At 38.4% G+C, this 72,089-nt stretch overlaps 1 protein-coding gene across 1 annotated transcript; it reads left to right on the plus strand.

The window, feature by feature from the left end:
- Positions 1–49,379: 49,379 nt before the first annotated feature.
- On the plus strand, positions 49,380–51,027 carry LOC113600993 (non-POU domain-containing octamer-binding protein-like). The gene has a single exon (XM_053215522.1). The coding sequence runs from the start codon at positions 49,463–49,465 to the stop codon at positions 50,843–50,845; it is 1,383 nt and encodes a 460-aa protein (XP_053071497.1). The 5' UTR covers positions 49,380–49,462; the 3' UTR covers positions 50,846–51,027.
- The last annotated feature ends 21,062 nt before the right edge of the window (positions 51,028–72,089 follow it).

Below are 72,089 nucleotides of genomic sequence, written 5' to 3' on the forward strand. Positions count from 1 at the left end.
CAATCTCTGTTCAGAAACTAGGCGTCCTGGGGATGGGTCTCAGAAACCACCTTGGTGGAGAAGGCAGGAATGCCCTTCTCTACCAGGGCCTCTCTATCATTACCTGTTTTACGTCTGAGTATTTGTCTAATAATGCAGCTAAGTGTGTTGTTAATTTAGATACAGAGTTTAAAAATACTTTACTCCTCCTTTCTCTGAACTGTATTTAAACGGATCTGAACACAGGGGTTCCTGGGTGGCTCAGCCTCTAAGCATCTGACTTCCACTCAGGTCATGATCTCATGGTCCATGAGTACGAGCCTCACATCAGGCTCTATGCTGACAGCTCAGAGTCCGGAGCCTGCTTTAGCTTCTCTGGCTCCCTCTCTCTCTGCCCCTCCCTTGCTCATGTTCTGTCTCTCTCAAACAAGTAGTAAAAAAAAATAATAATAAAAATTGAAAATAAATAAATAAATGGATCTAAACACAAAACCAGAGAAATACATCCAAAAGACAGGTCACTCAATTTATTCCAAATAAGCATCAAAATATGCTTTGTTTCATTACTTGATTTGGTTCCACACAAAAATACTTTTATTATTTTAAATATTCTATCTCTTACATTATAAATTAAGTTCTATTCGAAGTTTCCAATAAAGGAAGGCAATCGTTGGGAAAGGCTTTGAGTATGGTGCAATCTTGAGGGGAGAACTCCAAATTACCATGATTCATCTGAGGAAATTTTCCTTATTAAAATAAACAAAAAAACTACCTTCATTTCCAAGAATTCACAGGTATCTTTGATATAGGATTCTAACCACCTTCAAGAAACTTGGAGTTACATCTTACATGCACACACATACACATTTAATATGACTATATGGTGTGTTTTTATTTTCAATATATATTTGATCATTTTTCCTTCTGTAAGTAACCGTGCCAGGAACAAATTTGAAACTCCATAATTGCTCCTTATTTGTTATCACAGGTCTAGAAATTTTAACATGCATTGTCCTTTTTAATATTTAACATTTCTAACAGTAACACAGATTCTCTTCTGTTAAAAAAAAACGATGTTAAAAAGCTGTCACATTGGATGCCTGAGAGACAGGGTACGTAAATTTTTAAGATCTATTTTGACCTTCTGTCTCTCTAATCATTAGGTCTCTAGCTACTATTTTAAAGTTCTAAGGTCCAAATGTTGAAATGAAATTTAGGTTAATGATGGGAAGGCTAGTAATTCTATTGACAACAAACAGAATTAAGATAAATTACAGGGAAAGACCAAAGACTTTAATATCTGTCCCACACCTTCATCTCAATGACAACCAAGGCTCTGACACTTTTCCCATGAGGAATTATATACTACCTTATTCCTATATTTCCTTATAATCACTTTCTAACATCAAAAGGAGCTGCAAAAAGAATGATGTTATTTTCTCTGGTGACTTAATTAAGTCTACTAATAGCCTCTGGGCTTAAGGTTAAGGACAAAAAAAAAAAAAGGAAAAAAAATTGAGTCCACATTTTGTACCATCTACTAATACCAATTGGATTAGAGACCAAAAATCTAAAATTACATAAGTTTTAGAAGAAAGCATAGAAATGGGGTGCCTGGGTGGCTCAGTTGGTTAAGCATCTGACTTCGGCTCAGGTCATAATCTCATGGTTTGTGGGTTCGAGCCCTGAATCGGGCTCTGTGCTGAAAGCTCAGAGCCTGGAGCCTGCCTCAGATTCTTTCTCTCTCTCTGTCCCTTCACCACTCACTCTCACTCTCTCTCTCTCTCTCTCTCAAAAATGTATAAACATTAAAAAAGTTAAAAAAAAAAAAGAAGAAACCCTAAGGGAAATTTTTAATTTGGCTTAAGCAATGATTTCTTAGATACAACAACAAAAGCACAATCTATTAGTGAAAAAAATGGTAAGCTGGACTTCATCAAAATTAAGAACTTCTGTTCTTTTTTTAAAGACTCTGTTTAAGGAATGAAAAGATAAGATACATAGTGAGAGAAAATATTCACAAATCACATGTAAGAGTACTTGCATCCAGAATGTAAGACCACTTTCAAAACTTACTAATAAGAAAAGCAACTCAAAAACAAAACAGATGATTGATTTACAAAGACAGTGCATCCAAGGAGACACAGCAATGACAAAAAATGATACACATTCTATAATCATCAACCATTCAGGAAATTCACATGAAAACCACAATAAGATAAATTACAAATTACATGAGCAAAAGATAACTTACAAGAATACCTGAGCAAAAGAAATCAGACGCAGCCCCCCACACACGCAGCCTCCAACCACACCCCCCCCAAAAAAAACACATAGTACATAATTCTATTTATCACAAATTGTAGAAAATACAAGATAATCTATAGTGACAGAAAGCAGATTAGTTGACGCCTTGGAATGGGTAGGAACATCAAGCAGAAGAGACAACAAAGGGACATGAGGAATTTGAAGAGGGGTGATGTATATGTTCATTATTTTGATTGTGGTGATGGTTTGATAATGTAGGTGTCAAAACATTTTGAGTTGTACACCATTAACCTGTGCAATTTATTATATGTTTGTTATCTCTAAATACAGCTGTTAAAAAGGCAAAATATTAAAAAAATAAGGTGTGTTCTTTCCACTGACTTCTAGAACATCTATAAACTGGGATTCTTGGTACTTGGACCAAGAGGAGAGGAAGACTATCGAATTTACAGATATATTGGCAGACACCTCAAAGTTTGGATATGGTTGGCAATGTTGAATTTCTCACCTCGGTTTTCCATCTGGTAGATCTTGAAATGCTAAGATAAGGACTTCTGAACAGATAAGCTTCCTTGATCTTGACTCCTCAGTACTTTGTAGAATGGATTGTGTTGTGACTATGGAAGGTGGGTGAATGGAAAGGAGACCTGGGACAATACGTTACAGCTGAGGGCTGCTGTGTGTGTGTGTGTGTGTGTGTGTGTGTGTGTGAGAGAGAGAGAGAGAGAAAGAGAGAGAGAGAGAGAGAGAGAGAGAGAGAGAGAGAGAGAGAGAGAGAGAGATTCCTTCTCTGTGTCCCATTCCTGCATGAAGTAGGGCAGAACATTTTCCCAATGTGAAGGCAAGAGGATGATGGAATCATTCATATGTGCTTTTGGTCTTCAGGCCTGACATTAGCTAGACTTGGAGATGCCATGGCTCCAAGAGGCCAAGTCCCTCTGGTATTTACAGACACCATCTGATGACCCCACCGAGCACAGAAATCCTGGGAGGCAGGCAGGCGTCTTACTACTGTCCTTGAATGACCAGGTAGAATGGAGTATGTTTTATCCACAACTGGGATTCTGTTTTCCCTTTAGTTAAAATGGTGCTATTATTCCTCCCATTTGCCTTCAAAATTATGCTTGATATTGCCTTCAGAATAGAGAGAAAATCCCTATATCCATCAAGATGAATAAGGTTTTCATGATCAGAATGTCTTGGATTCTCAAATGAAAGAAATCACCAAAAATTATCTTACATATTGCTAACACTTCAACTGTGGATGGTATACTTATTTATGTTCATTATTTCTATATCCTCGTGAACCATGTTACTGAGATTGCATCTCCACCAAAACTTCTAGGGAAATAAAGTACAATTCTTTTAGCATCTCTCTCTTTCTTGCTGGCATTCTTCAAATCCCTCTACCCAGATGCACCTTACAAGAGCTTTACTTTTATACATCTAAATTTTCTGATAATTTCACTCAAGAAGGTATTGGGAGTTGAAGTTTAAATGAAACCATCCATGCTTCCCTTTATTTCTGGTCAGAAGCGTCAACATTCACTCAGGTTCTAAAAGTCAGATGTGAAATAAGGCCTGAGAATCCACACACATACCATCCAAAGACCTCTTTGTCAGTCCTGAAAGTCACGCACCAAGAGCCGACTCAACACTTAAGTGCTACAAAGACTTACTTGATGCAAGCAAGTTCATGTTGTTGTGTGCAAGACTTTCCTTTATTAGCCCCAGGTTCCTCTTTGGTGGAACTCAGGTTGCTCTCTCACCATAACCTTGTGACCAATAAAACCAAAAGGAGCATCAACCAGCCATGCAGACAACACAAAGTGTCTGTCATCGTGCACGACCACTGCTCTGGCTGCTGGCACCTGGCATGCATAACTCTTAGCTCTGAAGAGCTGTAACAGGAAGGGGGAAAAAAGCAAATAAATGCACACAGGCACAAAACTAGGTTATATGTGGTTCCACTGTAGCCAAGTGCATCATTTCTGAGACCGACTTCCCTTAGATCGTATCAAAAATCCACCACTTACAGGCTGAGTGAACTTGGTTAAGTTACGTAATTTCTTTGCCTCACTTATCCCACATGTAAAGTAAAATAAGAATATTATCTAACTCATAGTATTTTTTAAGGGTCAAATAAACGAAGACATATGAATGCTTAGAATAAAGCCTGGCAAGCAGCACTCACTAAGGGCAAGGCAAAGCAACCAACACAATCTTCATTAAAAGTCTGACTCATTTTTATTTTTCTAAATAAAATGTAGTTCTAAATGTTCTAAAATGTAGTTAATGTAAGTCCCCCTGCCTTCCATGAGCAGGCCCTCAGCTACCTCTTTAGCCTGTCCTGGACCACTTCTTATTGTTATCTTCTGCTTTCATTCAATCATTCACTATACTCTAACCCCCTCAGTTCTGCAAGGAAGGTGTTTCCTACAGAAATTCAAAAAGGAAGAAATTTGGTGACAGTAAATCAGAGATGTGTGTGAGTTCAGGAGGGAGAAAGGTCACCCGGCTATCATCCACACAGCCTAGCAAGGTAGTCTTCACTCCTTAGGGAATATGCCATTGGTTTCTCCAACTCAGAGGTCAAATTTTATCAGCTCAATGCAAATGAACACTACTCTGGAAAACAGATTTACAAACATACGATAGTGTGCTAAATGGCACCCCAAAATTAGATCCTGAGCCCTGGTACTGAACCTAGCACCCAATAGGTGCTAAAACAAATGTTTTCCACATTCATCTTGGTTGTGAAATAAGCTTCCTCATATAATTTCCAGGCCCATAAGCCAAATTAAATCTCAACCATATCAAAGCATACGGCTATTAACTATGCAAATGCTCTCCCCTCAGTCTTTGTTTCCCACTTCCTTGCTTGTTTCTTTTGCCTTCCAGAACATTTTCTACCATCTCCACTTGTTCTTCACACCTCCTTCCCCTTGCAGGCTCCCCACACACCCACATCCTGCAGCCTCCGTCCCAGCTGGCTGCCTGCCACTCCAGAGTCTCCTACGACCCACCACCTCTCCACTTACCTCCCAAGCGCTGCCTTCTTTGCCATTACCCAAGGAAACAGCGCTCAAAATACCCAGCGAAAGTGCTGCTGACACTTGGAGTTCGTCCTCAATTGTTATCACACCGTAACAATAACGTAACAATTCTTCTTGAACTCTTTAATTCTTAAAATAACAATAATTCTTAGTAACAAAAATAAACAAAAAACAAAATAAAAATAAAACAAAATTCTGAAAATAACCATAACAATAAACAATTCTTCTTAAACTCTTTAATTCTTAAAATATTGGGCCCCACTTACTCCTTTTAATTTGCATGATAATGGGCTTTAAAAGGTCTCAGGAAAATAACTTTGAGACTAATGGTCATGGATATTGGTTTTTCAGAAGGAAGTGAGCATTGGATAAAAATATTCAACATCATTAATCGTAGCTGAACAGAGGCATAAGCCAGTCTACAATACTAAATATACAGAAAGCTAAAAGGTACCACACTAGGAAAAGTTATCACAGTGAAGAAAAGAAAAAGTATTTCAGAGTTCTTATAACTGACGAGATTCCTTCAACCCATTTCAGTATGCATACAGCATAAACAATCTATGTGAAACAGCAGATAGGTTTTAATTAGAATTTTCACAAAAACAAGGCCTATCTTGCAGAGTTGCACCATATTTATGTGTACCTAATTTCCTATTGTCATGGTGTCCATCGAATCCACTAAATGGCTGTTGTTACATTAACTGGCATTAGGTTTCTGTAGCCAGCTGTTCTAAATTTTAATGCATTTTATCTCAGCATTAAAGGGAAAGGAATACACTTTGTGCTACTACTTGTTAATACCTCCACTTGCTTGTCTTCGACACTTCACATGTGTAAAAGTGAAATCCTGCTCTCCTCCCACCAAAAGGAAACAAAAACCTACCCCAACCCCAGGACTCCCCTCTTCTCAGTGAACAGGAAATCAAACTTTAAGTATTTCAAGTCCAAAACCTCACATTCATCCTTGACTCCTTTCTCCCATCTACCATGCATCCAATCTATTAGCTCTGCTATCAAAATATACCCAGAATCCAACCACTTCTCATATATTCACTGCCACCACCCTGTCTGAGCAAGCAGCATCTCTGGCCTATGATAGGAATATCACACTTTTGCTCCTTGGCAGTCTCTTACCCACATGGCATTCACAAGTATCCTTTAAAAATGTACCAGGGGACTTCTGGGGATGATGACAGAATAGGAGGATTCTAAGCTCAATTCCTCCAGTTATACATACCTAGGTGACACCCACAGAAGAGTAAATAAACCAGAAAATGACCGGAAGATTGACAAACAGACTCTCCACAGCTCAGTGTAGAGAAGAGGACACATCAAAGAGGACAAGAAGGGTGGAAATGCAGTTGGAAGTCAAACTGATCCACAAGACTGTCCATGGGAGGGAGGAACATCTCAGGAGAGGATAGAAGAGAGGAGCAGACCCCATATTAGGCACTCCAGGAATGGGGGACCAGCACTAGGAAGATAAAACCCCCTAACAATTGGCTTTGAAAGTCCAAGAGGCCTAACTTGGTAAGTTCTTACACTCAGGGCAACTTCAAAAATCAGTGGCTTTGCTCTGGGAGAGCCTGGAAGGCAGTAGGAAACTGAGTCCCTACTCTTAAAGAGACAGCACAACTAACAGCCCCAAAGAGATACAGTATAGAAGCACAGGTTTGAAAAATGCTTGGGGCATACAGGAAGGAAATTTATTTATGCACATCAGAGGGTGTTCTAGAGGGGCAGGGATCTTTGGGAGGCTTTTTTAAAAACAAAAGATCTGGCAAGCTTCATTTCCCTCCCCTGCACCCCAAGACTGGATATACAGGCACCTGCAGGAACCAGCACATGTAAATACTCTCCATCTAGCTTGCTGAAAATACACCCTGCTCCTGCACTCTTCTGTGGATTGACCCTCTCCACTGCAGCCTGTGCAGGAGGTTTCCTGGGGAAGCTGCAAATCCTATTCTGTAGAAGACAGGGCTGGCACACCACATCCCACCCCTTCCCTCTCCCACAGACATACTCCCTCCAACACACCCTTGGCAGCAGACCACCCAAAGGGGTGCCCAAACCTGGCAGGGTACAAGCAGCCCTGAAAGGGGTAGCACTACTCAAAAGGACTCCTGTCCTGGGGAGAGGGAAAAATAACCACACACGCCAGACTTCAGCCCTGTCAGTGGGATGGGGGCGGATACCTGGTCTGACTGCAGTCCCCGACAGCCAACAAAGGCATCTCAGGAGACAACAGAGAAGTGCACCCTGAAATTTGCTGTTACTACAGCTCTGGCAGACACCTGGTCTGACACAACTCAAGCCCCAGCCGGGCAGTCCCAAAGTGGACCACTAACAACACAAAGACAAAACCCTGCCCAAAACAGGCAAAGAGAGCCATTGCAGAGTAGCAGAGTGAAGGCAAATATGGCTCAGCTCCAACTGTATGATGCAGGAAGACACAAAGGACACACCTCTGAAGCACCAGTTTCTGGTGAGCATAGGGTATTTCACTGCAGGGCACCACTGGAACTTCTTCTACATAAGGCTAGTGCTTTGAAGACCAAGAGACATAGTGGAACTTCTAACAGAAAAACAGACACAGAGAGTAAGACAAAGTGAGGAGACAGACAAGTATGGCCCCAATAAAAGAATAAGACAAAGTCAAAGCAAAAGAGCTTAAGGAAATACAGATAAGAAACATACTTGATAGAGAATTGAAAGTAATGTTGATAAAGATACTCACTTGACTTCAGCAGAGTGGAGTGAAACCCTCTTAACAAAGAGAATGAAAACAAAGAACCAATCAGAGGTGAAAAGCTCAATAAAGAGAAAAATACAAGAGAGGGAATAAATAGTGGACTGGAGAAAACCGAAGAATGGATCAGTGGGCTGGAGACCAGAGTAATGCAAAGTGATCTAGGTGAATAGGAAAGAGAAAAAAATAATTAAAAATGAAAATAGACTTATGAACTCAGCTACACCACCAAACATAATAACATCTGCATTATAGCGTTCCCAGAAGGAGAAGACAGATGAGGGAGAATATTTATTTGAATACATAGCTAAAAACTTCCCTAATCTCGCTAAGGAAACATATCCACATCCAGTAGTCACAGAGAGGTCCATACCAAGACACATAGTAATTGAAATGGCAAAAAACTAGTGACAGAAAAATTTTAACGCATCTAGAAGGGGTGATCATCTCATGGTTTGGGAATTCAAGGTTCGCATTAGGCTATGTGCTCACAGCATGGATCCTGATTAGGATTCTCTGTCTCAGTCTCTTTCTGACTCTCTCTCTCTCTCAAAACAAAACAAAACAACAACAACAACAACAAAACTTTAAAAGCAGCAAGAGAAAACAGTTGTGTACAAGGGAAACTGAATCAGCTGAATTTTCAGGATATATTCAAAGTGCTGAAAGGAAAAAAACCAGCAGGCAAGAATACTCTATCCAGCAAGCTTATCATTCAGAACAGAAGAAGAGTGTAAGAGGTCTCCAGACAAACCAAATTAAAGGAATTCGTGATGACTAAAACAGCCCTACAAGAAATGCTAAAGGGGATTCTTTGAGTAGAAAGGAAAGACCATTAGTAAGATTAAGGCAAACCATAAGAGACTCCTAAATACAGAGAACTTAGGGTTGCTGGAGGGTGGGATGGGTTAAATGGATGATGGACTTTAAGGAGGGCACTTTTCACGATGAGCACTGGGTGTCCCATGTAACAGATGTATCACTGGGTTCTACTCCTGAAGCCAAGACTACACTGTATGTTATACAACTTGAATTTAAATTAAAAACAAAAAAAAAGAGAATGGGTTCAAATTTAAATGACCATCAACTGAATATGGACTGCTATATACATAGGATGTTATATACAAACCTGATAGTAACCACAAATCAAAAACCATAGATATGCAAACAATAAAGAGAAAGGAATCCAAGTGTATCACTAAAGAAGGTGACAAATCATGAGAGCAGAGAAGAACTACAAAAGCAATCATAAGGGAAAAAATGGCAGTAAGTTCATATCTATCAGCAATTACTTTTAATGTAAATGTAGTAAATGCCCCAATCAAAAGACATAAGGTGAAGGAATTAATAGAAAAGCAAGACCCATGTATATGCTGCCTGCAAGAGACTCATTCCAGACATAAAGACATAAACAGATTGAAAGTGAAAGGACAAAAAACCATTTGTTATGCAAATAAGTGTAAAGAAAGCGAGGGTAGGAATACTTATATCAGACAAAATAGACTTTAGGACAGAGACTATAACAAGAAACAAATAAGGATACTATATAATCATAAAGGAAACAATCCAACAAGAAGATATAATACTTACAAATACCGGTGTACCCAACATGAAAGCACCCAAATACACAAAGCACCTAATAACAAACATAAAGTAATCAATAGCAATACTGGTAATAGTAAGAGACTTAAACACCCCACTTACATTAAGAGATTATCTAAACAGTATATCAATGAGGAAATAATGGATTTGAATGACACATTGGACCAGCTGTGTCTATATATTCAGAACATTCATCTTAAAAGAGAATAAAAATTCTTCTCAAGTGAACATGGAAACTTTTTCAGAATACATTACATATTAGACTATAAAACAAGTCTCAACAAATTTAAAAAGATCAAAGTCATACCATGCATGTTCTCTGAGTACAACGCTATGAAACTAAGTCAACCACAAGAAAAAAAATCTGCAAAGAGCACAAAAACATGGAGGTTAAATAACATGCTACTAGACAATAAATGGGTTAACTAAGAAACCAAAGTGGAAATTAAAAAAAAAATAGATGGAGATAGATGAAAATGAAAACACAACAGTCTAAATCTTTGGGATGAAGTAAAAGTAGTCCTAAGAGGGAAGGTTATAGCAATACAGGTCTACCTCAAGGAGAAAAAAATCTCAAATAAACAACCTAACCTCACACCTATAGGAGCTATAAAAATAACTAACAAAATCCCAAACCAGCAGAAGGAAGGAATAAAGATTAGAGCAGAAATAAAATAGAAAAAAATAATCAACTGGGAGCTGGTTCTTTGAGAAGATCGATGAACTTGATCAACCTTAAGCCAGACTCATTGAAGAGAGAGGACTCAAACAAAATCAGAAATAGGATAACACTGACACTGCATAAGTAAAAAAGATTATAAGAAAAATTATGAAAAATTATATGCCAACAAATTGGGCAAATTAGAATAAATAAATTCCTAGAAACATATAATCTCCAAAAATTGAATTAGGAAGCAACAGAAGATTTGAATAGATTGATTACCAGCCATAAAACTGAATCAGGAATCACATTCCCAACAAAAACAAAAGTCCAGGACTAGATATCTTCACAGGTATATTCTACCAAATATTTAAACAAGAGTTAACCTATTCTCAAGCTGTTCCAAAAAAATTAGAGGAAGGAAGCTTTCCAAATTCATTCCATGAGGCCAGCATTACCCTTATACCAAAACCAAAAGAAAACACTACAACAAGAGAACCACAGGCCAGTATCACTAATGAACACAGATGCAAACATCTTCAGCAAATCACATCCAAAATACTAAACACACACACACACACACACACACACACACACACACACACACACAATCATTCACCACAGTCAAGTGGGATTTATTCCTGGAATGCAAGCAAGGGTGGTTCAATACTTGCAAATTAAACAATGTGACACATACATCAACAAGAAAAGGATAAAAAATAGTACTATCATTTCAAAAGATGCAGAAAAAACATTTGACAAAGTACAACATCCATTCAAAATAAAAATAAACTCTTAATAAAGTGGGTTTAGAGAGAACATACCTCAATATTATTAAGGCAATATGTGAAAAACTCACAGCTGACATCATATTCAATGGGGAAAAACTGATCGCTTTTTTTGTAAGCTCAGAAACAAGACAGAGGGGTTCATTCTCACCACTTTTATTCAACATCATACTCTAAGTCCTAACCACAACAATCATACAACATAAAAAGCATCCAAATTGGTAAGGAAGAAGTAAAACTTTCACGATTTATAAAAGACATGATCCACATAGGAGTGAAAACATATGGTATCTGTCTTTCTCTGTATGACTTATTTCACTTAGCGTAACACTCTCCAGTTCCATCCACAGACCATGGGGGAGGGGAAGGGAAGAAAAAATAAAAGGTAGAGAGGGAGGGAGCCAAAACATAATAGACTCTTAAAAACTGAGAATAAACTGAGGGGTGATGGGGGGGGTGGGAGGGAGGGAAAAGTGGGTGATGGGCATTGAGGAGGGCACCTGTTGAGATGAGCACTGGGTGTTGTATGGAAACCAATTTGACAATAAATTTCTTATACAAAAACGACATGATACTATATATATAGAAAATGCTAAAGACTACACCAAAAAACTATTAGAACTGATAAATTCAATAAGGTTGCAAGATACAAAATCAATACACAGAAACCCCTTGCATTTCTATAGTAATTAAGTAGCAGAAAGAGAAATTAATACAAAGTTCCAGTTACAATTACACCAAAAATACTATCTAGAAATACACTTAATCAAGGAGGTCAAAGACCTGTACTCTGAAAAGTAGAAAACACTACTGAAAAAATTGGGAGACCACACAAACAAATGGAAAGATATTTCATGATCGTAGTTTGAGAGAAAAAGTATTGTTAAAATGTCCATAATCCCCAAAGCAATCTACAAATTTAATACAGTCTCTATCAAAATACCAGCAGCATTTTTTACAGAGCTAGGAAAAATAATCCTAAAATTTGTATGAAGCCACAAAAGACTCAATTCCCAAATAATCTTAAAGAAAAAAGAAACTGGAGGTATTACAATCCCAGATTTCAAGGTATACTACAAGGTGTAGTAATCAAAACCGTATGATACTGGCACAAAAGCAGACACATACATCAATGGAACTGAAGAGAGTGCTCAGAAGTAAACCTATGATTATGTAGTAAATTAATCTTTGACAAAGGAGGCATGAATGTGCAATAGAAGAGACAGTCTCTTCAACAAATGGTACTGGGGAAATGGAACAGCAACATGCAAAAGCATGAAACCGAACCACTTTCCTGCACCATACACAAAAATAAAATAGATTCAAGAACTTAATCCATAAAAATCCGAGAAGAGAGCACTGGCAGTAATTTCTCTGGCTGCATTAAGCAACATTTTTCTAGATATGTCTCCTAGGGAAACAAAGTAAAAATAAACTATTGGGACTACATCAAAATTAAACCCTCTGAAGAAACACTCTTTTTTTTTAACATTTTATTTCTTTTTTTTGAGACAGACAGAGCATGAACAGGGGAGGGTCAGAGAGAGGGAGACACAGAATCTGAAACAGGCTTCAGGCTCTGAGCTGTCAGCACAGAGCCCGACGCGGGGCTGGAACTCACGAACCGTGAGATCATGACCTGAGCCGAAGTCGGACGCTCAACTGACTGAGCCACCCAGGCGCCCCAAAATTAAACCCTCTGTATAGCAAAGGAAACAACCCACAAAACTGGAAGGCAACCTGGAGGAGATATTTGCAAATGGCAGGTCTGATAAAGTGGTAGTATTCAAAATATTTAAAGAACTTAACACAAAAACTTTACAAGTAATCTAATTAAATATGGGCAAAAGATGGGGCACCTGGGTGGCTCAGTTGGTTGATGTCTGACTTCAGCTCAGGTCATGATCCCACAGTCTGAGTTTGAGCCCCACATTGGGCTCTGTGCTGACAGCTCAGAGCCTAGAGCCTGCTTCATTTACTGTGTCTCCCTCTCTCTCCCTGCCCTTCCATGCTTACACTCTCTCTCAAAAATAAATATTTTAAAAAATGGGCAAAAGACATGAAGAGATATTTCTCCAAAGATGACATCCAGAGGGCCAACAGACACTTGAAAAGTTGCTCAACATCACGAATCATCAGGGAAATGCAAATTAAAACCATGAGGAGGTACTACCTCATACCTGTTAGAATAGCTAAAATCAAAAACACAAAAAACAAATGTTGGGAAAAGTAGGGAGAAAAAAGAACCCTTGTGCACTCTTGGTGGGAATGCAAACTGATGCGACAACTGTGTAACCTATGGAGGGTCCTCGAAATATTACAAACAATGACCAGATGATCTAGTAATCACGCTACTGGATATTTAACCAAAGAATATGAAAACAGTAATTGCAAAATTTATATGCACCTCTATGTTGTTGCAACATTATTAATAGCAGCCAAATTATGGGTTTTTTTTAATGTTTATTTTTTGAAAGAGAGTGAATGAGAGAGCATGAGCAGGGAGGAGCAGAGAGAGAGACACACAGAATCCAAAGCAGGCACCAGGCTCCAAGCTATCAGCACAAAGCCTAACATGGGGCTTGAACTCACAAATCAGGAGATCCTGACCTGAGCTGAAGTCCAGCATTTAGCCAACTGAGCCACCTAGGCACCCAACAATAGCCAAATTATTGAAGCAACCCACTGTCCATTGACAGATGAATGGATAATGAAAAACTGGTATAGAATATATAATGGAATATTACTCAGCCATAAAGAAGGATGGAATGTTGCCATTTGCAAAAATATGGGTGGATCTAGAGAGTATATTGGTAAGTGAAATAAATCAGTCATTGAAAGACAAAGACCATATGATCTCACTCATATGTGGAATTTAAGAAATAAATGAATAGAGAAAAAAGAAATAGAGACAAAGAAACAAAGAGACTCTTAACTATACAGAACACATTGATAATTACCAGAGAGGAGATTGGTGAGAGGATGGATGAAATAAGTAAAGGGAATTAAGAGTACACTTATCATGATGAGCACTGTATAATGTTTATAATTGTTGAATCACTACTTTGTATACCTGAAACTAATGTAACACTATATATTAAACATACTGGAATTAAAGTTTTAAAATAAACTTTTTAAGTGGTAAAATATGTATGTGTATATATATTTATATATGTGTGTATATATGTGTATATATATATTTTTATGTATGTGTATACGTGTGTGTATACATGTGTGTATATATGTATGTGTATGTGTGTATATATACATGTATATATATGTATAGATACGTATACGTATGTCTACATATTTGTATGTCTGTATTCATGTCTATGTATATGTATATATATGTGTATATATATATCTGTATATGTATGTATATATGTATATATACATATTTATGTGTGTGCGTGTGTGCGTGTGTGTGTATATATGTATGTGTGTGTGTGTGTGTGTGTGTGTATATATATATATATATATATATATATATATATATATATATCAGACTATGCCCTACCTTTACTCAAAACTCTTTACTTCCTCTTCTGTCCACCAGAGTAAAAGCCGAAATCCTTTGAATTCCCTATGTATCAGTTTGGTAGTGTTGTAGTAACAAAATACCACATAAAAAGGCGACTTGCATACAGAAATGTATGGTCTCACAGTTCTGGAGGCTTCGTGTGTTCAAGGTGTTCAAGGCCAGGTTAAAGGCGTTGGCAGAGTCAGTTCCCTCTGAAGGCTGTGGGGGAGAATGTGTTCTATGTTTCTCCCCTAGCATCTGGTGATTTTATGGCAATCTTTGGCTTGTAGAAGCAACTCCCCAGTCTGTGCCTTTATCTTCACATGGCTTTATCCTGTGTGTCTATCTCCAAATTGCCCCTCTTGATAAGGATACTCGTCATATTGGAATAGGGGCCCCTTCTAAGCCCAGTATGGTTTCACCTTGTTACATTTGCAATGACCCTATATCCAAATAAAGCAGTGTTCTAAACTACTCGTTGTTAGGACTTCAACAGATGCAAAAGGGTGAGGAGGGGGACATAATACAACTCCTTAAACTCTACATGGCCTACAGGCTGTCACCTCAAACCCCTTCCTTTCATACTAGGACTCTCCCCACTTAGCACCTTGGCATTCACTATTATTTGTGCCCGAGAATGCTTTTCCCTCAGGATGGCTCATTTTGTTAACTTCAAGTCTTTGGCTCCGAGAGTCACTTGATCAATGAGCTGTACATAAACCACACTATTTTGAATTGAAACTAAATTCCACCCACCCAACTCCACATACTCCAGCTCAACATAATTATTCTCTTTACCTCCCTCCATTTTTCTCTCCATAGCACTTATCACCTTGTAATATATAACTTACTATTTCTTATGTCTATGACGTTTGTCTTTCTTCCCCGAAATATAAGCTCCTTGAGGGGAGCTACTTTTGGTTTATTCACCAATGTATTCCAAGAACCCAGACGTGAACCTGGAGCATAGTAAGCTGTCAAAAAAAAAAAATTGTTAAATGGGCAAAGAAGTATAAATTCACCATTTCTTCCAACTCATAAGAAAATCATGAATTCATCAGAGTTCATCAGAAATCTTGAACAAGTAATTTTAAGAATGGAAAACACTGAAGGGGTGCCTGGGTGGCTCAGTCGGTTAAGCCTCCGACTTCAGCTCAGGTCACGATCTCGCGGTCCATGAGTTTGAGACCCGCGTCGGGCTCTGGGCTGATGGCTCAGAGCCTGAAGCCTGCTTCCGATTCTGTGCCTCCCTCTCTCTCTGCCCCTCCCCCCGTTCATGCTCTGTCTCTCTCTGTCTCAAAAATAAATAAAAAACATTAAAAAAAAAAAAAAAAAGAATGGAGGACACTGAAAACAAGTCCCTAGGGAGGCATGCAATTTTTTTTTTTTTTTCAATTGGAATGTACCAACCTGGTGGAACCAGGGAGGCAGCACTTACACCAAACAGTAGAGGTTGTATCTGCTGGAAACAGACCTATCAACACACACAAGGTAAAGCAATCAAACAATTGAGCCTGAAAATTTACTTCATAATTTCTGTTCAGCGTTTTGAATTAACCATTTTGCCTCTATGGACAGTCAGTAATACTCACTTAACTCTAATTCCTCACTTCATTTTAGGCCACACAGACCTGAGAAATCCTGAGGGTGAGGCATTTTCATTAAAATGTGTCAACAGACTCCTACTATGGTAGGGCACAATGCTAAAATATATATATTATAATAATTGCACTTCACGATTTGACAGTTCCTGCTCTAGGAAGCCATGCGCAGGTGATGCAATTTTAGTTTAAGCAAAAGGCTCCTCAGAAGGAAAACAATCCAGGAAAACGGAAAAATAAATGTCTTTCTTTTTTTTCTTTTTTTTTCATGTTCTTGATGTAGGAAGATTCAGAACTGACTCAAACCCACAAGTCTTGCATCTGCCGTTTATTTGTCCCTCAGAGTTAATGTTTTCCTAGTAACTTTGGAGACTCCCCACTGAGTCACCCACTCTCTCACCTGCTTTCTCGTGATGAGCAGCATCCTTTCCGGAGATGACTGAGCAGACTTCAGAGGCAGACTTTCCTGAAATCTGACTGCTTTTATGTCCCTGAGTTCCAGGAGATAACCTCAGGGTCATTAAAATGAATCTGCTCCTCTGTTTAATCTAACTGCTATTTTCAACCTAACGTATGTGCCTGACATCTGTTTTCCACCGTCTAGACTATATGGCCAGTTTTTCCTTGATGTAATTTTCCATTATATGATATATACTCTTTCCTCCAAAGGAAGGAAGAGTAAGTCCTTTTAAAACTCTTATTAACAGCGGATATTTACAAGGCACCCAGTAGTGAGGCTTCTATGGTGGAAGACGAGAGCCTTAAACTTGGAAATAACCAAAAAGATTCATGATACATATATACAGTTTCTTTAACCAAAATTCTCACACATAATAGGTCTTTAAAATTTTGGATAAATAAATGCTTAGTCACACTGCCTCAATAGAGACATTTATATTATACGTAGGTTTTCAAATATGAGTATATGAAATATATTCAGGTCACTGATTTTTTTTTGCGCTCCATTGATTCCTTTGGCTCATTCACATGACATCTGTGAAAATTACTGCTATCGTTCTTTTAGTGCGTAGCTTCAACCCTCTAATTTTCAAACACATTATTCAAACTCTAGCTTCAATGGTCACTTGAAAAAAGCCATTTCTTTCTGAAATCAATCAATCAATCAGCCTCCTACTCCACCCCTCTTGTAATGACTAGGAACACTCATATGGTTTTACAAAATAAGGAAGAAGAAGCAAGAATAAGGTAAATATTTACACTGACACCCTCATCTCCACAAAACACAATTACCCAACATTTCAGTCTCTAAAAAATCTGTGTTTTTAGCATGTTTCATCCTCAGAAATAGTAGCCAAGGTAGCGTAAATATAGTCCATGCAAAGGCTCTTAAGTCCTGCCCCCACTCCTGCCTAGAGACCCCTAGGTTTGTTACACTGCTGGATTCCGCCAAAGAGCCTTCTACCTATCTCCCATTTGGTGTATATGTGGTAAACCAGGCAAGTATTTTTAAGGAGTAGGGAATGCTACAGAAAGACAGTAGAGAACAGTGTGGGTGACAGATGTAGATGAGGGCAATACCTGTGCCCTATGACCACTTTTCTATTCCAAGGCCTCTTGCCCCAGACCCATTTGTCTATCCAACAAAGAGTGACTGATGATAAACTATGTCAGGCTCTGACTATAGCTACAGATAAAGCAATGGTCAACACGGTGTTATATATGCTAGGTTTAAGCTTGATGAGCATTACAGAGAAAAATGCCAGTGCTCCACACAAAGTAGGAGAACCACATCCAGGGTCCCCCACACCCACAGGGAACATGCCTGCTTTGACTCAGTAGCACCACTGTCCACACAGCCCCATTAGTGCTGGGATGACTCATTTCATGGATGAGGAGAGATGGATCAGAAAGACTTAAGGATCTGCCTGGAGTTTTAAGGCTGGTAATTCACAGCAGTGTATCTAGCTATGACCAAACACTTCGGTTTGCCTGGGACTGAGAAGTTTCCCAGGACATGGGACTTCCAGTTTGGGGCCAAATAGAACCACTGTTAACTCTATCAAAACCCAGTTTTCCTAAATCCATTTCAAGTTGTCTTCCCAATCCACAAGTACATATACATTTTTTTTATTGTTTGTTGTTTTACATAATGGAGTCTTTTAGGAATTGCCAATGCACTCAGTGTGTTGAGGTGAATTCATAACAGAAGAAATAAAATTCTCCCATAGCTAATGAAAGAAAAAACTCAGTCGTACCCAATGTACTGTGTACTATTATAGCAGATCTTATTGCCTGTTAAGTTTATTGTTAATGCCTTATAATATGCATACATACGTATATATAATGCATCCTATTATAAATCGAATTAGCAGTCCCCTGAGAAGGCAACACATCAATGGCAGTGATTCAACTGAAACACAAATTTCTATATTATGATCTTCCATCCTGACCATAGCATTAAAATTATCTACTTTGTATTGGATCTTCCTCATATTTTGAGTCATTGTCTGGTTTCAGAGTTTTCTTCTATATCCAAAGAGAGTCATTTTATCTCCTCATCTCTTTTATGTGTTTCCTAATGTCTTCTAGTATTTCATTAACAATGTGCTACAATCTCTCAGAGTCTTCCTGGAAGGAAGTCAAAGATGATAAGGAATGTGAACCCTGACATCAGGGCATGAATTTAAGTCCTAGGCCACTTTATTCCTATGTGACTTGGAAAAAATGCTGCTCTCTATTCAGAGCAGCCAATAATTGTAGTGCTACTTTATATAGTGGTTCCAAGGATTCAATGATTGTACACATCCGGAAGACTTAAAACAGTTCCTGGGACAAAGTATGTGCTTACTAAGTGTCAGCTTGTATTATTTTCCTACATGGTTCAGTAATTTTTATGTTCTAAGATTCTAGGTTATAATTCTAAGATTTTTAACAGTCATAAACATAACCATTTCCTAGAAATAGAGACACTTATTATTTTAAACAGATGATACCAACTTGATGTTACTTTTTTTGTTTTTTGTTTTTTTTGAAAATATGATTTCCTTCACTGTACGTGATCTGACAATGGGGTGGGGATGCTTACTAGTAAGTACAAGAATATTTAGGTCTAGAACTCCAGGGAGAGATTTGGGCAGATGAGCGATAGTTGACAGGGGTCTTACAAATAGAAGAAAATGCTCTTCTAGCTGTAGTTTGTAGATCTAGGAGGAAACAGGTCCCAGAGAAGATCTCAGGAGCAAGTGGAGGAAATGGATTCTGAGAAACAAAAGAAAGAGTTATCAGAGAGATATATGGAAAGTCAAGTATTTATTCAGAAGGGAATGTTTAATTCTGAACACAGTCAAGTACGTTAAGGATTTGGGTTTTCCCTTTGAAGATCCCAGCAAGGGGACTGCTCACTGGTCATCGTGTAAGAAAAGTGAGGTGTAGTGATGAAAGCAAAAGTGAAGGTAAAGTAGGTGTAGGAAGTAAATGGGAGGAAGCAACGTAAAAAGAACAACAATAGCAACTGTGTCCAAAGCTAGAAAGCAAGACAGAACGTAATAGTTACATGAGAATTGGTGCTGAACAAATGTGACTCAGCTCCCCTCCTCATAATAGTTGGACGCTAAGGTAGAATTCCACATCTTTGCGATACCCCTACATGAGGAAAAGCCCAAAGCTGAGACCCTGTGACAAGCAGAGTCAGGACAAAATGAGAATACAAAGGGATAGTTATCAAAACACAGTATAAAAACAAGATGGCAATCTGCTCTATAGCACTAGGGATCCAAGATAAAAATGGTTGAAAGCAAAGAGCAAGGGAGGATAAGTATAATTTAGAAATTTCCTGGAGCAGGATTTATTTTTTTGGAAGTGGCTTCTTGGTGACAGCTGCCATGTATGTGCCTGACTTAGAAGAATGAGGATATGGGAATAGAGATTTTAGATTTATAGAATGTTAATATTGAAGGGGTTATGGAAACCAGAGTTAAAGTCTTGCTTCTTTTTTTTTTTTTTATCAATTTACTAATTTACTTGGTCATACAATGATTCCTATTTTGTGGTATGTAAAATACTACATGCTGGACAGTGATGTAGAACAGCTTTATAGTAATTTTATCTACAGATTCTTCAGCATAAACTCTACTTCCCTAGTTTTTAATAATTCTGAAAAGTCTTTTTTCAGAAGTGTATTGCAGTCTTGGGTTTTACTTAAATGTTTCTTTTTCTCTTCTCAACGAATCACTCAGCTTCTTAGACCACCCACCTTATATACTTGCCTTTTCATTCTTTGCCCATCCTTCTAAGTGTTGCAAATTCACTAATGAAATCAACAGTTAAGGATAATCCCCCAGTCACCCTTTATTTGTTCAAAGGGAGTTATATTTTCCCTCTAAAATCATGATGCTTTAATACCTGTCCCATCTGTCCCTTAGCTCCTGCCGGCCTACCCATTTCCAACCAAGTGATAAACCCTCATATGGAGGGAACCCTTAGGAAATATTTCTCTCAAGTGAATAAGAGTTCAGGAAATGAATAAAAATGTAAATAGTATTAGTCAATATTACAATTAGTCAAAATTACAATTGTAATTAGCCAATATTATAATAAAGTAATACATGGAAAAAAGGTTACGAAATGTTATTTTTTTGTACATTAATATCTTCCTCTGCTTAAGATTATTCTTCACATCAGCAAATATACATTTGGCTCCCCAAATTATGATTTAACAGGAATTAAGGAATAGTAAGCACACAAGACTCTCCACCACAATAAGCATTCACCATAAGAATACTCATCACAATAAATATCCAAATCAGGTGACTAGAATTAGTCAAGTGTAATTACTTTAAGCACCTAGGCATAGCATTTATAAAATTAATTTTAATGTCCAAAAAAAGAGAACTCTAAATATATGAATCCAAGAAAGGGGTTGGTCTGTCCTTTCCTATTTAGTCTTGCATAAAAGAATATTCTACTCAGTCCTGAGAACAAACCATTAAATGTAACATTAACAAACTTGTCTAAAGGAGAACAGAATAAAGTTCTAGAATATGACAAAAGTGTTTAATGAAGAGTATGACGAAGGTGCTAACAGGGAGAGAATTTTGCTTCAAAAAAAGAGGATTTTAGGAAAAGAAATAACTAAGGTAAAAGGGGAAGTCCATTAGCCTTCTGAGAGACAAACTGTCTCTCACAGTTGTGAGAGACAAAAAAAAAAAGGCTAAACTCACTAGGAATATGAGAGAGACACAAAGATTCTCAGAGGCATGTGCTTGGAGAAGAACTGGATTCAGAGAGATTTGAGCCTGGCCTGGGACAGGGAATCCTCCACTGCCCCCCCCCCCACAAAAGAACCAGTATATGATTGCCAAAGAGAAACTTTGAATAATACATAATTGTTATGGTTAAAAAATATAGTACAAGAATATTTGTAACGACATACACTCTCTTACCACCTTACTCTTTACCTTCCAAAACTCCATTTCAGAGCCAGTAACTTTTAAATATTTCTGGTTTTAGATCTTCTGTTTTCAAATGCCATGATGCTTCTATTTTAACTACCACACATATTATCTGTTGATTTATTACCCTTAAAAATTACTCTTGTAGGGATGCCTGGGTGTCTCACAGGCTTGACTACTGATTTTGGCTCAGGCCATGATCTCACGGTTCATGGGATCGAGCCCACAGTCAGTCTCTGTGCTGACAATGTGGAGTCTGCTTGGAATTCTCTCTGCACCCCCCCTTCCCCCGCCCGACTCCATGCTCTCACATGCATGCCTGCTCTCTTTCACAAAATAAACATTTTAAAAAAATTCTTGTAATTGCATTTAATATGATTAAAATTCTTCATCCTCTCCCGTCCTCCAGTATAGCCCAATATCATTAGGTTTTTGGTGGTTTTTTGGTTTTTTTTAGTTTTTAGTGAAATATTTAAGCCATTTTAGATCAGCTGTATTCACACCCTTACCTTCATCCCTTCCTGCTTCTCTCCTTCCCTTTTCCCACCTCCACATTTGACATTATCAAGGGTGAAAACATTTATATTTTATTCTGTAATCATAATTAAGTAATCCTTAGTCTACAGGGGATTACAAAATTAAAAGGCAGGAAATAACATTTACAGACGGTAATAGCTGAAGTAAACAACATTTCTTCATGGTCTCAGAGCTCACAGCTTCAATGCTACCCTAAGATGCTATAGAGAGTCTCATTCTTTTTTTTTTTTTTTAAGCTTATTTGAGAGAGAGCGCGCGTGCGCACTTACTGGAGGGGCAAAGAGATAAAGAGGGGGAGAAAGAGAGGGAGGAAGGGGGAGAGGGAGAGAGAGAGAGAGAGAAGGAGCGGGGAGAGGGACAGAGAGGGATGGGGAGAGAGAGAATCCCAAGCAGGCTCTGCACTGTTAGCACAGAGCAGGATGTGAGGCTCAAACTCATGAACTGTGAAATCATGACTTGAACTGAAATCAAGAGTCGAATGCTTACCCAACTGAGCCACTAAGGGTCCCCAAGAAGTCTCATTCTTATACTCCATCAAAAGCCCAATCATGCTGCATTTTAATTTCCAAGATAGAGTAGTTGTTGTTTGCCTGGTTTATACAACAAGTGTTTTACCTGAAATTTCAGGTTGCTATGTGTGTGCCTATGTGGCAGGTTGAAGAAAAGTTGCACCGGATGAATATCAACAGGTAAGGAAGATTTTACTCAAGACTGTTAAAATAGAGATTGAATTTGAGCCCACAGAAACGAGATGGGATGAGCTAGTGAGAAAGTACTGGAAGACATTATAGGATATTTGGCCTATGTGATCAGACCATTTGTGTTTGTTAATTGCCATTTATAAAGGTTAGGCGCCCACTCTCCTACAGAAAGTGAAAGACAGGGCTGCTGGTCAAGATAAGGGGACCCTGGCAATAAAAATCTATAATAGTATCGGAAAACCAGTACATGGTAATCTCCATGCCCTTAAACTCGTTGCATTTTGTTCTTTCTCCATTGATACTCAGTAAAGTTTCCCAAGTTCCAGCTTGTTTCTCTAAGCTAAGAGGAGCCAATTCAACCGCCCATGGCTACTCTATGGTCACAGTGGTACTGATGAAGACAGAAAATTCTAGTAACAGTATACATTAAGGGCAACTGAATCAGGGTTACTTGATTAGAACACCTCTCCCAATGTAGTCAGTCTCTGTGCTTGAGCTGGTGTTTCCGAGCATTGTTTCTAAGAAAGGAGGCAATCCACTATCTCTTAATGTTTAACCCTTCCTCTGTCTCAGCCACAACTTTCCAATTTCTCATCCTAGTTCTAGGTTAACATCAAATGCCATTTCTTCCATGTAAAGATTTCCAGTCCCTAGGCAGAGCAAGTTTTCTTGTTTTTCTGCTCTGCCATTAATGTGTTATTTTAATCAAAATCTCTATCCAGACATTTCCTAATACATACTAGTGGAGATGTCAAAACCTCCCTCCCAGGGACACCGTGAGAATTAAGGAAACATATGAGAAGGCTTCAGGCATGGTCCCTGGCTCTTCCTTCTTTCTGGTAGTCCGTGACTCCAACTGTAATGCTATTTTTCCCCCCTCACATGTGGCTCTGATATCCCTAGAATGTGGCCGTGAGGACAGGGATGTATTTTGTTAACTTGTATCCCCAGCTCCTAGCACAGCTCCAAGGACAAAGGACCAATAAATGTTGACTGAGTTGGATACACGTTTACTGCAAGCCATTGCCTTTCTATTTAAATCTACCTGAGGGGCTCCCAGGTGGCTGAGTCGGTTAAGCATCCGACTCTTGGTTTCGGCTCAGGTCATAATCTCATGGTTTGTGACTCTGAGTCCTGCACTGGACTCCATTCTGACAGTGTGAAGCCTACTTGGTATTTTCTCTCCCTCTCTCTCTCTCAAAAAAAAAATCTACCTGAAACCATACTAAATTGAAGTTGTTTGGCGGGGGGGGGGGGGGGGGGCACAGGAGGAGAAACTTACTTCAAAAACATTTGAAGTTATTTTACAGCAGTAGAGTGACCTTAAGATGACCAAAAAAAAAACCAAAAACAAAAACAAAAACCAGCCAAGTAACACAAATTGTTTTGGGAGGGGCATTAGGCAGAGAAGTAGAATGGTGTCAAATACAAATATTCCTGCAAATTCCCTCGAGTTCTCTTTAAGGCACAGTATTTTTTGGACAGGAATAATGAAGGATCCTTCTCCAGGAGTCAGAACTGTGAAAAATGCACCTGCATTTATAGGAGCATCTGGATCTCCTCTTACAGGCCCTGGTGTCACCTGATAGCCAGCTGCAAATCGGAATGTGCAAAGAAGGAAGAGGTTGAAGGAGACCCAGAGGGAAGGCTCAGACCTAGATTCTAGATTCCATTGTCCTGCAACATAAAGACAACTCCATGATCCCTAAGTGAATGGACTAAACCTCAGCTACCTTAAATACGCTCATTCCTCTTTCTCCAGTAACCTGTTAGAAGAGCAAGGAAGCCATATGCACGGATTGCCATTTTGGAGTCAGACGTGGTTCTAGACACTTTACTTGTGTTCACTTAGTTTTGTCTCATGAAAGCATGACATTTCCATTTTTCAGAGTAAAATGAGGCCAAGGGGAGTTTTATCATTTGTAGTAAACAGTCAAGGATTCAACCCCAAACCTTGCTGCTTCCAAAGGTCTGCCTCTTCTGCTATCCCTCACTGAGGCCCCCCTGTCAGTATGCTAATGATGGAGTCCAGCTTCCTAGTGGAAGTCCTGAATAGTGGCACAAGTGGCAGCTGGCTCTCATTCCTGGGCCCCAAAGACCATGGCAGTTTTCTAAGACATACAAGCATAGCTGGATGCATGCACTCAGCACATTTGTTGAGCTCTGTACTCTTTGACGGAGCACGTTCGCTTAGTCAGTCTGATCGTGAGCTCTTTGTCAGGAAATTCAGCTTTTGGTCGAAGTAGAGACAGGATAGTGATCCTCCTGTGTCTGTATTCATTTATGTTCATTAAGTTATTTATGTGCCACTCCAGGAAGGGCCAGTATTAATATTCTGACCTGGCAAAAAGCAAAAATTATTACCTCAGTAATGTGAAACCAATCATGCACAATTTCAACTATAATTAGAACACAGAGTGAGATCACAAGTCAGTCTCCCTTTTGCTCTTTCCAGTATTGTTTTGTGTGGTCCATTAGGAATGAAAGTTAGATCGAGAGTGGTTCCATCCTGTGAACCCTCCAAGACTCAATGGGCTGTTTAGTCCAGTGCCTTAAAGAGCATGAAGAGCTGTGTGCCCAGCAACATGGTTCCAACGTCTACAATACACTTAAGCAGTGTTTCTCTATAAATACAAAGTCAAACGGAGGACTGTTGTAATTTTCAGTATAATTCAGGCCAAATGTTTCCTATATGAATACTTAGCCGGTCATTACTGAGTGGAGAATCTTGTTGGAACCATATTGCTAATGGTCTCAACTCTCCATTTTGGATTTCCCAGACAGAGCTTTAAGAGGCCAAGGCCTCGCTAATCAGTGCAATAAATCAGTATGCCCTTTAACTTCTTAAAGCTTCCCTCGTGTCCCTCCAAAGACGGAAGCAGACTAACATGGCTTGCAGAAAGGTCTTGCTTTTTGGTCCATACACTGGATCCACCTATTTTTGTGTAAGAAATGTGTTAATAAAGAAATGAAGCAATTTATGAACCTCTTGACCTCTCTACTTCTTACTACCTCTGATACTCTTGAATTCTAAACAAAATGAGTGATTTTAATACAGCCAGCATATGATTACATTCCACCCCCTAAGAAGTCCATTCTATGTCACCTCCAGATGCTATTTGAGTTGTGTGCACAATGAATATTCTTGATAATCCGATGAAGCATATTTGTGACATGGCCTATATTGTGTGCTTAGAAGACAAAAGGCACAGCTTTTTCTATCAGGTGATTGGAGAGCTACAACATTAAGTAAAGTGCTGTGATCTTCTAAAAAATTTATACAAGTTGATGAAGAAAAGATACATCCCTATAAGAATATCCCTTACTCCCTTTAGCAACTGAGAAGATCATGTTCAAGGGCAGGTCTTACACAAGATTATATCAAAATCCTTGACTATCCCCCCATCCTGTCTCTCCAGGGATGTCATTCTTTGTGTGCCTTATTAGAACAAAACTCAAGATTTTTAACATCTTATACTTGCATAGCATTCAGTTTATAAAGCATTTTAGCGCATATCATCTCATTTTACCTTCTGAACACCACCCTGATATGGACAGATAATACTGTCCACATTTTATAAAAGAGGAGAAAGTGAGGCTCAGAAATGGTAAGTGATTTATCCAAAATCATACTCAGTACTGCCTCTGTTCTGCCCCACCAGCGCCCTCCATGAAATGTTGGTACAGACAGGACTATCAGAGCTGATCCTTTCACATCTGGGCTTTCCCACCCCCAGTCCTTCAGAGTCAGGTATTTTAAGATTTTGAGACCTAGCACAGGCCTTAAGAAATTAACAAGGTTATGTTTCTTTACTGGAAATTAATTTCTCCTCTCATTCCCTTTGCAATCCATAAGGTATAAGTAACATAAAGATGCTTACTGCAATCAGCAACCTGAAAGACTGATGAGTGGTGAGTAAGACCCTGAATGGCAACCAATGGTCATTTCCACTCTATGTACCTTGGGTTTTTTCACAAATCCAACAGACATTTGGCTTTTGCCTTATTTGTCTACTTCCTTATGTAACTGACTTTAGGCGATTATATAACATGAAGAGTGTGATTCAGTACGCTGTTATTTCCTACTTAGTATTATCAGAAGCCATCAAAGAAAACACCGTTGGTACACTCCAGAAAGCGATCTTTTGATATTCTATTTATAAATCTTGCATTTTCCTGTGAAAAGGAATCAAAACTAAAATTGTCACACATAAGATTGTAAAGTGGTAATTATTGATTTTTATGAAAAACATTCATCTCCAGAATGTTTTATGTGACTGAAAGCTAAGCAAAAAAAATTATATATATTATAATTATATATAATTATATATATAATAATATATATATAAAATGAAACTCATGATCCATGTCCAACAGATGTGCCACAGATAACATTACCTAAGACATCAGCCTGGACACTTAATAGCTACTTCCTTAAAATTCTTCTGCAAAATGCTATTAAAAGAGAACATTAAGTTTTATTCGTGAGTATTGGTATAGTGTACACGTAAAATAATCCTGTAGATTTTCTCCCTACAAATTCTGTAGTAGTACATGTGAAAATATGTTGGGAACTGAAGGAAAAAATCTTTTTCCTCAGTGAACAGAGAGAACCATTAAAAGTTATATATATGCTTCACAAGAAAATCTGAAGCATCCCAAAGAACTGTTTATAAAACCAAGCAAAGAAGAGGAATAAAAACCACTAAACACAGGGAGCTCACCAAAGATGGTTTGTTTTTCTTGGTTTTGGGGGGCTTTTGATCCTGTGATGATTACTTGCCAGTGCCTTTGTGCAAAGTTATAATCACAATGACTTTCTTCTTTTCCTAAGATTTATCTGTTTACCTAAGGCAAGCGACCATTCAATTGCCACTACTCCAGAATTGTATCTCAAACTCCTAGCCATTTGCCAAGACTTTTTTTTTTTTACCCTTGCCAGCTTCCTTGGTTCTTTCCTCTTATTTAGGAAGTCCAATCTTTGAGAATTGTTTTACATGGATTTATTTTGCTACCTGATTGATGGAATCAACAACCTCATCCCTAAAGACTGCTTCCTTTGTGCATCACCATCTCCCACCCCACTCTCTCCACAGCAAAGTTTCCTTATCCATTATGGGAGTACAGGATAGTAGCATTTGAACCACAAATTTTAAATTATCAGCGTATGTTAAGAATTTAGCACCTAAACTGTTACAGACAAATCATTATCTGCCAAAAAGAATGCTCTCAAGTTGAAAGGAAGCCCTACTTTGTACTTATGAGAGATTAACTTGAAGTGTTCAACCAAATCACAAGTTCTGCAAGCATTTGCTTTCTTTTTCAACATACAGATCTAGGTCTCCACAGAGTTTGTGGTCACATCTATTTTGAAGCCTAAGCCCTACGTTCATCTTTGCATAACTGATTTCTAAACTTGTAGGTACACCGAGAGAAGGGTCAGAGGAAAATAAAAAAAATAATTCATGGCTTGGACAAAATCATTACTTCAGGGAGGTTACAGCAATTTTCAGGTGTACAAGGTGTCCTAGCAAGTCGAAGGGAATTTCATGGCCACATATCTCCTAAACAAAAATGTGAGACAGACTTAAGAACATCTTTGCTGGGTTAAAAGGAAATGAACCAAAGGTAGGGCTTTTCTTTATCAGAAACAAAAAAATTCAAGCTTTCTTGGTGCCCAAATTTGATCATACTGGAACTTCCATCTTCATAGGTCAATATAAAGAGAAGACTGTCAAAGAATAAAAGAAAAAAATATATAGTACAGGGCACCTATATGCCAAGCCCCCTAACAAGATTCAAATCTACAACTTACACAGGCTTCCAAATAGGCACAGACACTAGAATAAACTTATCAGAATGTAATGGGAGTCAGAAAGCAGCCGACTTTTGACTTCATCTCGGGTCATGATCTAACGGTTTGTGGGATTGAGCCCCACGGTGGGCTCTGTGCTGACATGTGGAGCCTACTTAGGATTCTCTCCCTCTCTCTCTCTCTCTGCCCTCCCCCCCTTGCATGCACACACACACATTCTCTCTCAAAATAAGTATTTTTTAAAAGGTAATAGGCAAAAAAGGGGAACAGCAAAAATATCTTAAGATTTAAATAACCCAAGTAAAATGTTATGAAGCCTGAGACTTCTTTAACATATCCAAGAGAAGTCAGATAGGGACAGAAAATTGGCCATGAGTTGCTAATTGATTAAACTGGGTGATGTATACCTATATTTCATTACAAGTACTCCTTTCCCTGCTTTTATGTATATCGGAAAATACTAAGTAAAAAAAAAATACTAGTTTGATAGATTTCTAAAGAGAGCAAGACTGAGATCTGCACTTAATAGGATAACTGGTCAAAAAGAATAATTAAAATGGTTGCAATGCCCTGTAAAACTAAAATGGTACCCAGACCCAATCCAGATGTAGTACGTATGTGCCAAGTGAAAACCCAAGATTAATTCTCATCACTGTACCTTAAATTATTTGCTCAAAATTGGCTCCTAGTTGTATAGGAAGTGACTGAATATATCCATCTGTTAAAGTACAGTTTATTTTTCTGATTTCTGGAGAAGCTGTGTGATGTATAATTGCTTTAAGTGGATTAAGTCCTGAGTTCAACCTTCACACTTTGAGAGACCAAATATTCTGTTTGTTGAGAGATCATTCTCCACCAGTTTTTTTGTTTGTTTGTTTCTATGTCTTGCCAACAAAGACGCAGACTATTCTTTAAGATTATCTTTTCAAGGATTTTTGTGTAGGAACAGCCTTGAAAGATAGAAATAATTTCTCCCTTTGAATAAAAGAGCCAACAGGTCTACCTCCTATTATTAAAGTTTGGGGTTCCTCAGACTCAGGTTTCTAACACAACTTGTGAGGACTGGGTCTCAGCAAATCGTCATGCCTGAGTATGATGCTCAAGATCCTTGCTATGCCACGAGTAATAAACTTCTTTGTCTCTGTCCCAGGCATCTCATGTCTTTTGCTAGCACCAACAAAACAGTAAGAAGATAATCTATTAGCTTGCTAGTAGAATAAAATCTCAGGCCCTTCACAAATCTGGAGCCTGCTAAATTGAAATGGTAAATATACTGTGCCTGGCATGAAAGTGACCTGTACTGGGACTGAATGCTAAGGAGGCTTCAACTGAATTCGTTTTAAAGGACTCTAGTTAAATATTAGCAATGCCTGCCAAGCAAGCCAGCAGGTAAGCTGCAGTGTGCACACCATTAATGCTGACAAAGTTACTTGTGTCAGTGCCAGCCACATAGAAAATGCTCAGTAAATGATTACTAAACTGAAATGCTTGCTAAAATTCTAGAATTTAATTCTAAATTTTAGTGTATTGAACCCTGAAGAGTCACATATAATTTTGGCACTAAGTTTGATTTTTTTTAATTAGAGTTTCTTTAAAAATTAAGTAGAAAAACAAGGAAGGCATTTTACATGCCACAAGATAAAAGTACTGAAACTCCTTTTAAAAAAATAGGAACTTCAAATTTTCATTGCTATTCAAAGATAATTAGAAAAAACAAATTATCCTAAGTAATCTTTATTAAGTTCTAAATAACTTTAAAAGATGCTAAAATTGAAGTCTCATGTGTTACATCAAAATGTTTGCCAACTTCTCATGCATCTACAATGTCCTAATTTTCTTGGTATATATACATAGCCAAGGTTCTCAAAATAATTTGGAGACAATATATTTAGGGTAAAACCAGGACAGGTGTTCCAACAACACTGATAAAGGGGATACTTTTTATTATCCATGATGAATAAGGTACTTCTTCTCAATGGGTTAATCAAGAGATTTTAAGGGGGGAAAAATGGCTTGACTTTGGATTTCTCTACCATTGCACTTACTTGACACAAGTTCATTTCCTAGAATGCCATAAAGATGACACCAAAAAATGGAAGAAAAGGGGAAATCTTACTACACCCAATCCTAAGAGTACAACACCTTTAATTAGTCTTTTTTTAGGGAAGCATTTAGTTGGTAAGTCCACAGACCTGCAAACCTGCTGTTTCTACCAAAGGGGTGTGTAAAGATGGGATATTAATTTTACTTTAGTGGATGCAGGCCTGGACGCTCCCACTACCCCCTCACTTCAAAAAAGAGAAGGAGAAGGTGTCAGTGGCAATGGCCATTAAAAAGTATGAGTGCCAATTTATTATGCATTTCACATGTTGTTATTCACTGTTTAGAAATTGTTATAAACACATTTTTTGCTTGACGGCATTTGATTTCAAGCATGTACAGTAAATCCTCAGCAGAAACTCCGATTAAATGATCATGGTTTGAGATATTCCCAAGATTCCTGCTTCAAGTAGGTAAACTACTTACTAAATTGGGCAAGACTGTGGGAATAATAGGGAGGAAAGACCTTATGTAATATATAAGTGAAGATAAAATATGAAATTGAAGTAAACATGAAATATATATTTTTAAGATGTCTAGCATCATGGAGATGCCGTCAGTGAAGATAATTTGAGATTTGTCAAAATACAGACAGAATCTAAGGGAACCTGGGTGGCTCAGTTGGTTAAGCATCCAAGTCTTGATTTGGGCTCAGGTCATGATCTCATGATCTCAGGGTTGTGGGACTGAGACCAATGTTGAGCTCCATACTGAGTGTGGAGCCTGCCAGGGATTCTCTCTCTCCCAGTCTCTCTCTGCCCCTCCCCTGCTCACACACATGCTTACATCCTCTCAAACATTAAACACACACACACACACACACACACACACACACACACACACACACACACACACAGAATCTAAAGCCCTGATAATGAAATTAACTACAGAATGAGAGAAAGGATTTCTGTACTGAGTCATATATTACTCCAATACTGCAGTCTGGTAGCAGGAGCTAAGGAAATAGAAAAGGGCTGTCCAGTGAACAAGGATATATCAAGGAGATGGTCTCACAGATGGAGGAACCAATGTCAATCAGGTTTTGATGGATTATCCAGAATAAGAAGTTAAAGGATTTTCAAAGATGGACTTATCTAGTAACCTTGGGGGGAAAAAGTTTCTATATATGGAAAGAACAAAATGAGTACAATAATGAAAAAGCACACAAGGAAAGAAAATGTGTACACAAAATTTTTGAGAATTTAGGCAACAGAGAATAATGAAATAGTTGAAGGGGGAGAGAGTGTCAATGAAGGGTCTTTTGTGACTGAAATAATAGAAGTTGAATATACAGAAAAGATGGGCTATTCTTGAAGGAACAAAGTCCTTAGGATAATGAAAATGGAAGGGATCCTAAGCACACATGGTCATTTTATATGCAGGAGCAAAGGATAAGCAGATGAAGGTATATTCACATATGTAGATTTAAAGATGGCAGGATGTGGACATAGCTCAATAACAATATTTTCTTCAGTGACATAGAAAACAAGGTATCAGATAAAATGACGATTGGGGTCTAAATGCAAATTTTGAGAAGAGAGTTACAGTATGCAATTGTCATTACAGAGGATGGAAGAGTGAGCTTCTTAGAGAAATAGATTTGTAGTAATAGGACTGCTCAGCATTGGCAGCTAACATGGCTTTACAGTATACTATTTCCCTTCACATGCATGGCATCTCCTTTTAATGAAATGAAGAGTTTATTTAAATAGGTCGGTTATACTTTATGGCAATGGTATATTATAGTGTTATTCTTAATTTTGGCAGCTTTCAACTATTTTATTTTCCCTTTGTACATGTCAAGGATTGATTGACTAGTTCTAGATTATTTTGAACCTTTAGGTCCTCAGAGATTTAGAAGTAGTAGCCAAGTTAGGGTCAAGATTCCCTGGAAGTCTGGTACTGAAGTGATAGCTTCACTGAGTCATGTAATTTTGGGCCTCACCATCCACAGAACTAGGTAAATGATGACTCTGAGACAAGGTAGTGCTCTTGGGCTTTTGCAAAGGGATTTGTAAGGAAGGTGGAAAAGCAGTAATTTGGTGATCACTGATATTAGCCTTTTTCAGCAACTGAAAGCAGACTAACCATGTTACTAAAGAACATACCTGGAACAAAGCAATACTAAGGCATAAAAGAGACTGGCCAAGACTTCATGTCTCCTGCTGCTCTCATTAAGGGCTTTTTATGTAGAGACACCTTCTGTTTTTGCAAAAGTCAACATGTTTTCACCCCATGACCCTGTCCTCTGGTGATAGCCAGCTGAATTAGTATAGGACTATGACCTAGTAGTGGCCTACAATGGCACAGGACATGAATCTCGGAGTAAAAGTGCTGAAAGACAACTAGTTTTAACAATCATGTACTCGTTTTTGACATTTTTTCTTAAATTAACAACAAAAAGAAAGACTCTGATATAAGCCATGGCAACATTTTTCTAAATATGTCCCCTGACACAAAGCAAGCAAAAAAAGCTTCTGAACAGAAAGGAAACAATCAACAAAACAAACAAACAACAACAAAGACACAACCTCCTGAATGGGAGAAGGCATTTCCAAGCGATATATCCAATAAAGGCTTAGTATCCAAAATATAAAAAGAACTTCTATAACTCAAAACCAAAACAAAAGAAGATCCAATTTAAAATGGGAAGAAGACACAGACACTTATCCAAAGATAGCATACAGATAGCCAATAGACACATAAAAGGATTCTCATCACTCATCATCAGTGAAATGCAAATCCAAATCACAGTGACATATCACACCACACCTGTCAGCATGGCTAAAACCAAAAGACACATGAAACAAGTGTTGGCAAGGATGTGGAGAAAAATGAAACTTTATGCGCTTTTGGTGGGAACACAAACTGGTACAGCCGCTTTGGAAAAGAGGATGAAGATTCCTCAAAATGTTAATAACGCAATTACTGTATGATCCAGGAATTCTACTTTGGGTATTTATCCAAAGAATATGAAAACACTAATTCAAACAGATACATGCATCCCTATGTTTATTGCGTTATTTACAATAGCCAAATTATGGAAACAACCCATGTGTCCATCGACAGATGCATGGATAAAGAAAACATAGTATACACGTAACATGGAGCATTACTCAGCCATGAAAAATGAAAAGCTGCCATTTCCAACAACACGGATGGATCTAGAGGATATAACATCAACTGAAGTCAGTCAGAGAAAGACAAATACCATATGATTTCACTCATGTGGAATTTAAGAAATAAAAGAGAAACCAAAAAAATAGGCTTTTAAATATAGAGAATTGATGGTTACCACAGGGGGTGAACGAGAGGATAGGTGAAATAGATGAAAGGCATTAGGAGTATACTTACCGTGGTGGGCAATGAGTAACGTATAGAATTGTTGAATTGTACACCTGATGCTACTGTAACACTGTGTTAATTACGCAGGAATTAGAATGTTTTTTTTATGTTTTTCAATGAGCAAGCTGAGCTATTAGTGGAGAGAACGTAAGCCAAATGATATACAGATGTTTGCAGGAAGAACAGTAACAACAGAACACAGAAATCTGTTAATTCCTGGTATCAAGTGATAAATTGGTTGTATGTGTCTATTTCTTATCAGCACCTGAGAATTCTGGGAATCTTTCTCATAGTACAAAAATCGACTCAAGGACTACCTTCCACATTCTTGAGATAGACTGTTACAAATGGGCCTGTAAAGATTCCCACCTTCCTATGTGCATGACATGTGTCATCTGCTCCTCCATTGACCCCAGTTATCCATGTGAGCCATGGAACATTAGCAAGCAGGATGTCATCTGAGGCTTGATGCAGATTTATACAGTGAGGCTTGTCTTTTTTCAAACACTTTCCCTTGAAAGCCAGGCACTATGGCATAAAGGAGCTAAAATTAGACTACTGAATGGTGACAGGCCATATGGAGAGAAGCCCCAAAGGATGAGAGGCCATCTTGTATGTTCCAACACCAGTAAGTTCCCAGGTGAATCTGTCATGTGAGTGACCCCAACTATACTGATATGTAGCTCAAGAATACTTAGCTGAGCCAATAACCCACGCAATTATGACAACCAACTGCAATTGTTACTAAGCCAGTGGGTTTTTCAAGGTGTTTTTTTTTTACACAACAATGGATTATTGAAACACATTAACTTGGATAAACTTCCATAAACAGCTGCTCTATTCAAAGACAGAAGCAAACATACTAGAAATTCGAGAAACCTGAATTAAAGTTCTTACTCTATTACTTACTTCTGTAAATAAGGTTTTCTAGGCTCATTTTTTTTTTCCTATCAGCACTTCTGTCCTGCCTGCCCTAATAGATCATCCTCACATGTTCCAAGAGCTCAGTAAATACTTACGTACTAAGTACAAGAATGAGTGAAATCTGTGCCAGTTTGCTAGGACTGCCATAATAAAATACAAGACTGGTGGTTTAAACAACCGCAATTAATTTTCTCACATTGCTGGAGGCTACAAGTCCAAGATCAAGGTGTCAGCAGATTTGGTTTCTCCCGAGGCCTCTGTCCTTGGCTTGCAGATGACCACCTTCTTCCTATGTGCTTACATTGCCTTTTCTATGTGTGCACACATCCCTGGTGTCTCTCTCTCTTCTTACAAGGACACAAGTCCTACTGGATTAAGTCCCTAATGACCTCAGTAACTTGGTCATCTCTTTGAAGGCCCTATCTGCAAAAACGGTTACATTCTCAAGTAATGAGGGTTGGGACTTCAACATGTGAATTTTGAGAGGGACCCAATTCGGCCCCTAACAATAGTCTAATATAAATGACCTTAGGAACTCTGAATAATTATGCAAATATCCAATTCTGCTATTAAGTTTCCATAAGCAAGAAACAAAGCCCATACTAAAAGACTTGAGAAATGATACAAGAGAACCCGATCCTGAACCACAGGTGATACATAAGTGGTACTGAGTTTGTTAATGTCAGGTAGCAACTATTGATTTCCTGTTTCTGCATGGTCACAGCTTCCTGGGAAAAGAGTGGTGGCAGCCTGGTTAAAGGATGGTAAATGACAAACAAGTCTGAGAAGTTAAACATAGAGCTAGCTGGAGAAATGTACTAGTTTCTCTTCCCAGGAGCCATTTGTTTACATTCACAGAGTAACAGACCTAGGCACTTTGGTTAGTCTCTTTAGGAAGGATTTGTTTACATTCCACATGATAAAAGCTAAAAAGTATTCTTTCTGTCTGAAAGTGACAAGAGATAGCTGTGCAAGCAGTTCCTCTATAAACTCCAAAATTCCTCATCTTAAACCTCCTCTCCTTAAAACCACTGTGTATGCAGGAGATAGCTGGCTTTACCATGTTGTTTCTAGAGAGAATAGGTCCCAGGAATGGACACAGATGTTCTGTAAGTAAATAATTCTTCCGTTCTCTATTCCAGAAACCTCATGTTTCCTGTCAAGGTAAAATAAATACACACACACACACACACACACACACACAAAGTAGGTAAAAATACTTTAAACAACATTTCTTTAATAGTATATCATTAAATACTAGAGCCTTAACAATTTTCCCCCTTTCAGACAGACAAGTCCATCCACTAAAGTGGCTTCATTTTTATTTTTTAATCTTTAGTTTTTAAAAATCTTGGACAGCTTTTTACTGGTCCAAATTTTTACCTTATCTTTTACAATAAGCACAAGAAATTATATTATCGAGAGGCTTCTGGTTTTGTTGGTGTGAAGGTAATATGAGAACAAGGATCAGGGTTGTTTGTGGGACATTCTATCGACACGTTGCCTGAAACTCACCCCGTTGTCTTTAAACTGGTGCCTAACACTAAAACTTCCAACAAATACATCCACAACTCTGGGCTAATAAGACAGACAGCCCTACCAATATTCTCATTATTTTTTTTTATCTTGTGCAGATTTTAATTAGAAAAAGATAATATCAACTATTATAATTTTTTTTTAAAGCCTTGACTCCAAGGTGACAGAGTAGTGGTACTTTCAGTTGCTCCTCCAATGTGCAACTTTTCTGCTTTTTCAAATCTCATGACAAATATGATAGACTCCCTTGCTTCAGCAGCCTCTTATATCCTTTAGCAAATACCTAATAAAAAAATTAATGAAATTAAAGTGCTGCTGAAGTAAATGTATTTAAAGAAAGTATATCCTTACATTTGGCAACAGACTCATTGACCACAGATAAACACCAAGGCAAACTTCTCAGGGATTATCTTCAAATGCAATCCACTTTCTACCTACTAACCATGTGTTTCTAAAACTTCTCTCAGGTTTGACTTTGAGAGGATCTTGGGTTATCTAAACCAATTATCTGTCAAAAATTTACATATTCTCGTAGATGAATGTGCCTCCTAAATAAACAAGTAAAATGGGTTCATGATCTTAGAAATCCACTTATTCCATCAACGACACTCTCTCATTGTTAGAAAATCCTTTTTTATGTTGAACCAAAATTGGGGGGCCTCGGCACAGTCGGTTAAGCTTCCAACTCTTGGTTTCAGCTCAGGTTATGATTTCATGGCTTCGTGGGTTTGAGGCCCCTCAGACTCTGTGCTGACAGCTCCGAGCCTGCTTGGGATTCTCTCTGCCCCTTCCCCACTCATGCTCTCTCAAAATAAATAAACATAAAAAAAAATTGAACCAAAATTTACATTTCCAAAAATACATCTATTGATCCTAAGTCTGGCCTATGAATCATAAACAATTAAGTCCTTTTTCCCCCACTAATTATCTCTTCAGATAATTGAAGGTCATTGCCATGTCTGTTTTAACCTTCTTCTTCAGTTAGTTATTGATTCTAATGTCCCAATCAGTGTTCCTTCATGCTCTTTTGGATCAAAGTTTTCTACACTTCGGACTCATCTGACGATGCCTGGACACCTACACCAAGATCAAACTCTACAGCATTAAGTGGGTTTATCTTTCAAATATTACAGACACCTGGCCTTGGGACCTACAAGCTTTTCAGAGCTTAATATATGTAAAAGTGAGTATTGACTCCAAAGTATTAAAGAAAACTTTAAAAACTGAAATAAAATATGTTAGATATCCACAAAACCTATCACTTGCCAGATTACATTTATGTTCATTACAAAATAATTACATATGCAAACAATGAGGTTTTTCTCACTTGCCAGTAATTTCCAAATATGCACAATTGTAGAGAAATGAGAGCTCGTTATAAATTATTATAGTCAAATCTCTTTAAAAAAATTTTTATTAGTTTTCTTTTGAGAGGCAGAGAGAGACCGAGCACAAGTGGGGGAGGGGCAGAGAGAGAGGAAGACAAAGAATCTGATGTAGGCTCCTGGCTCTGAGCTGTCAGCACAGAGCCCAAAGCGAGCCCAAACTCACGAACCGTGAGATCATGACCTGAGCCTAAGTCGAATGCTCAACCCACTGAGCCACCCAGGCGCACCTAGCCAAATCTCTTTAGAAGTCAAAAGCAGATCTGCGGGTGCCTGGGTGGCTCAGTTGTTTGAGTGTCAGAAGTGGGCTCAGGTCACAATCTTGCCATTTTTGAGTTCAAGCCCCATGTGGGGCTTTAGGCTGACAGCTCAGAACCTGGAACCCTTTCAGATTCTGTTCCTCCCTGTCTGTGCCCGTCCCCTGCTTGCGCACACTCTCTCAAAATTAAGTAAACATTAAAAATTTTTTTAATTAAAAAATTTAAAAGTCAAAAGCAAATCTCAAAAATCTTCACCAGACATAAACAATTTACATGTATACAATCTTAATGATATTTGCATTTTGACTTAAAGTCAAGTAATTCGACAGAATTGTAAGAATCTATAAAGGTCTTAAAAGTGGCCCTTAAAATTATAAAGGAAAACCTCAGTAAGAATCACCTGAGGGATTTATCTTGCATGCAGTGTTCTGGACCCACTCAGCCCTAAGAGTCCAGTGTTTCAGGGCTGACTTTAATCACAAACTTCCAGGTCCTATCCCTAACTTTTGCTGATTATCTGTCACCCTTATCTGACTTCTCACCTGCAACCTGTTTCCCATCAATTACACTGACATTTATATCCCTCCACTAGCTGTAAGCACTCAGTCCTCACATTACTGCTTGAGGGCCCCAACTATAGACCAAAAATAAACAAAGAGATTTTAATTTAAATTGTATCCACAATATATACCAATAGAAAAGTGACAAGGCAAATTGTCAAAGTAAAATCTTTCCCAGCAGCCGCAGTACTAAAGTGTAATTATATATAAATTATATATATATATATATATTTTTTTTTCCTTTTTGCTCCATGATTCCAGCTTTAATTGCCTTAGGCAATTTGAAACTGCTGCCCTCAGTGCAGAAGTGAAGCTAACCCCTCCAAAGAAGATGAACAAGTGTCCAAAACCGAAGTGGGGGTTAATTATAGCTCAAACAATTTATCTCTGGAGTCATGGCTACAAGATCCTGAAGTATAGCGTCTCATTTCTTGAGCCACTTAAATAAGCAGGGAATACAAAGATCTTTTTAAAAACTTACACCAAGCCAGGGAACGTTGCCCATTTTTTTTCCTAGTGGTAGATTTTGGTTAGTCATTTTTCTAAAAATGATTCTAGCACTTACTATGCCTTAAATGGTCTCCAAGGAACCTGAAATGGTGACGGAGTCTCCTTAAATACAACTGGGGGTATGACGTAGAGTCCAAGAATTATGGAGTTCAATAAATATTAATGAATTTTAATAATATCAAAAATATCCCTATAGGATATGCAGCTTATCTGATTTTTATATGATTTTTTTTACAGGACAAGTTCATCTCTTGTAGAAAATGACACTGCCCTGATACCATTTTCTGAAGACAAACATTTATCATTGTGAAACTTTTTGTTTTTTTTTTAAAGCAATTTCTTCTTTCTTAAATTAAAATCAACTTCTTGGAAATCAAATATATCTATTTAAGGCCGTAATGCAAAAAAAAACAAAACAACCCTTGGGGAGGATTTTTATTATTAGACTTGTCAATGTATCTGTCCTCTGCTAAAAATAAACTAGGCAGAGTGCTAAAAGACAACTTTGGCAAGAGAACATAATTACTGAACATTCAGAATGGAACATTTATAAAAATAAACACTGGACACATGCCTCGGCCCATATAGAAATTGGGCCTGGTTCTGTGTAAAGTTGCCACATTGAACACATCCAACCAATTTTGCTATAGATTTAGCAACCCCCAAAAGAGCTATATACAATGAGTTTTCTTTTTTTACAAGCATAAACTAACATGACTAGAAGAAAAAGATCCAATAACAGAATTTTGGTTAGTAACCTGATTTACCCAGTATATGCTCAAAAAGCTCAGAATTCAGCCCTTCCTAGGGTAGGGCTCCAGGGGAAACGCTAAGATTGGTTTAAAAACATATGAGAACCATTAGATTCCTACATTACATACTCATGCTGCTGAGTTGCTGCCCCTTCCCTGGTACAGAATGCTGGACATTTATCCTCTGGAGAAAATAAAGTACAGATCTCTGCCCTGAGGGGAAAACACACAGATAAAGACAGAGCTACCTCACTGCAAACAAGGGAGGTTATCACACTTGGGCATGGTCAATGCTGAAATCCCCAGGTTGATTCTGATACTTGGCTCCCCAAACAATGGTAGTTCTCCCTGTCAGTCTCCAGGCAAGGGGTTCCAAGAATCTTCATGGGAAATCCACTCAGCCTAACAAGAAATAGCCAAAGATACCAACTTCCACGTCTGGAGTTTCCTCAACAGTGAGACCAACCTGAAGTGAAGGGCACCAAAGGAAATCCCACTGAACTTTCCATCACTTTTGCTAGCCCCTACCCTTCTACGAGCAGACAACCAAAAATCACCAGACACCTCACATATGCCTCTCAGATGGATACCAAAAGACACAAACATTAGAAAAAAACTTAGAAACAGACTGTCAAGGGATAAGAAAATTCCAAGGCAAAAGGAAATTCCAAACCATTACTATTAATATCCTCAGAGAGGTAAGAGAAGGATCATATATGTGAAAGAATTCAATCATCCAATAAGAAACATTTAAAGCAGCAGTTTTAAACCTTTTTAGTATAAATATTCCTTACCTAAATACTTTCAAAAATTGTTGGCCCCCCAAAGCTTTTGTTTTTGTAGGTTATCAGTATGTATCTTATTAGAAGTGAAACCAAATTTAAAAACATGTATTCCACATAACCAAATATTATGTAGGATATTTAAGTAAAAACAAAAGTAATGCATTTTTATGAAAAAATATTTTACAAAACAAAAAATCATCAGTGACAATCGTTACTTTGCTTTAGATTTTTTCAATTCTCTTTAATGTCTAGCTTAATAAAAGACAGCTGGATTCTCACATCTGTTTCCACATTCCATCTGTTACAGATCATCCAATATTCACTTAAATAATTTTAGAAAAAGAAAACAAAGGATATCATTATAGAAATGATTCAACAGAGTTTGTCAGAACTAAGGACATGAGTTCCAGATTGAAAAATTCCATCAAATGTCTAAGTCACAGAATAAAACTAGACACACTAGTCTACGTCATTGTAGACATTTCAGAATCTGAGCTGAAGATCATACAAGTCTCCAGAGAGAAAAAGATTAAGTCAAACGTGAAGGATCAGGAAATAGAAAAACCTCAAATTTCTCAATGGCAATTCTGGAATCTAAATGGAACAACGTCTCCAAAATACTGAAAGATAATTATTTATAACCAAACTGCCATCAAGTTTAAGGACAGAAGAGAGACATTTATAGTAGCAACACAAGATCCCAGAATGTGTTTCTTCATACACTATTCCCAGAAAACTACCAGAAAATGTGTTCCTATAAAACAAGTCCTTAAACCACATATTAAAAACAAAGGGACACAAGAAACAGAAGACACAGGAGCCTGGGTGGCTCAGTTTGTTGAACACCCAACTGTGGCTCAGGTTATGATCTTGAGGTTCATGAGTTCAAGCCCTACATCAGTGTACAGCCTGTTTGGGATTGTCTCTCTCCCTCTTTCTCTGCCTCTCCCCTGCTCGCTCTCACTCTCTCTTTCTCAAAATAAATAATAAACTTAAATAATAATTTTAAAAAACAAACAGAAGATTCCCAAGGTAACACATCTGTGACACAGATATAGAAAGCAAACAGCCTGAAGGAAACAGATCAGAAATCATCAAGAGAGACTTCTATAAATAGATAAACCTGTGTGTACAGAGAATATATTTACACAACTGTTACAAAGTATGTGATTAATATCACAAATATAGAAAGATAAGCAAACATGCATAATTACTAATGCCAGGAAAGACCAAAAGTTGTACGTGAAGGAAATATGATCATAGCTTACTAACTTAGCTCTAAATAACACGTCCATAGTTAATGTAAGATTTAACAGAAGTTACATTCTAGTTATATTGAGTCAACAGAGTAGGGAAAGGCAGGTATGCCTGTCAAGGTAAAAAGGGAAAAATTTGGTAGTTCCTGATCTTCCAAGTGTCAATCAACAGAAAATATTAAAAATTGATGTAAGAAGAAAAGTAGTGGGACACCTGAGTGGCTCAGTTAAGTGTTAACTCATAGCGTGTGACTCCTGATATTGGCTCAGGTTGTGATCTCACAAACCCTGAGATGATGTCCCATTTGGAGCTCCGCACTGATAGGGGGACACTGCTTGGGATCCTCTGTCTACCTCTTTTTCTCTGCCCCTCCCCGGCCGGCTCATTCTCCCTCAAAATAATAAACAAACTTGAAACAAGAAAAAAGAAAAAAAAAGTAGTAATACACACATATTATATATAGACATGGAAGTAAACTGCAAAACCTTAGGTAAAAATATTCTAAGAGGGTACGTCTGTAGAAAAGGAAATAAGGTTACTTTGCATCCTACCAATCTTGCATAGTTATTTGACTCTTTCATTGTATAAACAGGATGAAACAACATTTTTAACATCATACAAGCTTCAAAAAGCAAAATAAAGTGCATTTAAAAAAAGCAGCCTTTGGGGGAAATAAAGGTAACACTATAGTCCAGTTTTGGTTAGGTCTCAAACATTTGAGTTTTTGAGGAGAGTGAACACATATACCACAAATTGAAGCTAATGTCCTTAAACACTATATCTTTGCTAAATTCCATTATCCCATGTGAATTGCAACAATGAAAATTCGCCAGGCAATATAATCATAGGAACCTAAAAATTTTGATAATTATTTTCTAAGCTAACAATAAAATTCGAGAAGGAATCCTGTCATTACTGCTTTATAAAGGCTTGTTTCCTTAGTATGATTGTTTCAAAGATCGAATACATATTAAAGCTAAAAGCTAGTCTCATACGCAATCTTACTAAAGATAAAACCAAGGAAAAATTTTATTGCATCTGATATAGATTATGGTATTATCTCACTCTTAGGTATTTTGGTTTCCTTTCCACTATTGGCCACATACTAAGATCTCAATAGATCCTAATATTAACAATGATACACTTGAAGGCAATTCTGCTAAAAACCATATGTCAGTCTTTGTTCCAAATCATGTTTGTTCCAAATACTTTGTTAGGCGGTCCAGAAAAAGGGGATGTGTACCCTAAAAAGCCTAGACTCATGCTTGGACTATTTCTCTGGTTAGTCGTAAGTTGATAAGCAACTGGTTTCATTCTTCTCATTAAATTTCAGTATGCCCTACTTGCTGTCAATCATCCAAGTTACCCTGGAACAGAACTAGAGTAGCTCACTCCCTGGGAAGAAACAGACATCACATTTCCCAAGCGCGGCAGTGGGATAGGCTTCTCTGAGTTTGACTGAAAGACATTCTTTTAGCTCATACACTCACAGGCAAGTGCTTTGAAGGAAACTCTCTCTGAAGCTGTACTAAAATGGAAATAGAGGGAGTCTAAGAAGCCATACACAAGGAGGTTCTGTGATTCACTACTGTTTTATGTCAATGGGAATAAGACATGATGGGTCCTCAGCCACAATGATAGAGAATGATGAAGAACAGGAAAAGGCCCATTCATGGTGGGACAGGGCCTCAGGAAAAATGAAGAAGCAACAAGAAAAACAGCAAACAGGGGCACCTGGGCAGCTCGGTCACTTAAGCATCTGACTTTGGCTCAGGGCATGATCTCCAGGTTTGTGAGTTCGAACCCCGCATCGGGCTCTGCTGACAGCTCAAAGCCTGAAGCCTGCTTTGGATTCTGTCTCTCTGTCAAAACTAAATAAAATTACAGAAAAAGAAAACATGGGATTGAAATCAAAGACCTAAGTTGAAATATCAGGTCTAATCCTTTCTAGCTGTCTTGTCTAAATTACTTGTCCAGCAAGTAATTTATCCTTTTAAGTTCAGTTCTTGTTAGTGAAGTTACAAAGTTAATACCTGTTTTTAATTTAATATAATTCATATAAAGCTCGAAAGCAGTAGGCTCTGTGTATTGTTGTAGTAGTATTAAGGCACAGCTATCTCAGGTCAGGTTAATTTCAGTTATGATGCATAAAGTGCTCTCTCTTGATTTGAAGCACACCAAGTCTCAACGGCAGAATTTAAAATTCTGGTGTCATGTAGGAGGGCTGGTCACTAGATCAATTAATGTTGATGTAGCAGCCCGGACAGGACACCAAGGTCCAGGAAGAAGTTAGACACAATACTACTTCTCAACTCCCCTGGTTTCCATAAAGACAGATGATAGGCATAATAATAGCACCCCTAAAGAGATCGACATCCTCATGCCTGACACCTAGCAAATATTATATGTGACCTGACAGTTATGATTAAGGATCATGAAATGGGGCAAGTATCCTGGAAGGTCTCCATTGGTGGGCCAACGTCATCACAAGTGTTTTTTAAAGGCAGGAGGGTCAGAGTCAGAGACACGACAAGGGAAGCAGAAATTGAAGTGATGCCGTTACTGGAAGGGAGCCATTAGCCCAGCAATGTGTGCAGCCATTACAAGCTGGAAAATTCTCTGCGAGAGCCTCAAGAATGCACCCTGCAGACTTCTTGATGTTAGCCCAGGAGACCCACTTTCAGACTTTCAACCCCCAAAATTCTAAGGTACTTGTGTTGTCTGAGGTCACTAAGCTTATCATAATTTGTCACAGCAGCAATAGGAATACAGACTTTCCCATAACACCCCTGGCCTGTCCCCACTCTTCACTCTTCTCCCTAGAGTTTCACTGAAAAGCCATATAGTTAACTCAGCCTCTCCTAACTCCCTTCCTCCTAGGGGCAGCCCTTGCAGGAAGCATATACCTCCCTGGGGTTCTCCAGGCCATTGCTTCTACAGGCACCAACCCCTGTGCAGGGTGGGTGGAAGGTGTGCGGTCTTTCAGCGCTGCCTATGTTTGGATGAGTATCCAGTTCTGGAGGTTGGTATAGGGAACCCACCAAAGAAGCAAATGTAAGCCATATCCTCTGATCCAGCTATAATCACTAATAAAGCTAATGGATTCACCCCCACCTGTCTGCTTTACTTCTCACATGATTCAGAACTCAGGTGGACAAAGGGAAAGAACCCCGTTTCAAGCATTGAGATTCTCAAAAGTTATGCATGATGCTACCATAGAGATTCAATTCTTAGGAGAGGAAATGGGGACAGAAAGATAGCCCTTTTATTCAGACAATATAGAAGGCTGAGATTGATATATTTAAGAGTCAACATGGAAGACAGACTGCTATCCTCAAGGTATCCTTTTACAAGTAAGGATTCTAAATCCTTAATCTACCTGCACCTAAAACCACCTGCACCTCAGACTGCAGGTGGAGGTGATCAGTGGGTCTGGCTTTCGAACATTAGAGAAAGCAAGACTACAGCTGGCATTCTGGACACACAGCTCAGAAAAAACCTAAAGAGCTAGCCTAAAATGTATCCACGGTCTTTTTTTCAAATAGGCAAATATCATACCACAAGCATGTGAGTTGGCATTTTCAGTTTTGCAAAGAAGGAAAGGCAATCACCCTCAAATTTCTCAACCAATTTCACAAGATGGTGCTCTGATGATTCCATCATGAGAATTCTCTTTGAGGCTACAAAGAGAACTTGGAGACAAACAAATGTATGAAGCAGTTCTTTGGGGTCTAATTATTGCTGATTTTGTTAGAGCAAATATATGAAATTCCATTCTAATCCCAAATAACATGGAGATACTCATCATCCTCATGATAGGCATAAAGCAAACAAACATTTTTGTATCTATTTTTATTAATTTTTCAGTCAGAATAACATATTGATAAGACCATTAAGAGACATTGATTGAAATTATCAATCATTTCACCAAATTATGAAAGCACTTCCCAGCTGTGGATTGATCCCTGAAGAGCCTGGCTCTAATGATCTCCATCATTATTGCAGCTAGGAACAGCCCATGGGGAGCCTCAGCCCCCAGGGTAAGAATTTACAGCCCAAATGAAATTTCATTACTCAATAAAGTAGAAAGCAACTAAGTCTAAGATCATCACTCCTTCCTTCTCTTCTTTGTTCATTCAGTTTTTAGAACCCTCCCTAACTTACTGCATTCCAGAGAACAACTCAACGAAATCAGTTCCTCTCTGAAGAGTAATTTGGTGTGTGTGGTTAACTGGGTGAAATGCAGACCATACAGAAAACTAAGTCGATAGAGAAGGTGGACGTATAGCTAAGAGCAAGAGCTCTGCCTTGGAAAGTGGCAACACAGAAGAAATGGGAGGAATAAACTCCTTCTCTGTTTCTCTGTAAAAAAGAGAAAAAGATTTTGTAAACAATTAGTTTTGAAGAAGTATTTCAGTAGTTAGGCTCCATGGCATCTGAACAGAGCACTGTTATGTGCACAGACTGACTTGAGTTACTCAAGATTAAGTCACATTATAAGGAGGGCTTTTGTTATAAGCAAATTCCCATTTTTAGACAGTAGGAAATAAACTTAGTATATGTTAAGTCACCAGCTTTGAAATTAATTGGAATAATGTAGTCTTTAAGGAAATGATGTATGGTCAAGGAGCGTTTTTATCTGTTCATTTAAGTCCACAGGAAATGAGACCCTGGGAGGGATCCTTTCCAACCAGGGTCATGTTGGTGGACATTAGATAGAAGAATGTTCATGATATCAAGTTCTATCACAGGAAAGTATGAGAAATTTAAATATATATTATCTATAAAATGTACAGTCCACTTTTTAATTTCTTCTACCTTAGTACTTTGGTTTATTCAACATACATTTATTGAGCACCTACTATATGCCAGGCTGAGAGGCTCAGAAATACATTAAAATACAAAGACCTTGCCTTTAAGACACTTGATATATGTAAGACAAACATGTAGAGCAGAGGGAAGAGTATCTGTGCTAGCTACTCTTGGCCTTGAGGCATGCTAGTCACTATTCCAAGTGTCATCCTGGTTTGTCAACTGCTAATTACTGGTCTGCAAGGAATTCAACACAAAGTGAGACTATACCTTTAGAAAATTTTATGTAAGGTTGAAATTACTGCCATATCTAAGCATATGATCACTTTTCTAGTAATCCATTTATTTTGTATGTTACATAACTTCAGACTATAACATATTTGTAATTAAAATACATATATATGTGAATATTTATATGTATGTACATGTGTATATGTGTATATATACATACATGTATATATAACCAGTCCTTAAGCACAGAGCTTTTGAGAAACACTACTTAACACTTTAGAGAGTTCATATCAGAACTAAGTTAATCTGTGCAAATAGCATCACTTTAGAATCCTTTCCCACCCCACCCTCACAATTCACTCCAAAAGATTAGGTAAATGTTCTTATAACAACTCATTGCAAAGTCCAGAAATATGCCTAAAAACTTTCTTTTAGCTTATGGCCTGGGAGCATGCTGGCTATCTAGGATCATTAGACAAACTTTATTTGTCCTGCTCAGTATCTTTAAATTTTTTATCCCCCTATTGAAAATTTACAAAATTTCAAAAACAAATCTAGATAATTGTCTTTTCTTAGAAAATAATAAAATGTGGGAACACAGGCCTATAGCCCACAGGATTGTGATCCAAAGAAATGGAACCCACGGGCACTTCGGTGGCTCAGTCAGTTTAGCATCTAGGCTTGGCACAGGTCATGATTTCATGGTTCATGAATTTGAGCCCTGCATCTGTGCTGACATCTCAGAGCCTGGAGCCTGCTTTGAATTCTGTGTCTCCCTCTCTCTCTGCCCCTTCCCCGCTTGTACTGTTTCTCTCTCTCTCTCAAAAATAAACATTAAAAAAGAAAGAAAAAAATGGTACCCAAATCTCTCCTTTGAGTTGCATACTTGTCCTCTGTAGATATTTGAATTTAGCACATTTACTTTTCTTCATTTCCTTGGTCTCTTTGGGGATGTCAGTACATCCCAGCTCATCCCCTATAGCTATCTTGCCTATAACTTTTTGCAGCCCAAATAGGAAACTAGGGACCCCTGTGGTAAATAAAATATGGACAGGTTGTAATTTTCAAAAGCAGAATACTAGTTTTGGTTCAAGAAATTCTGAGGTGATGGGGAAAATGAGAGGTTTTCCAAATACCACTCATTAGAGATAATCCCTAAAAAGTTGGATGGTAAAAACCATACACCCCTGGAGTGTAACAGGGAAGAAGTTTTGCCTATCAAACTGAACTCCTAGAAGAAAAACTTGAGAAACTATCCTTTTCCTCATAGCATCTCCTAATTTCATGAAGATTTATTCACTAAACAAATGTTTATGTAGTACTTGCTATGTAGCAATCCTATACACCATGGATTCAGTTGTGGACAAAATTAAGTCCCCACCGTTATGGAACTTACATTCCAATCAAGAGACAGAGACAATAAACACCCCCAAAAATGTATGAATAAGTAATATAATTTCAGACAGTAACTATGGTGAAGAAAACAAAACAGGACAACAGAATACGACATGACTGGGTATTTGTATCAGGGAGAAGACGTTTTATTATAAGACAAAAATTAGGAGAAGACACCCACATGGACATTTTGTGGGACATAAAAAGTCACAGAAAAGAAGGAAATGGGGAACTGGCAAGGACATATTTAAGGTGGTTAGCCAGACTGACGAAATGAAGAAAAACAGAGATGGTCGACTCAAGCACCTACAGGTAGTCTGGTACACAACCTCAAGAAGAGAACGGACAAAGAGATTTCCAGGCTAAGGAAAGAGCACACAGGTCCTGAAATAGGAGCGAGTTTGAAATGTCACGGAACTTATAAAGGTTTCCACATGTTTCTTATTCTTCTTTGGAGGACTTTTTCTAAATTGCCCCAGGATTCTCAGCAAACCACTACTGATAGGACAAATTGTCATCTACTGACTTTAGCTAGTCCTTATTATTTCCACCATGTTTTCACCTTTGCTTCTTCTCCATGCCACTCCCCAGTACCTGATAACATCCCTGTCAGCACCATCATCACTAGGACCAAAGTCTAAGACAAAAGTTTGAATTTACTGCCAAGTGATACACCAAGTAATGACAGTGAGTCAGGTATGTGACATCCAGGCACAAAATGGGAGTGGTATTTGAAGATTTGTCCTAATTCTATTGTGCACATTTTAATAACCCATGTCTTAAAGGCCCCTGATGAATTTCAATGGTACAGGAAAACTTTTGAAAATTATGTGATGGTAGTTTTTTTTCTCGGGACAGTAGAGGCCGTGTAGCGTCACCGTTACTCTGAGGAGAGAACAGTCGGTAGAGGGGTGCAAAAATGCAGAGCAATAAAACCTTTAACTTGGAGAAGCAAAACCATACTCCAAGGAAGCATCATCAGCATCACCACCAGCAGCACCACCAACAGCAACAGCCACCACTGCCACCAATACCTGCAAATGGGCAACAAGCCAGCAGCCAAAATGAAGGCTTGACTATTGACCTGAAGAATTTTAGGAAACCAGGAGAGAAGACCTTCACCCAACGTAGCCGGCTCTTTGTGGGCAATCTTCCTCCTGACATCACTGAGGAGGAGATGAGGAAACTATTTGAGAAATATGGGAAGGCAGGCAAAGTCTTCATTCATAAGGATAAGGGCTTTGGCTTTATCTGCTTGGAAACGCGAACCCTAGCAGAGATTGCCAAAGTAGAGCTGGACAACATGCCACTTCGTGGAAAGCAGCTGCGTGTGCGCTTTGCCTGCCATAGTGCATCGCTCACAGTCCGAAACCTTCCTCAGTATGTTTCTAACGAACTGCTGGAGGAAGCTTTTTCTGTGTTAGGCCAAGTGGAAAGGGCTGTAGTCATCGTGGATGATAGAGGAAGGCCCTCAGGAAAAGGCATTGTTGAATTCTCAGGGAAGCCAGCTGCTTGGAAAGCTCTGGACAGGTGCAGTGAAGGCTCCTTCTTGTTAACCACATTTCCTCGGCCTGTGACTGTGGAGCCCATGGACCAGTTGGATGATGAAGAGGGACTTCCAGAGAAGCTGGTTATAAAGAACCAGCAATTTCATAAGGAGCGAGAACAGCCACCCAGATTTGCACAGCCTGGCTCCTTTGAGTATGAGTATGCCATGCGCTGGAAGGCACTCATTGAGATGGAGAAGCAGCAGCAGGACCAAGTGGACCGCAACATCAAGGAAGCTCGTGAGAAGCTGGAGATGGAGATGGAGGCTGCTCGCCATGAGCACCAAGTCATGTTAATGAGACAGGATTTGATGAGGCATCAAGAAGAACTCCGGAGGATGGAAGAGCTGCACAACCAAGAAGTGCAAAAACGAAAGCAACTGGAGCTCAGGCGGGAGGAAGAGCGCAGGCGCCGTGAAGAAGAGATGCGGCGGCAACAGGAAGGATTCAAGGGAACATTCCCTGATGCGAGAGAACAGGAGATACGGATGGGCCAGATGGCCATGGGAGGTGCTATGGGCATAAACAACAGAGGCGCCATGCCCCCTGCTCCAGTGCCAGCTGGTACCCCAGCTCCTCCAGGACCTGCCACTATGATGCCAGATGGAACCTTGGGATTGACCCCACCAACAACTGAACGCTTTGGCCAGGCTGCTACCATGGAAGGAATTGGGGCCATTGGTGGAACCCCTCCTGCGTTCAACTGTGCAGCTCCTGGAGCTGAATTTGCTCCAAACAAACGTCGCCGATACTAATAAAAATTTCACTGTCTAGTTTCCCAAAAATCCTCAAAAGAAAGACCCTTTTTGGACTAGCCAGAATTCTGCCCTGGAAAAAGTGTTAGGGATTCCTCCCAATAGTTAGGTCTTCCTTGCCTGTACTACTCTAAGGGAGTATGCTGGAGGCTGAGGGCAAGGGAGGGGCGATAAAATTTAACAAATCAAAAAAAAAAAATGTGATGGTAAATAAAACTTATTCAACAATTGGACATTTGAAATCTTTACCACATGGACCAGAATAGATTTAGGACCTGGAGAGGTACTTTAAAAGCCAAGTATCATCACCAGTTCCAAGAACAACCACACTGTATACTATACAATATCTAAAAAAAGGAAGCTATCTAGTACAATATAAAAATCACTGTGATTATGTTTATCATATTGTAACATGTAATCAAATCAATAAAATTAGCACCCCCCCACCCACTCCCAAGTAAATGATATGGGATAAAAGGTTTCAGAAGTGAAACTAAAAGGAAAATGAATCATTCCAAGAATATGAAATTATATAATTCATTTTTAGAAGATTAAAAATAAAAAGATACTTCATAACTTCCTTCAGTGAAAGGAATTATTTATGTTGGTACAAGGAGTATAATTGAAAAGGAGGTATAAGAACAAGAAAACTGAATACTAGTGTGAAAATCGGCAGATGGTGGGAGATATAGATTATCTCATTGTTCTTGTTCAATATTTATTAAGCATCCTGTTTTCCAAATGCTGTCACTTATGAAATTCCAGGTATATATAGCTTAGTGAAGGAAGAGGTAGGGTTTATAGACTCAAAAAACACAACTAAAACGGTAGAACTTTTGAAGTTTGTCTTTGAATGAACTTCCCACCTCCGTTTTAACTCTCCTTTCCAATACTATTCAACCACCAGTTTTGGGGATGCGACTGGGGATGAGGCAGTGGGTTACAAGCAAAGGTATAATTCAAACTCTGGCCTTCTTTCCAGGATGTCAACTCAAATTACCTACCTTCCATACAAACCCATCAAAATTCCTAGTCCTATCTAGAAAGTAACAATTGGACTCAAGTTTCACATCCCATTGGAAATGACTAATGATGAATTTGAAAAAAATACATGTTATGTATTATATTATTTACACGTAATTTCACAGAAACAAGACAGGTAGCACATAGACTGCAATACAGTGTTAATACGAATAGATGGGATACACATATACCTTTCTGTTAAAAAAGCAAAACAACAACAACAAAAAAAACACAACCTCTCTGGGTGGCTTCCCAGGCTCACCAGGGCCAAAGGCATCAAGTTGTCCAGCGGTCCACCGGGTGGGGGCCCCAGGGGATGTTTGATTCACTGATACAAGCTCTCACTGCCCATATTCCTGGGAACTTACATAACATTCTATCTGTGCCTACGGTTTTCCCAGAATGAGTAAGGATGAAGTATGTATGAATCAGGCCAGAAGCTGTGGGTCATTAACATCTTCACCTCGCAGGCTTCAACTAATGATTCGAGGAAATTGGTTGTATAAAAACCCTAGCTCCCTCCTCCTCGAGTTAGTGAATTCTGACAAGTGTATTTTGTGTGTTTCCCGGGGTTTCCTTGATGGATTAACTTCTAGTCTCCTACCATTGTTGTCGGCATCATGATGTACTCCCTATTGACTGATTTATCTCCTCTGTGTCAATTCTTCACTCCCTTACCAGTGTTCCCTACATCTATCTCCCAAACAAATTCTTTGCACACAGATTTTTGCCCCAGTATCTGTTTTTGAATGAGCCAAATTAAGATACTCTTTATGAACTTATTTGCATATAAGATGAGCTTGTTTATCCAAATAGATTTTCTCTATACCGGTAGCTAAGGGGCAACTGTGACTGAGAGGGCTGTCCTATGCACTCTGCCTACATCAGCACCTCTTTTTCTCCTACTCAGTTTTCAAGCCGTCCCATGTTCCTACCTTGCCCACAAGCATGCTCTGCTTTTTCCCAACCCCACTTATCTCTTCCACATGTGGGATCATGTCTCACTTATTGCTTCAACCACACACCTAACACTCATCTCCAACATAATAGGACCTCAGGTGACTTAACATGTGGAAAGGATGTCCATGTAAATTCCCTTGTGTTATGATACGTCTCATCGCTCCTTCTTCAAGGCCAAGGTTTCCTTAAGGGGCAAGATGATAAGGATTAGATTAAGTATTCAAAATATCCTCACTCCTTTGGGCATCTGAGATCTGGACTCTGACTTGGCCTCAGTTACGCCTGAGCTCTTATCCAAAATTACTTGTGGCTCATCAGTGATTTGTGAAGTATGGATATTATCCTTTCACTTGATCTTAAAAACAGCATCTAATTTTTAAATCTTTATTTCTCAAAAGACTAATCATCTGCCAGCATTCAAGTCTAAACTCTTCTGTCCACCTGTCTTTCAGGAAAATCCCTACTGAACACCCAACTACAGACTTCAACTGATTCCCTGAACAGCTTGGTTTCACAGGCTGCAGTTGGATATAATTTTCCTGATGCTGAGATTAACTTCCTTCTATTTCTGACCAATGAGGTCATCATCACCCCCAGCATTGTCAACAAATATGATGATTTCCATAGACGAAAAAGTTCATAGTGAGTGTATTCCCATGCGTGTCTTTTTAAAAGTATCTTTTAGCTTTATTGTGCTATCCTTGATTCTATTTTGGTTTAAAGGCATTTATAGTATCCTAAACCATAATGAACATCCCTATGGCAGAAATAAAATCAATGTTATAGCTTTCTTTCGAGAGGTGAACATCTTAGCTTTTAAGATACTTTCTCCCATAAAGCAAAGTCTACAGCAGAGATGCACTCCCTTGTGATCTTTCTGGTCACCTTCCCAAACTTCTAACAATTTACGAGTATCTTCCACGTCAATGTCTTGCCAAGATTTTCCAAGTTTCAAATATTGAACAATGCAAAATCAGCCCTGTGTTTAGACTAGCAGTACTAACCCTACAATGCTGCATCTTCAACTTGCAATCCACTGGTCTCCGGAGAGGTCAATGCTCATACTGCAAGTTACCTACTTTTTCGCGACATAAAGTGGCATGCAATTTCCCAGTAGTAAAATCTTGAAGGCTTGCTTTCTAGTCACGTGGATCTAAAAGACAGCTGTGTTTTCCATGAATTCTTTGCTGCATATTACACACATGCCACAGAAACTGGTATCCTTTTCCCATGCTGCTGTTGCTCCAGAAATTTTTCAATCTGTTTCTGAAGCTGCTCTGATGAAACATCATGCAACAAAACGTAGTTGTCTTTTTCTTTCCAAAGAGCATGTTGGGTTGATTCTCATTGCTCTACAGGACTCAGTGATAAACCTCTTTGCTTGGGTGGGGGTGGGGAAGGGGAGGTTCTCTCTCAACTCTGTCTCCATTCTAAACACAATTCCCAGCTCCTGGTTTGATGGCTTTCCGATTCAATTTTCTTGTCTTGCCCCACAACATCCCTAAATTGATATGCTTTTCCCCTTCAAATTTCAATTGTCTTGCAATTTCTCTGAAGTGAGCTTGCTGTACAGCCCCTTCACTGACACAAGATACGAAAGAGCATTCAGGAAGAAAAATTAAGGGCTTAGCAAGCATTCCAGTTTGGCTTTCTAAATGAACACTTTTTATATCCTTTGAAAAAAATATCGAGGGACCTACAAAATACAGTTTTGTCAACTCTAACTTACAGGTGTGGCGTTCGTATGAGGGACGGTACAAGAGTGGTTGAGAGCCACTCCACCTTGCTGTAGGTCCTGGCCCCACCATTTACCACCTATTCAATAGTTGCTATTTGTGACCCTGCACAAGTTTCTTATCCTGCTTCCATTTCCTCATCTGTACAACGAGCAAAAATAGTACTTAATAGGCTAGTGGTAAGGATTAAAAGGAAAAAAAATACATATTGATAATTGCTTACCTTGTCATAAATGTTACTAGCTATTTTTATTGGTCAGTCTAGTGCCAAGTCTATTATAAAGGAGAATGTTTACTTTCAGGAGATGCCTGCATGTCATTTTTGGTCATTGGGCTCTGAAGGTAGCCTCTATGTTTTCACCACCTCTATGAATTACTCCCCCAAATCTCACAGTCTTTCTTCATATGCCGGCCAGATGTTTCATTTGCTGAATCCCTTCTCTGTCTCATGTCACTGTTGGCATGCTTTTGGGGTACATGGAACGGCACTGAACAACTGTGTTGAGGCACCGATGGGCTCAATAGGTAATATCTGTCTCCCTCACAGAGGTTCAGGAACAACTGAAAAATGCAGTATCATTAGACAAGTAGAACACCACACTTATTATAAGGAAAAGATTAGGGAAGGTGGCTTGTATCTACAGGGAGCTAAGTTTCCTTCTATTAAATCCCTCAAACATACAGACTTCCCCTTCCAAGTTGTGACTGTAAGCTTCCCAACCTTTACAACAAAACTGACCAGAAAGGTAAGAGCAGACGTGCTCTGTGGGCACATTTGCTCCCAAAGGGGGGAAAAGGAGGAATGAAAACGTTTACGTCCAGGTTCTCCTTGCCAAATCCCTACTGAGACTGTCACATCTCTAAAGAACTTGCATGAGGAAGTAGAAGCAGGCAAAGACTGATATCCCACTGGTGCTGCATCTACCCTGGAAGAAACATCAGGAGTGAGAAGAAGCACTCCTCTCCAAACAGGCTGGAAGCTATTACAGTGTAAGACTGGCCAGTAGTCCTATCAAAGGAGAAACCAAACTGCAAGCTCACAGTCCTATCATCAGAGCCTTGCCTTCCTCCTGTTTCCTGCCCTGAATTTGATAGAGGAAAAAAAAAATAAAAAAAAAAATTATCCGACAAGCCCACATTTGAGTTTTAAATAACTCAGTTTTTCCTCAATTTGATCGGTCTATTATAATCCCTGACATTCTAAGAAGCCCCACAAAACTGTAAAATAGAGCCAGTGCTACAAGAAAGTGTTTTTTGGTGCCACAGATGTACAAGTTATGATAGTACAGATAGGCATTACCCACATCCATCCTTCCCTTTCCGTCCCAGACTCACCAAAATGAGATGACACATGACACTGATCACAGCGTGATACAGCATTGTTTCTGACATACCCTTAAGCACAGTGACCCTAGAATTTGTTAAGAAAAAAAAATGTGGTAGGCGGGGAAAGTTGTCAATTATGATTTCATGGTTGTGCTTCATTTCTTTGGAAAAGGGCACAATATTTTAAAGGTCAAATCTCCTATTTGCCCTTTTGTCTTGCTTGATTCCTGTAGTAACTCCTCAGCCTTGTCTAGGATCCTGGCAGAGGATTTCAGAGGCTCTCCCTTAACACAACACGCCCAAGCAAGCTCATCAACCTTGTAACCAAGCTGTTCTTTTTTTTTTTTTTTTCTCTTGCAGCCACTCTATTTTCTCCATTTTGTGGGTGTTGTGCTAGATTTCAGAAATAAGCCCAAGTAGAAGTAAGAACTAAATTATTCCCTTTAACTTAAAAAGGTAGCATCTTCCAACACAAACACAGACCTTCCTTGATGCGCAAAGGTTCACTTGTTGGAAACCCGGTAGATCCAAGGTCTAAAGACCAAGGAAGGACAGGGAGATACTCTTCTGATGGCAAGGGGAGCCCTCAAATAGTATCAATGAGAGAAGAGATACATTTTAGAAAGGATTTCAAACTCTGAGGTAGAAGCATTGAAACAAAGTTTTGTTTTCTTTTTCTCGCCCCCTCCCCCATAACTCAGTATGTTAAGAAATACTATGGGAATATAAACAACATGTGATCTGTATATGGCCTACCATTACTCTGACCCAAATTGGAGCATTTCTTCAAAAAATTGCCAACGAAATACAAAATGCTACTACCACGACAGTGTAGTCCGCAGTTTTTCTTTAACTAGTGTCTCTCTCTGGAGTGCTGGCTTTCTTTCTCATTAAGAGATAATAGCCCCTTTTCAGACACTCAACTTTCATGACTGTTTCTACACGGTTTGAGGATTCTGAACAGCATGATTGTAACGAACTCATATTACACACATTGACAACTCAGAAGAACACCACAAATCATGTAAAAAGGAGTTTCATCTATACTAAACTGTTCAGTAAATTGTAGGGTATAAACCACCTATTTGCCTAGGACATGCTTACCAATTCCTCATACTAAATATTACAGTTTTCCAGAAATTGTAAAGCTTTAAGTCCATCCCACTTTACTACAAAATGAAATATAATGTATTTTAAATGTGTACAATTTTTTTTTTAATTTGTGATGCAGGTGGGGACAGGAATAAAGTATGTTTCAGAATAGACAGAAAAGGACTCTATTTGGTCAGCCTTGGGGCGCCTTCATGGCTCAGTCATTTGAGCATCGACTTCCGCTCAGGTCATCATCTCACCGTTGATGAGTTCAAGCCCCACATTTGGCTCTGTGCAGACAGCTCAGAGCCTGGAGCCTGCTTTGGATTCTGTGTCTCCCCCTTTCTCTGCCCCTCTCCCCACTCATGCTCTGTCTCAAAAATAAACATTAAAAAAAATTTATTTATCAGCTTCCCAAAGACATGATTGCCTCATCACTCTGCAAAGACACACTGCCCAGGGTTCCTTAGCACCACATGTGTTCATGTTGCCACATAAAACGTAGAAGGCTTAGTTAAATTTGAATTTCAAATAAGCAACAAAAAATTCTAAAAGTAAGCATGTTCCAAACATTGCGTGGGACACACTTATGTGAAAAAAAATGTATTCATTGTTCATCTGAAATTTAAATTCAGTTAGGCATCCTCTATTTCTATTTGCTACACGTTGACCTTTCACCACCTCGTTGGACTTTTAAACCCTCCTTACTTGATATGAGATGAAGCTGCTTCATGAACAAAATCAGGGCAGAAATAGCATAATTCATGCTGGCCAAGTTTGGTTTTTTCTTTTGTTCCTTAGTTCAGAAAATTATTTTGAGAGAGAAAATGTCAACCCACAATTATATGTCTTTATTAAAAAAAAAATAAGAACGTACCTCAAAGCCATCCGCTTTTAAAGGCTAGTATTGACAAAATCTTCACTCTAGGCAAGACAACGTTCCAACCTGACCTAAACAGGTATCTATGAAATTAGGACTACTGTGATAACAATGGTTACCAGGCAGCTTAGGCAACGAAAAATTATGGCACATTACCCAAAACAGGTAATAGTGAAGCCTGGAATTAAACCTAGCAATGTTCATGCCACAGCTGGTGCTTGAAACAACTAATCCACATGCTTCATGACTCGAGCCCTGAACTAGGAATTTATTGTATTATTTGAGCATAACTGACACATAGTGTTCTATTAGTTTCAAGCGTACAACCTGGTGATCTGACAAGTTTATACGTTAGGCTATGTTCACTACAAGTATAAGCTACCATCTGTCCTGTTACATCACTATTAAAATATCATTGACTATATTCTTTATGCTGTGTTGCACTCATTCCATAGCTGGAAGCCTGTATCTCCCACTGTCCTTTACTCATTTTGCCCAACCCACCATCCCCTTCTCCTCTGGCAACCATTAGTTTATTCTATTTATAAGTCAATTCTGCTTTTTGTTCTTGTTTAGAAACGTTTGGAACTTTTGTTCTAGGTCCCTGTGTGCAGTCTCAAGTGGCACAGTCTCATCCTCTTTTATGGCTAACAGTCCATTGCATAAATACCAGGTTTCCTTAATCCATTCATCTGTTGATGGACACTTAGGTTGCTTCCATGTCTTGGCTATTGTAAATAATGCTGCAATTAATATAGGGGTGCACGTATCTTTTGAAATTAACTTATTTTCCCTGAGTAAATACCCAGTACTTAAATTATTAGATCAGGTGGTATCTTTAATTTTTTAAAGATACTGGTTTCCACAGTGGCTGCACCAATTTATATTCCCATCAATAGTGCACAAGGGTTCCTTTTATGCTACATTCTTGCCAATATTTGTTTCTTCTCATCTTGATTGTAGCCATTCTAACAGATGTAAAGTAATATCTCACTGTAGTTTTGCATTTCTCTCATTAGTGATGGTGAACATCTTTTCATTTGTCTGTTGGCCATGTGTAGGTCTTCTCTGGAAAAATGTCTATTCAAGTCCTCTGCCCATCTTTTAATTGGATTGTTTGATGTTCAATGGGTTAAGTTCTTTATATTTTAGGTATTAACCTCTTAATGAATATATAATTTGCAAGTATCCTCCCCATTCGGTAGGTTGTCTTTGTGTTTTCTTGATGGTTTCCTCTACCATTCAAAACCTTGTATTTTGATGTAGTCCCAAGAGTTTATTTTTGATTTTGTTCCCCTTGCCTTATGACAGGTATCTAGAAAAAGTGTTGGTATGGTCAATGGCAGAGAAATTACAGCCCATTTTCTCCTTCTGGGATTTTTATGGTATTGGGTCTCACATTTAGATATTTAATCTATTATTCTTGTGTGTGGTGTTAAAAGTAGTACAGTTTCACTCTACATGTAGCCGTCCAGTTTTCACAGCACCATTTATTGAAAAGATGGTCTTTCCCCATTTTATTTTCTTTCTTTTTTCTGGCATAGATTAATGATATAAATGTGATTTTATTTCTAGGGTCTCTGTTCTGTTCCACTGATCTGTATGCTTATGTTTGTGCCAGTACCATATGGTTTTGATTACTATGGCTTTGTAGGACGTCTTGAAATTTGGAATCGCTTGGAAATTGGAAAAGCTTTGCTTTTCTTTCTCAGGATTGCTTGGGCTATCTGTGGTCTTCTATGGCTCTATACAAATTTTAGGATTATTTGTTCTAGTTTTATGAAAAATGCTGTTACTTTGGTACGGATTGCATTGAATCTGTAGATTGCTTTGAGTAATATGGACGTTTTACTCAAACGTTTGAGAATATGGCAATATTCTTCTAATCCATGAGCATGGAATACCTAATTTAGGTCATCTTTGATTTCCTTCATCAGCATTTTATTGTTCTCAGAGTAAGATCTTTCACCCAAGTTTCTTCCTAGGTATTTTATTCTTTTTGGTGCAATTTCTTTCTGTGACTTCATTTTTAATGTTAGAAACAATACGAATTTATAACAATTTTGTATCCTGCAACTTTATTAAATTCATTTACTATTTATAGTTTTTTGGTTAAGTCTTTAGCATTTTCTAGGTTTAGTATCATATTATCTACAAATAATTGGTTTAACTTTTTCTTTAACAATATGGAAGCCTCATTTTTTTTTTTTTTTTTTTTTTTGTCTGATTGCTGTGGTTAGGACTTCCAGTACTATGTCGAATGAAATTGCTAAGACTGGACATCCTTGTCTTATTTCTAACCTTAGAGGGACATCTGTCAGTTGTGCACCACCGAGAAGGTTTTGAGTTTTAGGTTTTCATATATAGCCTTTATTATGTTAAAGTATGTTCTAATTCCATTTTGTTGGGTTTTTATCATGAATGAATGTTGAATCTTAAATGCTATTTCTGCAACTATTGAGATAATTAGGTGATTTTTATCTTTCCTTTTGTTGATGGTGGTGTAGGATACTGATTGATTTGCAAACACTGAAACATTCTTGCATCCTGTTCATGGTCCTGGTGAATAATCTTTTTAACCTATTGTTATATGTGGTTTGCTATTATTTTGTTGAGGTTTTTTCCATTTGTGTTCATCAAGGATACTGGCCTTAGTTGGTTTTTTGTCTGTGTGTTGTTTGTGGTGTCTTTGCCTGCTTTCAGTAACAGGGTAATGCTGGCCTCATTGAATTCATTTGGAAGCTTCCCTTCCTCTTATATTTTTTGGAATAGTTTGAGGAGTATAGTTATAAACTCTTTAAATATGTGGTAGAATATACTTGTGAATCCATCTGGTCCTGGACTTTTATTTTTTGGAATTTTTTTCAATTACCAATTGAGCTTTGTTACATGTCATCAGTCTGTTCTGATTTTCTATTTCTTCATGGTTCAGTTTTGTAAGATTATGTTTCTAAGAATTTATCCCTTCTAGATTGTCCAGTTTGTTGGCATACAGTTTTTCATGGTATTCTTTTATAATCCTTTGCATTTCTGTGGTATTAGTTTTTACTTCTCTACTGATTTGAGCCCTCTTTTTCTTGATGTATCTGGCTAAGGGTTTGTCAATTTTTTTTTTAATTTTATTTAAATCCAAGTGAGTTAACATATAGTTTAATAATGGTTTCAGGAAAGTTTAGTGATTCATCACTTACATAAAACACCCAATGCTCATCATAACAACCACCCTCCTTAATGCTCACCACCCATTTAGCCCATCCCCACACCCACCTCCCCTCCACCAACCCTCTCTGTTTGTTCTCTGTATTAAAGAGTCTCTTATAGTTTGCCCTCCCAGGATTTGTCAATTTTATCTGTTTGAAGAACCATATGCCTGGGGTGCCTGGGTGGCTCAGTCAGTTGAGCATCTGACTTTGACTCAGGTCATCTCCCACTCAGGTCATGATCTCACAGTATGTGGGATCAAGCCCTGTCTCAGGCTCTGTGCTCACAGTTGTGAACCTGGAGCCTGCTTCAGATTCTGTGCCTCCCACATTCTCTGCCCCTACACCCCCAATACTCTGTCACAAAAATAAAGCAAAAAAGTTTTTAAAACATATCCTGGTTTCCTCGTTCTATTTTTTTTTTGTATTTTTTGCTTTTGTTTTTTTCTTAAGTCTCTATGTCAATTATTTTCTGCCCTGATCTCTATTTACTTTCTTCTACTCACCTTGGGATTTGCTTTTTCTAATTTCTTTAGGCATAAAGTTACATTGAGTTTTTTGTTTGAGGGGGTAAACTCATTTTGAACTCAATCATCTCCAAACAGTACAGAATATATTTCCAATGGACTTAATTTTCCTTGAAAATTATCAATCATTTTCTAAACATTTGCCTAAATCTTTATTTTTGACCATATTCCCTCTTAAATGACTTCCAGAAATTCATTAGCTGCTGTCTTAAAAACTACCTATTTTAAGCTACATGAAGTGATCCTACTTCTAGTTCCCTACATTTGATAAGGGCCACATTCTATCTAGTAACAGATTGCAATTATATGACGTCCAACCAGAGCATATCCTCCTAATATCACTGTCATTATAATGAAGAATTAATCTCACAGATTTTTAGTGACATTTCTCTATCATTACCCACCCTCCTTTTGTCTTTACTGAAAGCTAACTGGAAATGAGATCTTAAAGTGGCCACACCCTAGTTCTTTACAATGGTCCACAAAACTTTGTAAGCCTTCCTTTCCAGGCAGGGCTTCCTAGGGCTTGGTGCTGTCTGGCATGAATTAATTTGGTCATCAGTTCATCATCTATCTAATGAAAGTGTACACAGTGTAAGAACTGGGTGGGGGGGGTGGAGAGGGGGAGCAGTCTGATCTCAGGTATTTTATAATCTAATGAGTGACACCTCAAACTGCTTATAGTGACTTCTCATTCTCCTGTATCTGGGTTTGTACTGCCTGCTTAAAGCAGCTTGCTTTATGCACACTAGATTTCAAGTGGGAGACTAATGGGACAGGTCCTCTAAGAGCTCCAAATACCTTTGAACACCAGCTCTGCCCACATATGTTGTCCCACAAGAGCTAATATGGAGGGCAGATAGAGATGGTTGATGGTTCCTATCCTGCCTGGCTCGCTCACCTTCTGAAAATTAGAGTTAGCCCAATGTCATCAGCACAGTCAAGCTAAGGTAAAAGGAAATTTCAAAATTGCGTGACCAAACAAACCTAGTTACGAGGGTCGCTTTTCAAAATAAAGTTGGAAGGCCATAGGGAGGAGGAATTTATGCATGTCCTCATTGGAGAAACTATAAACTTATTTTGTAAACCTTTCCATCAGCTGGAAGCCCTCAGTCAGCACTTAACTGCCTCCACACCCTGAGGCCTGGATCACTGGCATTATTCAAGTCAAAAGGAATCAATGCAATTTAACAAGTTTCAACTCCTCATTTGAATAGTAACTCAATGAATCCCAGTTTAACCTAGCTTCAATCCCTGTTTCCTGTAGAGGACAGACCTGAGAACCACACTTGTAGCCTTCTGCCTATATAATTCTGTACACACACATGCACACATACAATGTCTTTCTCAGAACATGAGTTAGGTTTCTACCTGAATCTGTCTCCCAAGTTGCAATTCTAACAGCCCAAATAAACAAACCTATGTTAGCTTTAATTTTCAGTGAGTTCTTTCTCGGTTAATGCTATGTTCCAAACAATTCCAGCCAGCCAAATACATAGAACAGTCATCATGCTTTAAATAACTTCAGTCGTATGCAACAACAGTAATTCTTTTTAATTTCCATCCAAGTTAGTTACCTTATAGGGCAATAAAGATTTCAGGAGTAGAATCCAGTAATTCATCCCCTACATATAACATTCAGGGTTCATCCCAGCAAGTGTTCTCCTTAATGCTCTTTGCCCACTTAGCCCATTATCTCACTCAAAACATCTCCAGCAACCCTCAGTTTGTTCTCTGTATTTATGATGCTCTTATGTTTTGTCCCTCCCTGTTTTTATATTTTTGCTTCCCTTAAGTTCATCTGGTTTTTTTTGTTTGTTTGTTTTGTTTTAAGTTCATCTGTTTTTTACCTTAAATTCCACATAGGAGTGAAGTCATATGATACTTGTCTTTCTCTAATTTTGCTTAGCATAAGAGACTCCAGCATCATTCATATTGTTGCAAAAGGTAAAATTTCATTCTTTTCAATTTCCTGTAATATTGCATTGTGTATGTACATATATCTATATACATACACAAAGATATATACACATACATGTATGTTTGTATATATATACACACACACACACACCCCACATCTTCTTTATCTGTTCTTCAGTGGATGGACATTTGGGCTCTTTCCTTTGGCTATTGTCCATAGTGCTATCAATATTGGGGTGCATGTGCCCCTTTGAAAGAGCACACCTAGGGGCGCCCAGGTGGCTCAGTCATTTAAGCTTCCAACTTCGGCTCAGGTCATGATGTCACAGTTTGTGATTTCCAGCCCCATGTCAGGCTCTGTGCTAACATCTCAGACCTGGAGCCTGCTTGGGATTATGTGTCTCCTTCTCTCTCTGCCCCTTCGCTGCTTGCTTGCTTTCTCACTCTCTCAAAAATAAACTTTAAAAATATATGTATGTCAAGAAAGAAACAGCACACCTGTATCCTTTAGATAAATACCTAGCAGTGCAATTCCAACAGCAGTAATTTGTCATGGTATCTACTGTTTGAAAAAAAAAAAAAAATAGGCTCCAAAATGGTGTCCCTTAGGCCAAGTCACCAAACTGGGGCTTAGTATCTAACATAATTGTATTTTCAATCTCTCCTGGGCATTTACGTCTTCATCTGTCAATCATGAATTCTCAGATTGTCAATGAGGTAGTCTGTCACATGGGTCCTCTCTATCTCCCAAAGGAAGATGGGATAAATCCACTAAATAAAATTCCCTGCCTTGCCCTTTAGGGTGGTTGACCTTGCCTAGAACAGTCTTTTCTTTTACCATTAACTTTCTTGTCCCCCCTTCTTATAAAACCTTTCCATTTTGCACAACTCCTCAGATCTCCCCTTTATGTGCTAGTTAAGATGCTGCCTGATTTAACAATCACCTAAAGCCAATCAGATCCTCAAACTTACTCAACTGGGTTTTGTTTTTTAATACTACACTTAGGTCTCTTATCTGCCAGCCCAACCACTTATGTAGGAGTTGAGTTAGGTTTCTTTCTCCTTTCCCAATGCCTTGTTCTCATACGGGCCACAATAGCCTAATGATTTAAATTTCTGGATTTAAATTTCAAACAAATCAACGTTGTTTTCTCAAGTTTCCTGGTCTCACCTGACACTCATTCAAACTCTTCTCCATGTCAAAGGAATCGTGTCAGCTGCCTCTGGAGGTTCTCTCTTACAGTGTCCATTACTCAGTCTCCTGTCCTTTGCTCTCTCTTGATTCCCCGTCACTGACTTCTGACAGCACCAGTGTGAATTGTGGTGCTGTCATCACATAAAAAGTCACACTGCTCCTCCACTGAGGGTTGTTGCTTTTGTTGACCACATGTGCCTTATGAAGGGCTGAGCTCCCTGTGTTTCAAAATTCACTAACAAAGCTGCTGATGTTCTGGAATCCTTGCTAGGTATCCAGACTGTGCAATGTTCTCAGAATAAGATACAATTTTTTTATTTTTAATTTTTTTATACCACATATATTACCTTCTTTTAGAGGAACTCATACCCAAGCAGTATACTGCCTTGCACTCCAGCAGGCAACAGTAGAAACAGGATTTTAACATTTGCTTTTAAGTCTCCTCCCTTTAGGCCCACAAGTCAGTTCTAGGCTCACTGTGCTTATCCTTTCCGGAAACATAGGCTAATTATTGAGCCAAGTTTATTGGCCTGAACCACCCTTCTAATGTTCTTTTCCAAGAGGAAAACTTTAGACCTTCATGGTGGGACCTCTCTATAGTCCTCCAGGGTCAGAGTCCCACATTTAAACACATTAGGTTTAAGCTCCAACTCTTGCTGTCTTTGTGAGATTTTTTTTCCCCAGTCCAGAGAATAAACTAGCCACTTATTAAGCCCTTATAGTACAAAACAGTAGTGTAAAAGGCTGTGAAGATCATAGAAATTTCTAGACTATTAATAAAATGTCCTGTCAACATAAACTTGACTCCTTCAAAGTTTAAAGCTTTACAAAAGAAATAAAGTCAAAAGGCAAATGGCAAGTGAAGAAATATATGTAGGTATACATGACAGATTACTTATTTTCTTGACAGGCAGATAACTCTTACAAATCAATACAAAAGATGAATAAGACAACTAAAAAATGAGCCAGCAATGTGAATAGAGAATTCACAGAAAAAAAAAAAATAGCAAATAAATCTAGAAAGCAATACTTACCTTACCCATAATCAAAGGAATATTAATTTTAACAGGAAAATACTAGAAGATATTCTAGATTTTCACCTGGAAAATTAGAAAAGGTTTACAAGAATAATAAATCTAGTACTATGAAGGTAGGAAGAATCCAGCACTCTGATACCCTGCTCTAAAAGGAACAAATTATTACAATTATTTGGAGACCACCTTGATGATATCAATAAAAATGAAGTTTGCATACCTTTTGACCCAGAAAGCTCTGGAAATTTATTCAACAGACATACCTGCAAGCATGTATTTAGAACATGTATTCAATAGCATAATTGCTCTGAGGATCTATCCTTGTGTTTTCAAATGGGAAATGTCGCTGTGAACAAAGCCATTGGCTGAAACTTATGCATGGAATAACATGGTTTGTATAAAGTAAGTAGATGGATTGATAGGTAGATAGGTAAGTACTTTTAACGCATAGTAAAGTAGGTTAGATGAAGTAGAAAACAAAGTGGTTGGTCTGGGGAATAACAATGCATATGGGGGCAAAGTAGAAGCGACCACAGTCATGGCAGCATTTAACCTTTCACTTTATTCCCCTCACATTGTGCAATTTTTTTTCACAACAAACACGTGTAACTTTTGTAATTTAAAATGATATTTTTTTTTGAAAACAAAAGAAAAAATAGCCCCAGCTTAAATAGCTCCTGTAAGTAGCAGGGGACTTCATGAAGTGTCCCTTATTTAAGGACTCGGTCCTTAAAAAGTTGAATGTGCGTCTCCTTTCTCTGATATTCTTCTGCCCAGCCCACTGCTCTCTCTGGCGTATGGTCTGAATCTCTTCCCACCACGACACAAACTCCACTTTCTCCTGGTCACAACGTCACATCTTTCACGTATTACACCCCTGTCTCTCATCTTGTCAACATAGCACAATCACAATTGCCCGTCCTAGCCTGGTACTACTCCACAGTCTTCCTACCAGAACTGTTTTAGCCAACATTTCAAGGACATGTTGGTAAATTAGAAGAGTAGTAGCTATGGTAGTCTTTGGAACACGATATAAAAATAACCTGTCAGAACATAGACCTACCTAGTTTAGTCACACCCTGCACATAAATAGCACATTGCTTGCTTCTTCATGGAACAAAATACAGAGGCAAGGACACCCTCACAAGTCATTCAACATCTATTTTTGAAATTTTTTCTTTCTAGTCCCACAGGTTACACATACCTTTGTAGAGAATACAACTAGCAAGTAGAAAACAAATTAAAATAGCCCAACTGCTTTTTCACATTTTGACACACGCAAATATGTGCTGGCTTTACAAAAATAGGTTTGTATCTATGTATGAACACCTTTTATTGTAATAATTTTTCTAGAAGTAAATATGCAGCCGCATTATCATTTTGAACTGATATTTAATATTATGTTCCATTACTTGATGCATTCATTCATACCACAAACGTTCAGGAGAGTTTTCTGGTCTCAACGCATATCATCATGAATAAAAATACCCCTGAGCTCTTGAGTTTATATTCCAGTGGGAGAACAAATAAATATATATTATAAATGCATTTGGGGACAAGCACAATTTACAAAACAAAGGAGGGTGATGTGATGTTGCACTGCAGAGCTGCAGAGGGAGAAGCCAGGCTTTTAGGCAAGTTGGCAAGGACGGTGACCTTTGAATGGGTGGGAATGAACTCTTCGGATGGAAATACGTAGGCAGAGTCCCAGTAAAACTAACAGGAAAGGTCCTAAAGGCTCAAATAGTCTTTTCATGTCCCATATTTATTTTTCACACTTAAAGATTATATAATGATTCTCATTTGATTTCCTCTAGTATTTGGGGAGGAGGATTTCATTGTTGCATTTAAATCTTTTATTCAAACAAGTATATTTATCTTAATACAGGGATTTTAATCCTCTTGTGAATGAGTAAATGTATCAGTGTATATGCTCCCATTATTTCCCCAGGATAATTTCCTAGAGGTAGAATAGATTTAAAACACTGACTTTTTAAAGGTTTTTTTGATGCACATTGCCTAACTGCACACCCAGGAGGACTGGAACAATTTGAAGTGTTTAGGATATATCTCACCACACCCTTAAGAACTTGTGAAATCCAGAACACTATCATCTAGGAGAACAAAAGCATCTCAGGTTTTTCCACTGCACAGTCTTTTAAAAATTGCTTTATGTATGTATATATCTACTTGGTTATATTTATCTTTTCTGGTTTCTCTGTTCATCCTTAATCATTTTGTAGTATCTATTTTAATGCTGTGATATTACCTCCCTGAAGGTTGATGAAAATCATACTTTATTTTTCGGTAATTTCCTTCATTATAACATACAATTCCACCTTTAATCAGTTTAATGGTTCATATTTTAAACTTCATTTTGTCTGAAAATACTGCACCCAACTTTCTTTAAAAATGCTCACTTGTGGGGCGCCTGGCTGGTTCAGTCGGCTAAGTGTCCAACTTTGGCTCAGGTCACAAGTTTGAGCCCCATGTCAGGATCTGTGCTGACAGCTTGGAGCCTCCTTCGAATTCTGTGTCTCCTTCTCCCTGCCCCTCCCTTGCTCATGAGCTCTCTCTCTTAAAAATAAATGTTAAAAAAAATTTTTTTTAAATGATCGCTTGCAGAGCATCTGGGTGGCTCAGTCAGTTAAGCATCCAACTTCAACTCAGGTCATGATCTCAAAGTTCATGAGTTCAAGCCTCCCGTCGGACTCTGCGCTGAGAGTTTAAGCCTGGAGCCTGCTTCAGATTCTGTCTCCCTCTCTCTCTGCCCCTCCCCCACTTGCACTTGGTCTCTCTCTCTCTCTCTCTCAAAAGTAAACATTAAAGAAAAAAATTTAAATTTCTTGCTCTCTAAAAAAAAATGTTCACTCGCACTAGGTTTTTTGTGGTACCTTAGTTTTCATGAGGCACTGTGTTATGGGTGCGTCACTTGTTAATGGTATAAAGTTCCATTTTGGTTTGGTACCCAAAAGTATACATTTTATTCAATTAACTTTGTGTAATTTATAGTCATAACAGGCACAGTGGGTCTTATTTCTGATTGTTTTTTTTCCCAGTTGGTTCCTTTTAGATATTGCTTTTGCTTCTCTAATTGGAAAGCCACATCAGGTGATTTTTATAAGTACTGAATTTTCAGGTTTTAGAAAAAACAATCTAAACAATTTTCTTAATGTCAACAGAATTTCTCTTTTTCTATGTAAGGTTAAATAATGCACCTCTTCCCTTTCTCTGACATTTTCTTTTTACTTGTGTCAAGTATGATTTGGAACTTTCATTTCATTACGGTCATTGTGTTTCTGCTACAGTCCGTATGTTTTCAAGAATAATATTTGCATCTTTTCTAATCATTTTTACTTAGAATTAATTCCATTCTCAAATAGTTTTCATAGGTATTATTTCTCAGACTGTGACTTCCTTTGTGGTCTTTCAATTGTTTCTCAGTTGAGTAAAATATATCTTGCCACACAGTGTGTGTGGAAGGACTTCCACCTTGAGCCTTATTGATCTGAAACTACATTTTCATTGTTGTCATAGATGAAAAACCACCTGCTATGACATAGAGTTGAAAGGGTGAGGTCACAAAAATAGCCCCAATTCACTTTACATATTTCTCCATTTGTTGGGGGGGTATCTAATATTTCAAGTTTGAGACCAATTCGCTATTTTCCCCCTGTATTAGCACTTTTCTCCCCTCTATTCTTGCAGGTCTCACAAAATTCCAAACCTTTGCTATGTGCAGATTTTCATCAGTTTTCATTAACTTTACTTGGTGGACTGAGTCTTTTTACCAGCTGGTTCAGGGTTTTTCAATTCAGTATTGGGTTTTTGTTGTTGTTGTTAAAACTGAGAATGGTATCATCCTTTCAATTCATACTGTTCACTTCCTCAGAAAAACCAAACTATCCTTGTGTTAGGTCTTTGTTAAATGTCCTCCCTGTCTGTTGTCTTCAATCACTTTCATCTCATTATCCTTCTTTTCCTTTATCCTATTTACCCTGTTTTCTAAGATGGAGTCTCACAATCTGCTTTATACCTCATTTATTTGATTTTCAACAAAAACTCTGTCAACCCTTTACAATGTCTAATGTTATTTTTACTTCTGCTAATTGTGTTCTGGTTTCCCGTCTCCATTTTTTTCCTCAGCACTACCAGGTCTTTAATTCAATAAAGTCTGTTGCTTGTCTTTTCCTAACAAGTTCCTGTCTTCTTTTGTGTACACAAGCACTCATAGCAAATTCTAAAGTTTCTTTTTCTGTCTGTAGTAATTTTTTTAAATTTTTTTAATGTTTATTTCTGAGAGAGAGAGAGAGCACGTGAGACAGTGCGAATGAATGGGGGAGGGGCAGACAGAGAGGGAGACACAGAATCCGAAGCAGGCTCCAGGCTCTGAGCTGTCAGCCCAGAGCCTAATGTGGGTCTTGAACTCATGATCTGTGAGATCATGACCTGAGTGAAGTTGGTTGCCCAACCGACTGAGCCACCCAGGTGCCCCTGCAATAAAAATTTCTAATCGATTTTCTTCATTTTAGAGACAGAAACAGAGCCCAAGCAGAGGAGAGAGGCAGAGGAAGAGAGAGAATCTCAAGTAGGCTCCATGCTCAATGAGGAGCCCAATGCAGGGTTCTATTTCAAAACCCTGGGATGGTGACCTGAGCTGAAACCAAGAGTCAGATGCTCAACCCACTGAGCCAACCAGATTCCCCTAAATAGGTTCTTCTTCTAACTTGCCATTACTTATGACACAAAATCTTTCTCCAAAAACTCCATGTTATTCTAAGTGCAATATTTCCTACAACTGTTATTTGTTTGAAAATATGTGGTAGAAACTTCACCATTTATGTAAGTGTTGAAATTCTCCTCTTGCAGAATCTCTGAGAAAAAAATCTCATTTCTATCATTTCAGTTTTCATCTTAATAAAGACAGGCATTCTTTCACCTAATCTTGGCTTACAATTAATGTAAATAGATCTTCCTTCAGGTCTCCCGTGATTTATCTAGGTATATTCGAAATTCTCCTCTTAGATATTAACCAAGAATGTTAGACAGTCTAGTTCAATTAACTTCAAATCATTAGGAGCCCTAATACCATGGGAAGCAAGGTCATGGAATGCTCCAGTGAAGGGGAGAATTTTCCACATGTTTTTCTCTACCTTTTGCATCTATTTATCTATATGTGATTATCTCTTTGGTCTGGCCCTTACTTCAGAGATACAGACTAAATGCATCTACTATTCTTTTTTTTCTAGTGCTCCTGAATTTTTAGTTGGAAAATGGTTACACCCACCAATTATTGAATTTTCAAGGGAAGTGCCCTACTGCTCACACACTTCCTATTTACTATAGCAAATGTTACATTTCCAGGGTCTATGCTGAAACCCTTCCAAGTCCTTATCGGTAAAACTAAAATTAGCTTTGAGTGAAATAGTCCTTGTTTTCCCATGGCACCCCTCACCCTCCACAGTTGAACCCTCAAAAATAATGTCGTGGTCTTCTCCAAAACTATGTGTTTCCTAGAACTCTATACTATTTAACTGGGGAAAGAGAGCTATGAATTGATCCTTTGTTACTTCCTTCAATATACTACCAGGCAGACCAAGATTTCTCCAGGATCCTGATAGGTGGCTGGCATCATTCCCTTTGTCAGCAATGAGGCAAGTTTTCCCTCTTTGTGTTTTTAGTTATCACAGGCACTTTCTATAAAGTGAGTTTGTATGCTGGCTCTTATATTGATATTTTCTCCTGACCTTCACCAACTGTGTTGAATTTATATTATGTATCAATTGTAACGCTAAGTAATCAAAGACAAAGGACTCTCCCTTGTCCTCAAGCCACTTACTTTTTTTATATGATCAAAGTAAGATCTGAATCCATCAGCTCACTCATGCCTGGTGCCTCTTCTTAGTTTCTAGGTATAAACTTACCCACCAAGACTTGGTTATTGAATTGGTTGCCAGGAATCAAGCAGCAAGACAAGGGACTAGAGCAGTTTCCAGAATCAAAGGGACCACAAAGACCAGCTTAGTCTATTGACAAGAATTTAAAGAGAACACAGAGGACAACAGTTTCCTTGCTAATGGTTTCATTATGTCTGAGAGGCAGAACTAGGAAACAGACTGAAACCAAACTCACAGGGAGGTGAAAAGAAGTGGTAAGGGGTACCAACAAAACAAAAACAAAAGTACAAGAAACAAAAAACCTACCACCAACAACAAAAATACCCTAAGGTCATTTAAAGTCTGAAAACTCTGATCTAAACATTGAGAAGTTCCTTATTATCTTTCCTGAAATCTTGTGACAGGAGGTGCCCAAATTTCATACTATGTTTTAAATTAAGACATGACAATTGAA

Source organism: Acinonyx jubatus, chromosome A1 (genome assembly GCF_027475565.1).
Source record: "Acinonyx jubatus isolate Ajub_Pintada_27869175 chromosome A1, VMU_Ajub_asm_v1.0, whole genome shotgun sequence".
Taxonomy (NCBI): Eukaryota; Metazoa; Chordata; class Mammalia; order Carnivora; family Felidae; genus Acinonyx; species Acinonyx jubatus.

Bases quoted from the DNA above. Each gene is read 5' to 3' on its own strand.
- LOC113600993 (XM_053215522.1), top strand. From the start codon at position 49,463: ATGCAGAGCAATAAAACCTTTAACTTGGAGAAGCAAAACCATACTCCA.